The sequence below is a fragment of the Geotrypetes seraphini genome, chromosome 10 (genome assembly GCF_902459505.1).
Source record: "Geotrypetes seraphini chromosome 10, aGeoSer1.1, whole genome shotgun sequence".
In the NCBI taxonomy this organism is placed as follows: domain Eukaryota; kingdom Metazoa; phylum Chordata; class Amphibia; order Gymnophiona; family Dermophiidae; genus Geotrypetes; species Geotrypetes seraphini.
In genome coordinates, this window is record NC_047093.1 from 70834077 (window position 1) to 70906165 (window position 72089).

Sequence of the window (72089 nt, forward strand, 5' to 3'; positions counted from 1 at the left end):
AGAGCTCTTCCTCCAGCCTGGCAACCAGAAATCTCCAAACTTCGCAGCTAGTGGCAATATCCTCAAGCTGCCAATTTTTTTCATGCATACATGAGAGCCAAGTGAAAGGGGGGGGGGGAGGAGGCTCTGTAATACTGCTGCCAACTACAGAACTTTGAAAGTTCTGGGATGTGGTCATCAGCTGATGAGGCTTGGGGATCTCCACCAGTTACATCAAGGGAGATGTTCATTTTGAGGAGGCCTAAGCTCAAAGTGGGAGGCCCAGCCCCTTCTCAAGGTTATGCCACTGATTGTGTTCAGGACAAAATGAAGTACTTGCAGAGTTAATTTTGGGGGTTTCCAGTTAAGTTTTGGTATTCATATTTCTATTTCTAATTTGTGATCCATTGTTCTGTATTTGGTGAAGGTTTGTCTGTGTTTTGTGTGTGAAGAAGTCATTTAAAGATGGGTGGGGAAATTGGGAGATGGATAAGTAGATGAGGGGCCCCCCCTCCTTAATTTCTGCCCTGAGCAAACCTTACCCACCTGTAGCTCACACCATTTCGTATCCCAAGCACTACTGCACTCCAGAGCTCTTCAAATATTTCCACAGTATAGGCTGCTAATTTTGATTTTTTTTTTGTTTCTTGATATCTTACAGAGTAACTACAGTATGAAATATCAGTCTGCTCTGTACAAAAAAGAGTGATATTTATTAAATGTGAATTTTCTAAGAGTTTTGGATTTGTGAATAGAGGGATTTTGGTGTTTCGGAGAGAGAATGGATTTATTAGGAGCACTAAGGCAGGTGCCTGCTCTCTGCTAACTCCACAGAACCCAGGTGCTCACCATCACACTCTGCTCTTTCTCCACATACAGAGTTTCCCTACTCCAGGGTTGGTAAGTCTGCTTTATTATTGTGTTTAAGTTTATTTTGGCTGTCCTGGTCTTTTGAGCTGAATTTTTAATTCACAGTGGTTTGGTTATCAGTCTTTTAAATTAGATGGTTTTATGAAAGTACCAGACTCAAATTTATTTGTTGCTGGGACTGGGAGTGGGAGTAAGAGGGGGACAAAAACTTGTTTACCAGGGAACACCTCAAATAGTCATTACACTGTGAGCTCTTTTTATCTCCGATACTGCAGATGGGGCCCTAAAATATCCGTTGGGAAAGGAAACATATCTAACTGTCTTCTATTTATATTCCGGAGGTGCTAAGTTACACATTTCCATCCTGGTTTTAAATTTAGATCGTGTAGTAGAATGGACCTTGATTCTACCCATTGATATCAGTTTTCACGTCCCATAATGCATCAGATGAGGATGTTAGAATCCTACACTGACTTGACGTCTTTAGAAAAAGTTCTTTCTGGTTCTCCTAGGCTACTAAAGGGGGGAAAAAAGTTTGGTTGTCTATAATAGAATTTACACCAAACACAGAAAATGTCATGTATTGAGAAATAGTGATAATCAGTTAATGAAAAAAGAGAGAGAGAGGGCTATCCTATTTCATCCTCTCCTTTAGGTTTGACCAGGAGGTACGGGAAATAAATTTTCTTAAGTCTTTTATTTTTTAATTGCCTTTTCAACTATTCTTGATTGTTCACCATTCCCACAGGCCCTGAGAAGAATGATCAGGCATTTTTCTTGCCTGATGGCTTTCTCCTCCCTACTTTTCCTTATTGCACTCTTGCCTCCCTTCCTCTTCTCTAGTCCTGGTGATGTCTTGTTTTCTCTTCATTCTCCCCTACCCCATTTTTGAAAAATTATTATTATTATTTTGAATGGTGTGTAAACTACTTAGATTCTACTTGTAATATAAGAGGCATATCGCATAAAATCAAACCATGAACCTTATGAATTCTTAAAAATTGTACTGTATTTGGAAAATAGTTTTGTATTATCACATGAAATCTTTGAAATCTAACTCCAATGGTCCTCAACCCTCCATGGTCATGTTTTCAGGCTATTCATCATGCATATGTATCACAGGTCTTTGTGTACAAATAAGATGGTGCTTGCAAATGTGTCTGATAAATATTCACTGGGGCTAGACTTAGAGCTTGACTGGTTGGGGTTAATCAAAGATGGGGTTGAGTATCATTGCATTAAGATTGCTGGTTTGGGAGGTTCATAAATTTCCTAGAAGAACTTGTTATTTTTTGAAAATTTGGAATCCATATATTCAAAATCTTTCTCATAGAGCTTGAAGTATGATTCTTAATGTTTTATTTTGCAATCTTAACACTTTGTAATATGTGTCATCTTTCATTCTGGGGGTGGGGAGAGATTATGGTTGATGATGGTAATTGTTGAAATTTTTTTGAAATGAATATTTGTATAATTAATTTATTACAATGTTATAATTGGAAATAAAACTATGGGGAGAAGGGAAGGGGAGGGAAGGGGAAGGTGGGAAAAGTATGGAGGGTGTATAGTATTATGAATAGGTAATATTTTGGAGGAATGATAAAATTATTTATGGAATATTTGAATTTTGAATTTAATTGTAATGAATAGTTATTGTATTATTGTATATTTATTTGATTCCTTCAATAAAATGTTTTAATATAAGATTGCTTTCATGGCTAGATCAGTCCAAGGAGGCTGATCCAGTTCTGGTTTTGTCCAGATGTATGCATGAGGTTGTAGTTCAGACTTCTTGTGAAAAGTAGGCTGCCTCTTTTTTTATGCAGGTGAAGGGGGGGGGGGGAGGTGGAGAAGCAAGGGTTCTGGACTCAATTCTCCAGACACATTGAGCCAGTTAGGTTTTCAGGAAACTCATGATTAATATGCATGAGATAAATTTGTACACGGTGTCTTTATTGTATGCAAATTTATTTCATGCAAATTCATTGTAGATATCTTAAAAAACAGACTGGCTTGAGAACCCCTGAGTTAAAGCCAAAGGCTGAAAGTGAGGGTTCAAATCCCACTTCCCTGACTCATTTTCCTATTGCCTCAGTACTTGCTTAAACTTTAGGACAAAGACTGAATTTTAACAATGTTGTAAGCGACCTTGAACATCATTTACAAGTTGGGTTAAAATCCACAAATGATATTAAAATATAATCATTGGTGGTACCCTTAGTTACTTCTCAGCATCCAGCCCTGGTCTAGTACTTGTTTTGAAAGAACTGTCTTTCTCATTGTGCTTTGTTAGAAAGAGTTAAGTTGCACAAGCATGTTTCCAAAGTCACCATTTAACAGTGCCAGGAAAATATTTTACTTTTAATATTCTAGATAGACAATAAAAATTACAGGGTTGAGGCAATTACCTTAGCATAAATGTATATATTATTTATACATGGCTTTGAATACATAAATAACATTGATCAAATTTGCATACGTAAAGAGAGAGGTAATTAGCAGATGATGCCTGAGAACTACTGGTTTCTGTTGGCTGCTTACTGCCGTGCTTCCTTCCCTTTGGGATATTACCCCTTGGCCCATCCTTGATGTTCAGAATTTTAGACATAAATTAACTGCAGTTTTCAGCCACTAATCTAGTCTTGTAAAAACAGAATTAATGTTGGGTGCATGCACTGTTTCCTTGATTTGTGCCTGTTCCTTTTAGGATTAGTCTAATGGGTGCAGGACAGTTCTCTTGCCTTTCTCCATAATATATTTTCTACTGGAGTTTCCCAAGCTCTGTGTGTGCTCTAAGGTGGCTGATGGTTAGTGGCAATTTTGCGAGGTTAAGATGGGGGAAGGGGCTGGGGGGCCCATACTTTTGTATTTTCCAGCCTCCCCAGAATGATTACTTGGCTGTTTAGATCCATGTACTAGAGCTTTGTATGGGCCATTTGTGTGTTACCTCAACTCTGGGCCCTCGTGCCTCTAAGCTTAAGATGACACAGCTAAGAGGTTAAGCAACTGAAGTTACAGATCACACAACAGGTGGTGAAAGTTCCACACTCTATGGTCCAGCCTCTTGGTGGCACCATCACCCCATAGCAGAAATACACCATGGTGCTCATTTTCAAAGCACTTACAAAGTTCCATAGTGACATATAGAACTTTGCAAATGTAGATGCTTTGAAAATGAGCATTAATACTTCCTTATCATTCTGCTAGACCAGCGCAGGTTGATGGGTTATGTCCCCTATCAGCAGATGGAAGCAGAGACTTGAAGATTCCAGTGACATCATCAGCATAACAGGTGATGCAACCAACAATATTCCCAGTCTCTGCCTTCAGTAGATGGTGTGGTTGAACTGATAGAGTTGTTTCTCTCTCTTGGGGGGGGGGGAGGGGGGGGTGGTTCTCAGTTTATGGACCAGACTCCCTGAGCATCAGTTTACAGACTCTTGGTTCTGTGATTGAAGTCTTGCCAGGGGACTCTCTTCTAGGTTCTGAGCCACAGACAGACCATTGGCTGAAGAAGAGGGTAGTTAGTACTTCCATAGCAGCATGGAGCCTCAATGTGAAGGTCGTTATTCTGTGTGCTGGACTGTATTGGGGCCTGTGGGCAGAGCAGAAAAGGTAAGTCCCCCCTATCCACCCAGACTCTGAATTTATTTATTTTTTTAAAGCAATGGAGGTTGGTACTGAAAGGAAATACAGTTAAATTTTTATTTGATTTTTATACTTGATATACCACTCAACTGAAGTGCTAGATTGGTTTACAATACAAAAAAATCACACAATAAAATTATCATTATAATAATAACAATAACAAACTATCACAATTATACAATTCTCCAATAATAAACCCTTTCATAAAATGATAAAAAAAAAAAAACAAGAACCCAATATTCAATATCCACCAACCATTATCAGTAAATCTCTGTATTTTACCATAGTATTCAGTTTGCCTTTGTAACAATCTGATTCAATTTACAGGACAAAACTCTCAGTAAAAAGCAAAGTTTTCATTAACTTCCAAAAACTGCCGGTATTCGAGGGGGGGGTGGGGGTGTCGGGGTGCATCTTGGCAGGAGAGATTGGGCATCTCTCCTGCCGGTATTTTCAGCAGTTCAGGGGGGATCACGATCGCGGCAAGGGGTGGTCAGGTTGCTGGGGCTGCTGAGCTGATAGCAGCAGCCGTGATCAGCTCAGTGGCCCCTATTCGGAACTTATACCTGTTTTGACTTGATCTAAGTCAAAATGTATAAGTTCCAACTGGGCAACCTCATTAAACTTTTGGTTATACTTGCTGTACGACTAAGTCTAGGTCAGCCCACCTCCTGCCCTTTCCCTTCCTCCAAAAACGCCTCTTTTCACTCTAGGCGTTCAGAGGCAGGGGAAAGGCCTAAGCTGGTTTTAGATATGTCTACAACACCTCTTCAGGTCAAATATTTAGGGGTCTATGTACCTTCGTCTTTGAGTCAGCTGTATGAGGCTAATGTAGGACCTTTACTTAAGAAAACAGTTGAACTGCTACGTCTTTGGGGTGCACTTCCTCTTTCTTTGTCCAGGCATATCTACTTGTATAATATGATGCTGGTGCCTCGCTGGTTGTATCTTTTACAGACTTTACCCTTATGGCTGAGGCGCAGGGATTTAGATGTTTTATATAAAGCATTGCGGACGTTTATATGGGGTGGCAGAAGGCCTTGTATTCCGCTTCATGTGTTAATGTTACCTGTCCCTATGGGCGGATTTGGTCTGCTTGATCTTCAGCTATATAATTTGGCATGTGGGCTGCGGGTCCTCCGTGACTGGTGTCTTGAAAGCTCGGTTGCCCTGAATTATCCTCTAGAAAGGGACTTGTTGGGATCGGTAGTGGGGTTGTATGTTCTTCATGCTCCTTCTATCCGTTTATCCCTGCCTCTACAGACTCATGTTATTTGGGCTTATATGCACTGGGGCTGGAAACTCTTGTGTAGAAAGTTTTCTTTGAACTTTAGTGTGACCCCGTTTCTTCCCTTGGTTGGGAATCTGGAGTTTACTCCGGGTTCGGAGAATCGCACTTTTCTAACTTGGCATGCCCGGGGCATTAAAAGGGTGGGGGACCTTTTGCACGAGCAGGGGCGCATGTTTACCCCCTCGGAACTGGCGTCCTTATACAACCTCGACATTGTTGATATGTTCGGGTACTTCCAGGTGCGTCATTATGTCTCCAGCCTTGATGCATCGGGGGTGACGGCTCAAAGTGCTGATCGCTTGGGTCGGTGTCTGGCTTTATGGGAACTGGTGGCCCCTAAGTTGAGCTATTATACATCGACCCTGCTGACCTTGTGTCCTGATACTCAGACCTGTCGCTTAGCGCGGATCTGGAGTCAGGACCTGCAGCTTGACATCTCAGCGGAAGTGCTTTCCCATGGTTTTGGTGGCATTGCGGCTGTTTCTTGGAGTATGATTCATAGGGAGCAGGAATATAAGTTTTTTCATAGAGCGTTCATTTCGCCGGTACGAGCTTTCCGAGCGGGTTTTGCTGACCAGGATACTTGCCCTAAATGTACTTCTACGGGAGCCACGTTGGGGCATATGTTTTGGACTTGCCCTCGTATACAGCGGTTCTGGTCTCGAGTCTGGTCTTATCTGCGATCTTTTCTGTCGACTTTGCCTGCCTGTTCTCCTTTCCTTGCTCTTTTTTATGTAGTGGATGGGCTGGGACACATGCCCGGAGGACACCGTCTGTTTGTGCAGAAGGCTTTCTTAATGACCAAACGGGCAATCTTGGTATGTTGGCAGGAGAAGGCTATCCCTACGGTGGTACAATGGCAACGTTCGCTTTTTGAATTGGCCCTGCTGGAGCTGTGCCTGGTAGGGTTCCGCATAGTTGGGATCGTTTCCAGGAAATTTGGGAGGCTTACTGGACAGACTTGCTGCACCGTTCTCGAAGTTTACTGCTTAACTCATAGGAAGAGGGGGAACGTTCTTGTTCTTTTTCTCTTTCGTTTTCTACTTTGCTCTCTGGCGCTTTTTGCATGTTTTCTCACTCACTCCTACATACCTGTGTCCTGGCTTCGCTAGACTGGTATGTATTTCTCTCTTTTTTGCTCTCTCGACCTCTCTTTTCGTTGTGACATCCACTTGGGCGGGGGGAGGGGGGGCTGGGTGGGTTGGGTGGATTTCTTTGGGGTGAAAAAGTGTAAAATCCTTTGTGAGCACTTGGCTGTTAATAGCATTGTGTGGCTGTTCTGTTTTTTCTTTGTTGCCTTGTAACTAGGGTTTGCAGTGGTGTGTTTTGCTTTTTTGGCTAGGCTGCATTCTTTTTGTACTATGCGATATTGTTTTGCTCAATAAAATATATTTTTAAAAAAAGAAAAAGATATGTCTACAACCAGCTTTGATTATCAGTACTTGGACGATCTGGCTTTTTGATCATCCAAGTACCGATTTAGGCCACTTTTTGGATGTGGGTTTTTTTTGTTTTTTTTTAAATTATTATGAGCCCCATAGGGTTTATCTTTGTTCTGCACTTGTGACCAAGGCCAGGTGTTCTGGTAGGAATGAATGTTGTGAAACATTATTGGTGTCATGGCCCCAAGTAGGTAGATATTTGTCAGCAGTTTGTCCGGGTTTTGGAAGGTCCCAAGCTCGAAGCTCTGTCTGGAGGGCCTCTGTGCATGTGTGGATGTCAACATAATGACATCACATGAATGCACACATCAACGTCCATGCATGTGTGGAAGCCCTCTAGACGTGGCCCAGAGCTCGGGGAAGGAAAGATAAAGTTTGCATGGGAGCAGAATGGGTCAACTGTGCCCTCTTTTAAAAAGAGGAAATCTGGTAACCCTAGATACATTAATCTTCCCCAACCTTACTCAGGCAAGTGTCAAGCCTGCTGTAGTTGGACTTGAGGCAGGTGATTCTGCCTTTTGGTAACTGAAAGAGGGCTGTGTCTGAAGCTGCATAGGGGCAATGCTGTCCAGAACTTCTGTTAAGCCATCTGGTTGACATCATGGGGCCTGCAGGTCTTGGTTCACAAATGCAGCAACCAGTTCTTTTTGGACTATGTTCGATGGAGATGGTATCATGTTAGCCAAGCTGCAGGGAGCATTCAGTACCCTCCCCAAGGGCAGGAGCACACACTTGGAGAAGTCTTTATTCTCCAATGACTGAATTAATTGTGGTAGAAGGAATTACCTTTTTGTGATTTGAGTTGAGGAGTAGGTTAGTTGGTTACCCCCACAGCGGGCAGGGTCCCACTTCTGCTGGTGTTGGGGGGGGGGGTCACAGGGTGCCCTTATGCAGTCAGCTTAGGAGTCAGTATTCAGCATGGTTGAACTGGGCAGGACAGGCCTCATTAAATTAAACTGACTGGGTTGGAAGCAAAGATTCAAGATTCTTAAAAGTTTAACACCGTTGCTAAACTGTTTTCCGGTGGTTTAGCCTGTATGCAATTTAGCAGTGGATTATCAAAAGGGATTATCTCCATCTTTAGCGAGGTTTCTAGCAGTCTCTGACACTGACATACAAATGGGCTCTTCAACATTGAAATGAGCCCCATGGTGGATTCTTAAAAAATGGTGAGCCATTTTCAAAAAGCGATGTTGGCCTTTGGCGACAAAAAAAAGGCGACTGGTCCAGGGGTGCCAGTCAGTGTCAGAGACTGCTAGAAAGCCCTGTGTTGTGATACAGTGGGAGAGATGCCCATTCTCTCCGCTGCATCACAACACCTCTTCCCTAAAATCCTGTTTGCGACCCACCATGACCTGTACCCATTGCTACCACCAGCAATGGGCACATGCAAATTTAGCTAATCTTCTCTACTGTCCACTGACCTCGTTTACATGCGCAATTTTTAAAGAATTTTTCGGTTTTTTAGATTTGGTATCAAAACGACTGCGTCAGCAGACCGTCACTTTTTAACGCAGGTTTTTGAGAATCTTCCTCAGTGGCATGTAACCAGAGAATGCTAGAGAATATGTGCTCTGATCCCCCCTGGCAGTTTCTGGTTGGTGCTTGGGCAGTCTGGGAGTTTTCAAAGCACTGCTGATATTGCTGCTGTACCCAGATAGTTTCCTAGTTAATTTAGTACAGCTTTTCTTTCTCCTTAATTAACCGGATAGCTTTTGGGGTACCATGTCTTGACTTGGTAACTCGCAGTGGCTGCCCCACACTAGTACCTGTGCAGGTACCCAGATGGGTCAACAATGAATATGCAAGGCAAATTTAGCTGGAGTTGGCTGACACCACTGGTTGATTTTGGCTCTTTGTTATCATAATTTCTGCAACACCTATGCCTGAGGTTCATTTGTTTGAAGAGAGAAGGGGCAATCATACATCATCATGGTCATATGGAAGTTGTGATTGACCAGGTGACAACCACCCCCCCACAAAAAAAAAAAATTAAATCAGATTGAGAACTATCATAGTAATTGTACTCCAAGTCTCAGGCCTTCCAGGAAACTGTGAATGGAGTCATTAGCATCATCTCAACTTATTTTTCTAGTGAATGGGAGAAAGGGATTAAACCATCCCAGTGTCAAAATTGACTCCACAGGCAGATGATTGCTTTTCAATGTAATTTCTAGACTTAGTTTTATTACAGATAAATCCTTAATCTTCTCTTCAACCCTGGAGGCATGCCATGGCACCACTAATTTCTAGGACCTAGTTTTATTTTCAGCATCGCTTTCACAGCAAGTTAAACATGCGGAAACAAAATGGGGAGGGAACATTAAAGACATGCAGAGGAAAACAAATGGAAATCCAAACAGGCGAATGATAAATCTATTTTAGAATGGAAACAAAAGATTTCTGAGCAGAGCTGCAGTGCATTATAAGGAGGTAAAAAGCTTGCGATCATGAAGATATAGGAAGATGTGTTAATCACAGGCTCTGCCCTGCAGGGGGATAACAGAAAGGCGTTTTGAATCAGGCATTTTTAACTTAAGTGCATAGCCCAACTGAACTACCTCCGAGACCCACTGATTTGAGATAGAGGGTCCACTGGCGGTGAAACCAGCTTCCTGTTGGTTCTACTATTAGAACTTAAGAGTTGCCATACTGGGGCAGATCAAAGGTCCATAAAGCCCAGTATCCTGTTTCCAACAGTGGCCAACTAAGGTCACAAGTACTTGGCAAGATCCCAAGAAATAAAACAGGTTTTATGCTGCTTATGCTAGAAATAGGCAGTGGATTTCCCAAAGTTCATCTTAATTATGGCTAATGGATGCCTGTTTTAGGAAATTATCCTAACTTTTTAAAACCCTGCTAAGCTAACTTCTTTCACCACATTCTCCGGCAATAAATTCCAGAGTTTAATTACACATTGAGTGAAGAAATATTTTCTCTGAATTGTTTTAAATTTCCTACTTAGTAGTTGCATGCCCCTTAGTCCTATCATGGAAGGGACCCAATGAATCTCATTGCAAACATTGACCCCCACTCCAGCAGAGCTGATGGAGAGGAAAAAGCCTGAAAGGGTTGGCTTTCCTTAAATCTGATGAGACATGAATTGAACTCTGCTTATTGAAATGAGGACAACCCCAGTCTCTAAGCCAAATCCTCCCTGTGGATACTCTAAAGGAGCATGACCTGTCCTCCAGGAGTTGATGTGTCCCGGTTTCTCCCAGGTCCTTAATAATCTGCTCTAGATTCTTAGGAAAGAGCAAATGCCATTAAGCTACAACACAAAAACTGTTTACCTCTAAATCACTGCTATATACAAACTATCACGTCTGAGGCCAGTGAGTGCAAACAAATGTGGGAAAAGGTCATACAATATGTCTACCACAAGACTGTGACTCTAGAGGGGAAGGGTGACATTTGACAATGAGAGAAGCTGTTGGACCCAAAGTAGACACCCACAAAGAAGTAGACACCCACAAAGAAGTGTACATGCCAACAGAACTGAGATGAATAATTCTATATTGGAAAAGACCTGACACTGCCAGTGTTTCGGCTCTTGGCCTGCCTCAGGGGTATTCACTTTAGTTGTCAGTCAAATGATTTCCTATTTAAAGATGATGATTGTCCCAATATATCAAACTGTCTCGCACAGATTGCGTTCAGTGGAAACTTTACTGACTGTTTGGTGTATTTGGACCCAAAGTAGAACCACCACAGACTTCTGCCTGTACCTCAACTTGGAGAAGGTGAGGAGATGCTTAAGAAATTTGATCTTATGGTCATGGGCTTCCTTAAGTACTGTATTGCTTTCCACTAGAATGGTGGTTGAATCTTCCGCTAGAATAGCGCTAGAATCATGGTGACTGCTGTCACTTTTTATTTTATTTAATTTAAGTATTTATACACCACTTATGGTGGTGGTGGTGGTTGGGGTTTAGAGGTGGTGGTCCCGGGCTGGTGGGAGTGGGCATCCTTCCTGCCGATCAGCAATTTAAAGGCAGGGGGTTGTCTTGGAGGGCTTAGTGGGAGGGGGGAGGGGGATTGTGGGGAGGGATTTTTTTTTTTTTTTATTGGATATTGAGGGCCTTTACTGATAGGGTTGGCTCTTATAGCCTTACTTTCCTATCAGTGCCTGAGCCAATCAGCACTCAGGCACTGACAGGAAAATAAGACTGCAACAGCTCAGAACCTGCCGGTAAAGTTTGCATGAGAAACAACACGTTTCCTTGCTGTGCATTATACAGAGTGCTCATTAGAATACTAATGAGCTCCTTGTAATGCATTAGCATAAGATTCTTGGTGACTGCTACAACGATTGGTAGCAGCCACAGAGAACTCTTTTGTGCATAGGTAGAACAGTTTTCTTAAGACTGTTTTTAACCAGTCTTACAAGGAAAGATTTTGTGCATTGGGGGGCCGTAGCAGCTTTGTTTCACCATATCACCAACTGCTGAATATATCGGTGGTATCTGGGTAGCTCCCAGCTCTGCGCTCACTCATAGAAACATGATGACAGATAAAGACCAAATGGTCCATCCATCTGCCTATCCACAGCATCTACTTTCTCCTCCTTTCCCTAAGGCATTCCATGTGCCTGTTCCATGATTTCTTGAATTCAGACAGTCCTTGTCTCCAGCACCTCTACCAGGAGACTATTCCACGCATCTACCACACTTTCTGTAAAAAAAAAGTATTTCCTTAGATTATTCCTGAGCTTATCACCACTCCATCCCTAGACTGCCCCTGCCCTAACCAGAGACTGTCGCAGTGCGTAGAGAAAATAGTCAGTGACACTCTCTGGATAAATAGCACTGAATATCTGCTTCCAGCCCAGTCAGTATGGTTTAACCAAATAGGAGCCTGTCCTGCCAGTTCATAGTCTTAAGCGCGAGACAGACCCGCGCCGACAAACGAGCGCCAAAAATTCAGTGCAAGACTTCATCGCGCCAAAGAAAAACCTTCTTTAAAGGGCTCTGACAGGGGGTGTGGGGGTGCAACCCCCCCCCCCACTTTACTTAATAATGATTGCGCTGGCGTTAGGGGGTTTGGGGGGTTGTAACCCCACATTATACTGTAAGCTCAACTTTTTCTCTATTTGTTAGGGAAAAAGTTAAGTTTTCAGTATAATGTGAGGGGTTACACCCCCCCTCACTCCCCGTTGGAGCCCTTTAAAAGAAGGTTTTTCTTCAGCGCGATGAAATCCTGCGCTGAATTGTCAGCGCTCATTTGTCAGCGTGCATCTGTCTCGCACGCTTAAGACCCGTCACCGTCCTGCCTATATAAACCACTGATCCCCATGTTGGCTACAGGGTTCTGATCAGATTATCACCGCTTTAAAGAGGTGAACGGGAAAGCCAGTGAAACTTACCATGATGCTACATAACTAGCCAAGCAATTAGAAATGGCTCTGCAGACAGTCATCTTGTTCTTTTGATTATTTTAAGTTGCATTCATGCTTGACCTAGCTGCACACAGTTTCAAGAAAACAAATTTAAACATACTTATTAAGGGCTCCTTTTACGAAGGAGCGCTAAGCGTTTTAGCACACGCACTGGATTACGCGCGAGCCAAAAATCTACCGCCTACTCAAAAGGAGGCGGTTGCAGCTAGTGCCCGCGGCAATTTAGCGCACGCTATTCCGCGCGTTCATGCCCTAACGCGCTTTCGTAAAAGGAGCCCTAAATTTTATCCCAACATGGAAGGTTCAACCAGTTTTACCTGCTTGCAAAGATTCAAGAATTTAGGTTGTTTACCCGGACAGTTATCTTTTCCATTGTGCGTGATCTGCTTACAAAGCAGTAAGAGAAAAGAAAGGGAAACATTTACAGCTCAAATTGACTCAAATGGTAAAAGCTAGAAAGCCGTTCTTTAGGTTTACTGAGATCTGGTTTATTTCTTTTGTTGTAAGCATCTATTTTGGGGGGGATAGCATTTTAGATTGATATTTCATTGTTGCAAACCCCCTTCTCCCTGTATCTAGGATGCCATCAGGACTGGCAATGGCAAATGAAATGCTCACCACCTTAAGGGTTAATAGGAATCTCTCAAGTCTAAAGTGTCGTCTTCTAATGGTTATGGTCTTTACTCAGTCAGGGCACTAGAAATCTTTGATATGTTTTAACTTCAGCAAACCAGGCATGATTGCGTCAGTCACTGGGGACGCTTGAGTATTGGTAATTACCTTCACACGCTAACACTGAAGTGATTTAGTAGTCTAATACTGCCTCAAGAAACCACAACTGCTACATTTTACATTGTAGATAAGCCTCCACTTATCCACTGTGAGACCTTATTAAATTATCTTTAAAAAGGTGCACACGTAAGACAGCAGGGCCCTGTTACTCTGAACGTTTCTCCAAGTCGTGTTTGTTTCCAAGGCAGCACAGAGCCTAGGGGCCTGGTGTACAAAAGACTTTTTCTCCCTGAGGTGCTCAGTGGCATAAAGCCTTTTGCAAATCAGGCCTTCATTCTCAATTTACAGTGCACGATCAGTGGACAGCCCAGGGTGAGTTTGCTTTCAAGGAAGCCTCTCCTTCTCCCCTGCTATGTAAAGGTCAGTTCAGCTGCATCACAGACAGTGGGAGGGATCGAAAATCAAGCTCCTTCTTACTCCATGGATTCTTTAGCTGCATTGTTTTTCTTATCCTTCCGACACAAATTCTGGGAAGATTTTAACCTGAAATGGTGATTCTACCCCCCCCCCCCCAGGGTTACCAGACGTCCGGGGGTCTGGATGGCTTTTCAAAACCAGGCACGTTGTCCGGGTTTTGAAAAGCCGCCTATCAATCGCGTTGGGCAGGAGGCAAGCCGCACATGCGCGGATTGTCTCCTGCCAGACCAATGCAGGCAGCAGGGGGCGGAGCTAGGGCAGAGATGGGTGGGCCTGGGGGAGGGTCTGAGTGTGCAGATTTTACAATCGTCAAATATGGCAACCCTATCCCCACCCCCATGCCTGAACATGGATAAAAGAGTTCACTATAGAGAGAATTTTCTGTGCCCAGTTCCTTATTGAAATTATAATCCTGACCTTATTCCCTGTCTTGCTCTTTGTCATTTATAAGCAGGCCACATCAGTAGAGGCAAGCTTTAAACTTGGACAAAAGATCACACGTACTAAGAATGTGCACAGGGCAAAAATGTTTGGCTCATTTGAACTTTTTTCCCCAAGGTCTTGTTTCAGCTTCTTTTACACATTTGTTTTAAGTTTTAAAAAACCAAAACAAAACACAAACATATTTTGACCTGTGCTAGGAGTTTGTAATACACGCTAATCAACTCATTAATTCATTGACTGATGCACATTAAGTTGATTTAGGGTACACTGAGGAGGCAATTCTAGGGGGTGCATCCTTTTTGGCTCCCCAATGCCTAGGGTTACCAGATTTTACTCCTCTGCCACTGAGGAAGAACGATCAGAAGGACACAAGGAGAAGTTAGAACACATGGCTAAATTCTGTAGTCTTTAAAATGGGTTCTCTGAGGCAGGGCAGGATTAATTTGTCGAGGGCCCCTAGGCACACAAGTACACTGGGCCCTCTGCCCCACCCCACCATGCGCCCAGGCGGAAACAGGAAGAGTTGCTTGCTTGCTTGTCTTACTTTCCGTCGATGGGGGACGGGGGGATCCCGCGTTGCCGATCGATACTGGAGGGGCCCATCGCCGTTTGGAAAAAACAATGTTGATGCCCTCCTTCATTGGGCCCCCCTGACCATTTTGGGCCCTAGGCATGTGCCTACTTGCTTATTGGTTAATCCTGCCCTGCTCTGAGGAAGCCGGCCTGGTGAAACGCTTCGGAACCCATGCCCTCCTGTTTGGCCCATCTCAAGTTAAAATGTAAACATTTATTTCAAATTTAAAAGGAGAGAGTGCTGGTAAAGCTATTTATTTGCAAATGACTACCGTATTTTCATGCATATAACACGCACATGTGTAAAACGCGCACACGGGTATAGTGCGCGGGAACATAGCATTTATGTAAAAAAATTTTCTTATAGCGCGCCCACGTGTATACCGTGCTCCTCTCCCCTGTACCTTATTTTAGTTCCTCCAGGCAGCTTGACAGGCCTGTTCCTCCATGTCCTGCCTGCTGCGGGGGCTGAGGCGAAGGGAGTCAGAGGAGCGGCGAGGCGGCTGAAGCCCGAATGTGCCGTCCAGCGCTGCCATGGGGGAAGGGAGGGAGGAGAGCGGGAGGCTGGAACTAGCCACTGCTGCCACTGTTGCCTTGGCGTAGCTGCTAACTCTCTTGTCAGGGCCGCCATGCCGGGACTCTCAGCGGCTTCTGGTTCCAAAGGCTGCTGCTTGTGTCCGGCCCGTGGGGAAGATGATGTTCGTTTGGGAAGCAGGACTTGCTGTCTCCAGCTGCCTCCGTAGCAGCAGAGCGGCGCAGAAGGCTGCCTGCCTGGTTGGCTGACGTGGCTGCCTCTTCCCTTCTCTAGTGACAATGTAAAAAAAAAAAAATGTATAACGCGCTCACGGATATAACGCGCATGGTTATTCCGTGTTTGTAAAATCTTGTATAGCGCGCGCGTTATATGCGTGGAAATATGGTAAGTGCTATGATTAACCAAGGGCAGCACATTTAGGGGCGTGACCCCGGCTGTGGTATATACATACTGTTAAGGTTCTGAACACTTGATTTTGACTGGAATTGCGATTCAATTGATCACAAAGAATTGGAAAAGTCACGATAGATTAAATTATACATTTTGGTGGACAAATGTATGTAATACATATCAATATGAGAGAATGAACGCGTAATGTTTAGGATTTAGTGCTTTATTTAATAAAGTATGGAGTCCGTTGACTTTATTTGTTGCTTCATAGTAAAGGATAATGTATTACCTTCTGAGTTTTTTCATTACACATCCGGGGTGGGAGAAGGGTAAGGGAGGGAAAGCTACTGGAAAAATGGATATTAAATCTTTTTATTAAAGTAATAAAGCTATTTAGTAATTATTGATAATTGATGGAAGGGGGGATATAGTTATGCTTCTATATACTAATTATATGAAATGGTGTGTTTTCTGTAATATTTGCTATTTTTAATCAAATGTATTACACTGTTGTAATTTAATAAAATGATAAAATTAAAAAAAAAAAAGGTTCTGGACCCTTCTTAGTAGTTTGTTTTCTGCTACAATCGATGTGGGTGATCTTTTTTTTTTTTTTTTTTGCATAACGGTAAGCTAATATTGCCATTATTGCGTCTGTTTTATAGGCAGTAAGGCCCAGATTCTATAAACGGTGCCTAGGAAGATGGCATTTAGTAGGGTTGCCGGATTTTCCGAACAGAAAATCCGGACCCATAGCCCCACCCCATGTCCCACCCCCTCGACCTGCATGAGCGACGTCAAACGGCATTCGCACATGCGCTGGTGTTTAGTGCATGTCAATCTTAAGTTAGGTGCCGTTTATACAATCACTCTTAAAGTGGACTTAGCCACCAGCAGGTCCCCTTAGATGGACTGTGAGCCCACCAGGACAGATAGGGGAAATGCTCGATGTACCTGTATGTAAACTGCTTTGTATGCAGTTGTATAACTACAAAAAGGCAGTATACAAGTCCCAATCCCTTTCCCCTTTCCCTAACCTTAGGCGTACTATATTTATGCCAGGATTTTCTTAGCCTAAGTACCAGTGACTACATCCAAAACAGGTGCCTACATGCCAAAACATGCCCACGATCCACTCCTAACCATGCCCACTTTCTGGTAGGCGCCTTGTACTAGGCGCCTACCGAGTTAGGTACCTGCCAGCCAATTGCTTTTAATTTTAGCCAATTATGAACATAAGAATTGCCACTGCTGGGTTAGACCAGTGGTCCATCGTGCCCAGCAGTCCACTCCCATGGCGGCCCTTAGGTCAAAGATCATTGCCCTGAGACTAGCCTTACCTGCGCACGTTCTGGTTCAGCAGGAACTTGTCTAACTTTGTCTTGAATCCCTGGAGGGTGTTTTCCCCTATAACAGCCTCCGGAAGAACGTTCCAGTTTTCCACCACTCTCTGGGTGAAGAACTTCCTTTGTATGGAATCTATGCCCTTTTAACTTTAGAGAGTGACTTCTCGTTCTCTCTAATTTGGAGAGGGTGAACAACTTGTCTTTATCTACTAAGTCTATTCCCTTCATTATCTTGAATTTTTCTATCATGTCCCCTGTCAGTCTCCTCTTTTCAAGGGAGAAGAGGCCCAGTTTATCTAATCGCTCACTGTACGGCAACTCCTTCAGCCCCTTAACCATTTTAGTCGCTCTTCTCTGGACCCTTTCGAGTAGTACTGTGTCCTTCTTCATGTACGGTGACCAGTGCTGGACGCAGGATTCCAGGTGGGAGCATACCATGGCCTGGTACAGCGGCATAATAACCTTCTCCGATCTGTTCATGATCCCCTTCTTAATCATACCTAGCATTCTTTTCACCCTTTTCACCGCTGCTGCGCGGACAGCTTCATTGACTTGTGGTGCTAATTGCTTGTTTTTGGCACTGGTTAAGCCTTTACAATAATTAACCCCCTCTTTTACAAAGCCCAATAGTAAAGTCCACTGTGGTAACTGCTCCAAAGCCCATAGGGATTTAAAGGGCTTCAGGGCTTTTGCTGCACAGCAGCCACTAGCCTGGCTTTGTAAAAGGGTGGTAAGTTAGGTGCCTAGATCGGCTAGGCATGATGATTTAGGTACCCAACTTTACAGGTGTCTTTTATAGAATCTACCAGTAAGATCTCGTGTGGTAATCCTGCACTAAACAGTTACCATTAGGTAATGTAGTTTCTCTGATTAGTGCGTTCTCTGTTCCCTCTAACAAAAATTTTTTAAAAATATTTTTTAACATGAGCTAATTTGGAACTTACGGCTGGAGGCCTGAGCACGTCCTGAAGGAAGCCATTTTAAGAAGCGGTAAGCATGACTTAATGCTTACTACAGTTTAGTAAAATAGCCCCTTTAGGATAAACCAGCCTCTTAGTAAATTTTCAAAGGCTGAGTGCATAATTTCCTACTCGGTTTCACTAAAGGGCAAATTCTATAAGAAGCGCCCAAAAGTTAGGCGCCACTGTTCAGCGCGATTCAAGTAAAATTGGGTGCTGTTTAATGAATCACGCTGAGTGGAACCTATTTTGGAGGCGCCTAAGAAATAGGCCAGCTCTAGGCACAACTAAAAGTTAGGTGCTTAGCTGAGCGCATAAGCATGCTTAAGAGCAATGATTCTGCAATAAGGCGCCTAACATGTAGCCATGCCCACGCCTAACATTCATAGCGCCTAAATTTTTAGAGGCGCCTTTTTACAGAATCGAGCTTTCTTGATAGGCGCCTATGTTTCAATCAGTGTTGATTAAAAAGCTTAATTGAGCTTAGCTGAGCGCATAAGCATGCTTAAGAGCAATGATTCTGCAATAAGGCGCCTAACATGTAGCCATGCTCACGCCTAACATGCATAGCGCCTAACTTTTTAGAGGCGCCTTTTTACAGAATCGAGCTTTCTTGATAGGCGCCTATGTTTCAATCAGTGTTGATTAAAAAGCTTAATTGAGCTTGTTATTCAACTTAGATAGGCGCCTACCTAGTTGGGCGCCTCCGAAATAGGTGCCTAACTTTAGGTGCTGATTACAGAATTTGGGCCTAAGTGCCTAAGTTTTGGAGCATGGAAAGAGGGCAGGGGGGAAAAAGTTACGACCTTTTAGCACTGGTGGCCCAATATTCAAAATGATTTAGATGGTCAGGAGAGGCTACTGGACATTTATGTCTCCTGTCTAGGGCTATCTGAGCATTTTCCTCGGCACTTAACTGGATAGTGCCACTGAAAGTTCTGGTTAGTGCCCAAGCTGAACTTGATATTTTGGGGGCATTCTGGGGCAGAGTCAGCATTTGAGAATTTTAATTGTCTAGGCTAAGTATGCACTCTTCCCGCACTCTGTCCTTGTGTAGATCCATCTACAAAATACACACTATCAGAAAGATGCATCTGGTTACAGAATAGTGTTTAGGCATATTTTGGCACAAATTCTATAAAAGGCACCTAATTTAATTAGCAAAATACCCTTAATAGACTCAATAATCGAAAAATAAATAAAATAAAATTAATTGTGCAATAGGCACCTATCATCTAAGTGGGCAATTTTTAAGAGCGGATCATGACTTAGGTGCTGCTAAGCGCGATTCTCCAAAAACTTGGGTACCTGAAATGTAGACCTTTAATACCCGTGCCTAAGTTTTACACAGACGCCGCTAGCTGTGATTCTTTTTGCAGTTCTTCATAGCCAGTTAGTGCCAAATATTACACTTAACCAACTATGTTTTTGCTGAGACCACAAACCCAACAATTCAATGCTGGAGTCGAGACATGAATTTTCAGTATAACATAGTTGGTGGTTACCAAAACGCCAATTGCTGCCAACTGAATATCGGACCCTAGGTTTATAAATTAGGCTCATAAATCTAGGCAAATGAATGGCAGATCTAAAATTATAAGCCATAACTTTTAAGCTCCTAAATTAAGATAAATTTTCAGCAGAAAATATTTGCGTCTTAAGATGGCTGAAGATAAGAAACAAATTTAGAAGCGTTTTTTTTTTTGGGGGGGGGGGGAATAGTAGGTCCTTAGTGTCAGTCAAATGAAATAAATATATGGTTTGCGAGCAGAAATCTACTTTGAAGTGGTCTATAAATAAAGTTGTGTCTTTAACTGGCATGCTGTATATGCTGCACATGGCCCTTTATTAAAATTGGCTTAGATTAGTTGATAAGCCTGAAGCAAAGTCAATGTGAAGTGTCAATCCTACAAGCAGAGAAAGCCTTCAGGGGTCAAGCTGTTTCCTGTGCATGATCACTGTATCAAAAACATGTCAACTATTTGTGAACTCAGCTGAGGTTTTTTTTTTTTTTTCTTTTATGCATTAGGTTAAAGATGACCATTGATAAAATAAAGACAGAACATTTAGCTTTCTTTTCACTGTTGAATCGGATTGGTCCACTCGACCTTTCTGTTTTTAAACCTCAGACTTTATCCAATGAAGACCAAAACAACATAAAAAAATGGAGAGGCCATAGATACACAGGTCTTCATTCAACAAGCCCCCATCCCCAATTTGGTAGAATGAGGGGGGGAGCCTTACATCCTGTTTAGGTCTATATTTAGAGATAAGAATACTTTTAGCTTGATAGTCATCTAAGAGCTGTACAGCTCATGGTAAAGAGAAGTGATCGAAAGAAGTGTAGTTTAAGCTCCAACTAAAATATATTTAAATGAACAGTGAATTTACAAACTGGAACGTCCAAATCATAACATGATACAAGGGACATGGACGTTTTCATGGCAGCATTCTTAGCAAATGGCCACACAGACATCCATGCAGAACAGAGGGGCAGTGTAGTGGTTAGTGCAGTGAACTATGAACCAAGATTCAAATCTCACTTAAACGTTTTTTAATTGTGAGCCCTCCAGAATCAGAGAAGTACCTGCTACAGTACTCCCCCGAAATTCACGGGGGTTCCTGCGAATTTCAATAAAACCACAAATGCAGTTTTTCACCTGTCAAAAGGCAGGGGAGGCAGGAGAGCTGGAGCGCCAGCGGGTGAAGAAAATCACACGTGGTCTGCTCCGACCGCCTCTTCCTGATTGGTGTAGCCCGACTTTACTACAGGAAGAGGCAGTTGGAGCAGACCACGAATGAGTAAGTCCGTGATTTGTGAACCGCGGATTTGCAAGGGAACACTGTATACCTGAATGTACATCACTTCAATAACCTTCAGCAGTGGCCTTGCTAGGATTGAATGGTTCCTGGGTAGAAAAATTGTGGTGGGGTCCCCCTAAAACACCAATATTCCTGGGTAATGGAGTCCAGGAAGGAGGAGAGAATGCACATTTCCTAAAGCTGACATATTACAATTAATAAATTTGGCAAAAAATATATTTTTTCCTGCCTTTTGTTGTCTGAGTGTTGCTTTGATCCTAATATCTTTCTTCTGTTTTTTTCTTAAATCTTTCCAGGATTTTCTGTCCTTTTGACATTTCTTCTCTATATCTACCATCCATCTTTCCTACATATGCATTAGATAGATCGTGAGCTCACCGGGACAGTTAAGGAAAATGTTTGAAGTACCTGTATGTAAACTGCTTTGAGTGTGGTTGTAAAATATCTTTCCCTATCCCTCTTGTCTAGTATCTTATATCTGTCCCTATGCTCCCTACAGAGCCATCTTCTCTTTGTGTCCCTGTCCCACCTCATGACCACTTCCCCTTTGCACTAGGTCTTTCTCTCTCTCTCTCTCTTCTCTCAGCTCCCCATCCCAGGTCCAGCATCTATCTCCCTCTCTTCCCCGCATGGTTAGCTATGGATCATGGGTAGTGTTTTAAGTTATATGCAAGTTTTTAGCTAACACATGCACATCCTTATCTACTAAAAAACATAGTAAATCTACTAGAAAATATAGTAATGAGGGAAATGCTATCCTCATAATTTTTTCAATGTAGCTCTCCTATACTGAAGTTGGAGCTGCAGATACTAGGTAGACATTTTATGGCTTCATGAGGTTATCTGTGACGTATGGGATGGGGACATGTTGCTATTGCTGCTAACAGGTCCTACGTTCACAGTCTGGATAGGCCTGACATTAATTTTCCTTGCTGGGTGTATAGGGCATAGTTTCTGGCAAGGCAAGTGTCTGAATCTAGCATGTATAAACTTAGGCTGGAGGCTCTGCTATTATGCTGACGTGAAAACTAATGGTGTGTGTGATGCTATCGTCTAACTGACAAAGAGTTGGAGTGCAGAATAGAGGCTATTTATCTCTTTCTCCTAGAAAAGCTCCATTATCTCAACATCATAAATGCAAATGTAGAATTATAGACATGCAAAAGATGTATCATTACTAACCAGACCAAAAAAGAAAACAGAATATTCCACTTAAAATGAATTAATGAGAAAATTCCACATTTATAAGACTATTAAATTTTACATTCTGACCCTTCAGAAGAAAGTCCATTGTTGTTGTTTTTTTAAAGATTCTCTCATGGGCAGGTTTCATCTTTATCTTGCACCCCCCCCCCTCGATGTTCTTGTATGAGGGAATTCCTTGGATATAGAAAAATCAGGGCTTTCATATTCATTTTTGTTAATGCTTCTTGCATGACAAAATTCAGAAAGATTTTCTACTCCAAGTATCACTTGACAACATAACATGGCCATTACAAAAGCATATTCCTAAAGTCCGCTGCCTTAAATGATTGTTATGTTTAATTGTGGAAAATTTTCAGAACAAACCTAACTCTTTCCCCACATAAGCAATTCTTTTCTTAGTAAGATTGGAATTTTTGACATGCTTATCTTGACTGGTATCTATGGAAGTGAAAGACATCTGAGGTAATACAAAGGTACCAAAAATAAAACTAAAAAAATGGTATATATGCCTTGTGTTGACATCCTAAAGAGGCTTCGGGGGCTTGGAAGCTCCAGTATCACAACACCAGTTTTGATGATTGTTTAGAAAAGTATTACAACCTACAAAGATTCATGGTTTTTTTTCTAGGATTAATATAGCTTCCAGATTCCTGCCCTATAGTTGTGGAAGTCAAAATCAATTTTTAAGGTTTAATTGAACAGGATATTCCAATATCACTATAAGAAAATTTTATCACAGGGCACCTAAGTTAATAGGACAGGAAGATTGTTTTTGCCTATATACCTTTATAACATACCGAAGAAATTCTGCAGATATCGCACCTTGATTGCAATGCATGAATCACGCCTGCCTGAGACCATACGTAAATGTATATATGCATTTTATAAAATGTGCACATAGATTAGTGATTTCCAGACCTGTCCTGAGGGAACTCCAGCCAGTCAGGTTTTCATGATATCCACAATAAATATTCATGAGAGAGATTTGCACTCCAAGGAGGCACTATATGGAAATTGATCTCATGCATATACTTTGTGGAGATTCTGAAAACTTAACTGGTTGGGGTTACCCCAAGGCAGGTTTGGGAACCACTGACACAGATTGTGACTCTGCCCATTGTCTGTCCACACTTTATCCCTGAGAATGCCTACTGTATAATTATGCACCAGCTTGTACCACACATACTTCTAGGAGTGAGCTAATTTTCCTTCCCCCCCCAACACACTTTTATAAAGCCGAGCTAGCAGCTGCCACTGTGGTAACTGCCCCGAAGCCCTCAGAGGTTTAAAGGGCTTCAAGGCTTTTGCCGTATGGCAGCTGCTAGCATGGTTTTGTAAAGAAAAAAAAAGGGGGGGAGGGGTTAAGGACTTGTGTATTTGCAAGCATAATTTATAAAATTACCTTCCTCATGCATTTTTAAAGAATTCAATTCAAGGAAGTATGCTAATGTCTTGCTATTGTAAAAGTGCCCATTGCAGGCCCAGATTTTTGGCATAAGCCTATGATACCAAATGTTGCCCTCTTGAGTCAGTACCTGCAACAACAACTTGGAGAAAAGTCAGCATGGATCTTGTGGTAGCCCTGCCCTGGCTTATGCTGTCATGATAGCAGGGCCCAGCCACAGGGCTAAAGACTCCCCACCAGTGTTCCCTCTAAGCGGGCGGGTGTTGTGAGCAAACTTTTTTCACCGTGAGCCAAAAATATCGGGCGCCAGCAAGTTATGAGCCAACTCGCCCGATTCTCCTCTCGCCGCCCTGCCATCTGCCGTACGCCTCTTCCGATCGTGCACTGTGACGAGAAACGTGTGCGCTGCGATGTAATATTTTGTGCGCCAGCGCACGCCAGCGCAGCTTAGCGGGAACACTGGTTCAAATGGTTTTATTTATTTCCCCAAATTTATTTTTGTTATACGCATTGAAAATATTTGATATTGCGTTTAAATCAAAATCTCAATAAACTTGAAACGAGTGCCCGTGAGATTGTGGGAGGGTTAAATACTCAAAACTTAGAAGTTTTTGCTACGCCAGCTTTCTGGTATCTTTACATACAGTGGCGTACCTAGCATATGTAACATCCGGGGCCCATCATTTTTTGGCACCCCCCCCCATCTGTAAGAAAAACATGATTTTTAGTAACAAACCACACGTCACACATGAGTACCTAGGAAAAGGCAGCATCTTACATATTGCAGTGAGCAGTACATCAATACACCCATTGTAAAACTAAACAAGCCAGACCAGCACAGATCAATCCTACACCGTCAATCCTAACAGAAAACCATGTCTTTCGAACACACAGAACACAGAAAACACCTTCGCCTAGTAAGGAATATGTAATCACAAACTAACCCCTCCCTCTTTTACAAAACTGTAGTGTGGATTTTAGCTACGGAGGTAACAGCTCTGATGCTCATAAAATTCTGAGCATCAGAGCTGCTACCACCAAGGCTGGTGCTAAAAACGCTTCACAGTTTTGTAAAAGGGGGGATACTCTGAGCTTTTCTTAATATTATGGTCCTTTATAGTTAAATGCATATTTATAGATCATATATATACAAAATGTTATATGTATCTGAATTGCTCATTGTATTTTTCCAAAATACTCAATAAAAATTTATTGAACTAAAAAAAAAAAAAGGGGGGATAAAATAAAAATACATAGACAAAGGTTAAATTGAACCAGCAAGAAGCTGGACTCTGCATACAATGCTTCACAGAAACAGTGACACATGTCTCCTAAAGCAATAAATAAATAGAAATTTTTTTCTACCTTTGTCTTCTGTGGTTTCTCCTTTCCTCATCTTCTTGTAACTCTCTTCCTTCCATCCACTGTCTGCCGTCTCTCTTCCCCTATATGGCATCTTCTCTCCTTCTATGCCCCTTCCAGAAACTGTATGCCTCCCCCTTCCATCTCTCCTTTCACCCCATTGGTCTGGCATCTCTCTCCTCGCCTTCCCTCTCCTACACCTCTCCTCATAGTCTGGTATCTCCCCTTCCCTGATTCTCTGGCATCTCTCTCCTTTCCTTTTCTTCCATCTTTCGCTCCCCCTCCATGCTCTCACATCTCCCCCTTCCTTTTCCCTTAGACTGGCATACCTTCCTCCTACGCTCCAAGCCCTGGCATCTCCTTTAATTCCCTCCCTCATCTTCCTTCTCCCTCCAGCTGGGTACCGCAACACTCTTCCCTGCAGCTCTGCACTTCCCCACAATTGCCATGCTTCGGTTCCTCTTCTTCCTTCCTTCCTCCCCCCCCCCCCGCGGGACCCTGCGGCACCATCAACTCTTACTCCCTCTAATGTCGGCCCTGCAGCTCCAGACTTCCTCGCACCTTCTCCCCTCCCCCTTTGGATCGCTATTATTTTAAATGTTATAGCCGCGGAGCTGTATCCATCAGTGGAGATGTCTAACCTCGGCCTGCCCCGGAACTCTTACTGCAGCAGACGCCCGTCTAGGCAGGAACAGGAAGTCACTGTTGCAGTAAGAGTTCCGGGGCAGGCCGAGGTTAGACATCTCCACTGATGGATACAGCTCCGCGGCTATAACATTAAAAATAATAGCGATCCAAAGGGGGAGGGGAGAAGGTGCGAGGAAGTCTGGAGCTGCAGGGCCGACATTAGAGGGAGTAAGAGTTGATGGTGCCGCAGGGTCCCGCGGGGGGGGGGGGGGGGAAGGAAGGAAGAAGAGGAACCGAAGCATGGCAATTGTGGGGAAGTGCAATCCCCCCAATGCGTCCCCTTACCTTACCGACGCGTGTGTGCGCTGTGAAGAGAAACTTTGCGCTGCGATGTAATATTTTGTGCGCGAGCGCAGGCCAACGCAGCTTAGCGGGAACACTGCTCCCCACTATCTTCTATGAGTTAACCGCTGCTGCTGCTGCAAATTTCGAATTAAGATTTTTATGAGGCGAAGGGAAGAGGCCAAGAGGTGTAAGATGATAAAGGTCCCCCCCCCCCCACCATGAGTTTGAAGAATGAAAAATGAACATATTCGTGACTTTGGAGACACACATTTTTTATCCAGTCCAGGTCCATTGCTCTCACAAAAATACAAAAAAAAAAAATAATAATAATCCAATATTGCTTATTTCTCCAGTTTCTCAATAAACAACCACCAGATGATGAGTTTGAAGTCACTAGGGATCATTTCTGCACCTTTTGGATATGGGGAAGGTGAATAGAGGGCACAACATGAGCATGCATCTGGAATGAAATGAAACAAAAATGTGAAAAAGAGAAGAAATTAAAAACTAAAATATATAAATAATTTTTTTTAAAAAAACAACTGTGCACACCCCTATACTATTTTCAGATTTTAGGTCATTTTCATTACAGTGCGTGCTAGTAATCCATATGCCTCCTTCTCACTCCCTAACAAATGAGTCTGGTCCATGGACAAGGGAATTATAGTTCACTCCAGACAGACAGAGGGATAAAATTACTTCTATAGCTCTTTCCCTTCCTTGTCTTATCAAAACATGACATAATTTATTTATATACCGCAAAACCTTGCAGTTCAATGCAGTTAACATGTAAAAGAAAAACTGAACATCCTCAGTGAATAATAATAATTTAAAAACCCATCAATCTAACACAAATTTAGTAAACAAATATGTTTTTAACAATCATCTGAAATGCACATAAGAAGTTGAAGCTAGTAACAAAGGCCAAAAACAGTTTGTTACAAAAAAAAAACCAAAAAACAACCCGTCCAGTATCTTGCTCGTAACACAAGTGAGAATGGCGGAGATGGAATTGTAACCTGCATACCCTTCTTGATTTTACAGCTCTGCACTCTGCTCCTGATTAGGACACACAGCCATTGCAATGCAAAATTATTATTAATCATTTTAATCAGCTTTTTTGTTGATTTGCTGATTAAGTAAATTCCTCTTTGGATTGCTCAAGGGCTCTAGCTGATAAATCTATGCAGTAAAACTTGATAACTTGCATTTTTCATCTGGGTTTCGAGTTATCCTTTATAGCTTACAGCCGGTGATCTGAAACTGTATGAGGGACCTTGGCAGCCCTCAGGAAGCTTACAAACCAAGGGCCAGGTGCAATAATTGGGTAAAAAGTAGGACAAAATACTTTTGAAAACTCCCACAGCTCAGCCTGCCAGCACAGTTTCAAAATGTGCACCTTTTCCAAATGATTTAATTTCCTGCAGTTTATGGAAGGAAAAATTTCACAGCGAGCAAATTACGAGTACTGTGGTACCAGCAAAACCTTATGCTAAAGATTGGTGAGACTTAAGCAGTCCCTGAAGCAGATAACCGGTGATTACAGTATTAGAATGCTAGCTGTTATGTGTTTTTTGAACCATCACAACTGACTAACTTCGTGGCTATGTCTCGTCTGAATGTTAACAATCTTTGAGCCCTATAATTTAGATATTGTGACCCCTATCTCAATGCTATAGCTCTCAGTTTTCTGTTATTATTACTGTTCCTTTTTTTTTTCTTCGCCAAGTTTCTTTAATTCTTGGATCTTAATTTGTGGACTTGAGCATAAATAGTATAATTGTTAACTTAGGAATTATATTACTATTGTATTTGATATCCATTCTATTCTTGCTTTCTGTACAAGTGTAATACTTGAAATTTAAGTTGAAAATAATAAAAATATAATAAAAAAAAAAAAAAAAAAAAGAATGCTAGCTGTTAGCAAATGATCCCCTAATTAGGATATAAACAAATTAGAGGTCATGTTGTATGTGGCACCATTGGACCCAAAAGGGTCAATATTCAGCTCCTACCTGGTTAAATAGTGCTGTCTGCCTCAAGCACTGAAACGCTTAGATAAGAACATGAGCACTGCTATATTAGGACAGACCAAAGACCATCAAACCCAGTATACTGTTTCCAACAGTGGCCAACCCAGGTCACAAGTACCTGGCAAGATCCCAAAAGAGTAAAACAAGGTTTATGCTGTTTATCCTAGGAATAAGCACTGGATTTTCCCAAGTCCATCTTAATAATGGCTTATGGACTTGTAGGATAATTCATTGGGCAAACAGGGTCTCAGAAATAGCCATGCTAACTGTGCCCTGATTCATTATCTGGCTAGAGGCACTGAATTTCGGCTGCCACGTCAGGCTGCCACAAAAGTCCATATATTCAGTGCCAGTATCTGGATTAGACCCAGCACTGACCACCGCAGACCAACTATTGCCCCCAAATAGGGTTAGCAGATGTCTGGGAAAACCCGGACATGTCCTCTTTTTAGAGGGCTGTCCGGGTGCCCAGATGGATTTCCAAAACCTGGCAGATTGTCCAGATTTTGGAAAGCCTCAAGCTCAGGGCCACGTGTAGAGGGCCTGCGAGCATGCGCAGATGCAACACGATAAATTCACACACTTGCAAGCGTGCAACATCATCACATCACCTCCGTGCATGCTCAGAGGCCCTCCAGAAGTTGCCCTGAGCTTGGGGAAAAAGAGTTGAGGTTTGGGTGCAAGCAGGGCTGGGGGTAGAATGGAGATGGGCCACATGCTTTAGTTTAGTTATTTTAGGAGGAAATCTGGTAACCCTACCCACAGTCTCCAGGTTTTACGACATTGGAGGTCAATACTCAAGCGACATGGCAGCAGAGGCTCCTGGCTGGTTAAATTGCTTGTGCAGGGCTTTCTGCTGATATTCACCAGCACTTAACTAGTTAGTGCCACTCAATATTAGCATTAACTGTTAAAGTTATTGCCAGCATATTGGTGGGAGGTCTGGTGGCAGAGTCCGCATTTATGCAGTTCAATGCTGATCAGTGGTGTAGTGAGGAGGGTGGGATGTGCCCAGGGCGGTGGCGTCCCCCCTGCTCCATTACTCCCCCCCCCCCCATGTGCATGCCTCTTCGTTCCTTTCCCCGTACCTCTTTATCTTCCCTGGCACGAGCAGCATCTCCAACATCCTGCCCATGCCAGCCTTGCCGCTCCCTCTGACATCACTTCTTGGTCCCATGACCAGGAAGTGACATCAGAAGGAAAGCCAAGCCTGGCGTGAGCAGCATCTCCAACATCCTGCCCATGCCAGCCTTGCCTCTCCCTCTGACATCACTTCTTGGTCCCATGACCAGGAAGTGACATCAGAAGGAGAGCCAAGCCTGGCGTGAGCAGCAGGTTGGAGTTGCTCTTTGTGCCGGCGAAGAGCTAGAGGTACAGAGCGGGGAAGTGAAGGCGCGTGTGCGGCAGGGGAGGGGGTGAGAAGGAGCAGAGGAAGAGAGATGCCGGTGCCCCGACCAAGAAAGCACCTGGGGCGGTCACATCCCCCCCCCCAGTTTTTACTATGCCACTGCTGCTGATATTCAGCACTGAATTGCCCATGTTAACAGGACAAAGACGACTGAGTTTTATGTGCTCCAGTTTGTCCGGTTAACTTAGGTGGTTAAGTGCTGAATATCACAACGTAACTGGATAAAGGATAGCCGGCCACATAAACCCAGACATGGTCTGGCATTGACTATCTGGGCATAACATCAGCAGTAGTTAAAAATACCGCTCACCACCGCTGGCTGGATATTTATTCCATTGGCCATTACCTGCCGGAGTCCTCCCACTCCCCCTAGGGCAGGGGTGTCAAACTCAGGCCCGCAGACCAAATCTGGGCCACAGTGTAATTATATTTGGCCTGCGATAAAAAAACTAAATATCTGCCTGAGCTGGCCCGCTGGGTATGTCAGTGTAGGACAGCTATACTATCTTCACGATGTATGTCAGTTGTTTTTAGACCTTTCGCTGTTCCTTGTGACCCCTGGCAAGTCACTTAATCCCACATTGCCCCTGGTACATTAGGTAGATTGTGAGTCCACCAGGACAGACAAGGAAAAATGCTTGAGTACCTGAATAAATTAATGTAAACCGTTCTGAGCTCCCTTGGGAGAACGGTATATAAAATCAAATCAATAAATAAATAAATAAGATTTATTATTTTTAATCGGGTTTTAATTCGTCATGTGACCATTGATTTCTTTAGCGTTTTTTTTTTTTTCATGCCACTTTTTGCTTATGATTACAGTTGTGACTAAGGCACTTGTCATGTGACCCCCCCCTTTTAAAATTGCCGGAGTTCACTCTATTTCTATACATGCGGGGGGGGGGGGAGGGGGAGGGGGAAGGTGAATGGTTTGTGCACATGTGAGAGAATTTGGTATGCACATCTGTATAATATTTCTGGCACTTTGTTGAAAATTTAATAAAAATATTTAAACATAAAATTGCTGGAGTTCTTTGAGCCGGTTATACTTTCGGTTTGCTCAGCTCAGAGCGCTACAGATTGTCTCTACTAGGTGAGAGTCACCATGGCTTTATGTTATTCTTCCTTTTTATTTTTAACATGCACATAGTTATTTTAACTTATCTTAAGTTCCCATAAAATATTAGCTGATGGATTTTATGTTTTCTATAGTCTATTGCCACACTGCGATGCTTGTTAGTGCAGGACAGCTACACTTTTTTCACGCTCTGCAGCAGAGACTTTTTATTTATGCATTTTTAAACCTTTCCACACACAAGGTTTTGTTATTTATTTTTCACTATTTATATATATATATACGGCTTGACAAATTACAGCTATACTCGCTCGAGGAGCGCAGAGAGAGGGGGGACATGATCGAGACGTTCAAGTATCTTACGGGCCGCATCGAGGCGGAGGAAGATATCTTCTTTTTCAAGGGTCCCACGACAACAAGAGGGCATCCGTTGAAAATCATTGGCGGGAAACTACGAGGTGACACCAGGAAATTCTTTTTCACTGAAAGAGTGGTTGATCGCTGGAATAGTCTTCCACTACAGGTGATTGAGGCCAGCAGCCTGATTTTAAGGCCAAATGGGATCGGCACATGGGATCTATTCACAGGGCAAAGGTAGGGGAGGGACATTAGGGTGGGCAGACTAGATGGGCCGTGGGCCCTTATCTGCCGTCTATTTCTATGTTTCTATGTTTCTATATATATGGAGAGGAAAACGGTGACTGAGTTCAAAGAAGCATGGGATGAACACAGAGGATCTAGAATCAGAAAATAATATTAAATACTGAACTAAGGCCAGTGCTGGGCAGACTTGCACGGTCTGTATATGACCGTTTGGGGGAGGATGTGTTGGGGAGGGCTTCAATGGCTGGGAGGGTGTAGATGGGCTGGAGTAGGTTTTGACGGAGATTTCGGCAGTTGGAACCCAAGCACAGTTCCGGGTAGAGCTTTGGATTCTTGCCCAGAAATAGCTAAGAAGAAAAAATTTAAAAAATTTAAATTGAATCAAGTTGGGCAGACTGGATGGACCATCCGGGTCTTTATCTGCCGTCATCTACTATGTTATGTTACTATATATTTTTTTTGTTGGGTTTTAATTTATTATGTGCCCGCAATGCTTCTTTGTCCACTTTTATGTTTACACTCTTTTAGTTCCTTTTGCCGAACCTTGTCCTTAAACATGGTTACGACCACAGCACTTGTTTTGGTCGATCCGCGACTTTGTCCAAGTTTTTAATTTTGTTTGGCCCAATGTGTATTTCAGTTTGACACCCCTGCCCTACGGGGTTTGGCAGGTCTGTCTGTGCTCTAATCCATAGAATTTGTTTGTAGTCTAATTATCGTGAAAGCTTCCCTGTCCTCGTTAGAGCTGACGATGCTACACCTTATCTTTTATATTCCATTTAGATGTGAATAGGGGAAAATAGAATGTCTCCATTTTATTTTATTGTAGTCCCCTTCATTTGGCTTCAGCATGCACCAAAAATGAAATTACAAAATTGTTTTTCTGTAATGCAGGAGATGGTTTGTGGAAATTTCCCCCATATCATTTGAAATGATTGTGCATTACGAATGAGCATTCATTTGTGTGCATGTGATATGTTATTGTACTTAAGTTTTCCACGTGCTGCACTGATTTAGCACGCTTGCTAATCTACAGATTAAAACACATGATCGATTTATGTAACACACTGTATTAAAATGAGTGTGTGGAATGGACCCAAAAAGTCCAAAAGCTGGGAAAAAAAGCCCACATGACCTGAACATTTTGCCCTGTGCACATTCTTACTGTATATACCTAATTCCACAAACTGCTCGTGTTTCTGCTTTAGTCCTCTGCGCCATTATCCGATTCATGTGGCTTGAAGTAGCGCTGAAATTTGGAACATGGGAAATGGTAACAAGCGAACTGTGTCGGGCTACTCTTACGTAAGCCACAGGGGATTCGCCATGGTTTCAAACAACGACACGTCCTTTCTGAGTTCCCTTTTGAAAAGCTTGTTCAGCACTTAACTTCTCACTGATCTTCTTATGTCACTTTGTTCACAACAGGAAAATTCCATAACCTTTTTAAAAGTGCCATTTTTTGTATCATGATAAAGGAATGTGAATATAAGAAAATAGAGAACAGGAATCTGTGAAGTTGGTGGGGGTGGGGGGTGGGATAGAACTGAAATAAACACATACTCAAACTTCTTTCAAGAGCAGAATTATGCTAGATTATAAATGATGTGGTGGTAAAGTTTATTGGCCCTTCTCATGAACCACAGAGACCACTTAGATGTGCAGCAGATCAGGGAGATCGATGCTTAAATAGATGGCTCTATCATTGTTTTCCGCACACCAGTTCTCATACGCTGTTAAGTTTCAGGGTTTAAGGCATTTGGTGAGAGGGCCTGTGGTACGAAATTGGACTGTGGGTGACACTAGACATAATTTAAGTATAATCCTTGGGTGGAAAAGTTTAAAACTTTGATCAAGAAATTTGTTCTTTAAGATCAAATATATTTATTAACTAAAAAAAACCAAACCTCAATTATTACAAAAGCAGCATTAGATAATATGTGCATAACTCAGTACCTCATATATTGGTCACATAAGCTCCCGGTACCTCAAGTTTCAAGTTTATTAAAATATTTGATTTGATCGCAAAATCCAAATCCAATGCGATTTACATTTAGTTAAAAATTAGGTTAAAAAACAAACATAACAAGACAATTAGAACTATTTTAACACAACAAAACATGTGAAAAAGGGAGTAAAAAAAAATTAAAGGATTAAATACAATTCATAAACAAATAAAAAGGGGTTAGGGAAGGCTCTACTGTTACTCCTTTCCCACAGTCCCTTTTTCAGCCACTGCTTCTGCATATTTCCAGCAGAGACAAACTCTAATCCACCACGAAAATTCTCAGTAACAGGCCTCCCTCCCACTCCTCTTTTATCTACCCCCCCTTTCTCCTCCCCCCCCCTCCCCCTGGCTACTCTTGGCAACGGCTTTCGGCCGATTTGCCATCGCTCCTCCCTATGGGGATCGGAGCTGTTTCTAATCCACCACGAAAATTCTCAGTAACAGCAACCTCATCCTTCTGGATACTTATTATAAGTCTCATCACTACTATAATTAAATTTTTTTTAAAAAAAGGGCTTACCTTTTTCATAAAGGGATATCTAAACTTAAAATGCCCAAACTGATGATCTTAAAGTGGCCTAACAGGATGAACAGATGATAGTGAAAGCTAGAAGGATGGTAGGGTTGGGCTGAAAATTAGCCCAACCAAGAAGAGAATGATGTGGAGCAATGAAATGAGTTATTCCACACTTAATTTTTTTTTTTTTTTTTGACACTTTTCATATCATTGAAATGAAGTGTCAAGAAAAGTGTGGAATAACTTGTAAGTTTCATGGTTCCATATCATTTTTTCTTGATTGGGCTGAGAACTTTTCAGCAACCCCTCATATGGCCAGTAGGAAAAAGGAGGTATATATGCCCCTGTATAAGATTCTGGTGAGATCTCATCCGCTATAATAAAACCCTTAGCACGCATGCGCAGTTGAAACTTCATGCGGCCGTGATCCCTGAACCGTGGCTCCGTGTCACCCGCATGCGCAGAAGGAGCCTTTGGCAGTTTGTGACGCGTGCGGCGGTTTCCCCAGCAACGTTCCTGCCCCGATCTCCAACAATGGCTAACTTCTGACAACGTCTCTCCTTCTCACCCGTGGACCAGCAGCAGCAGTAGCCGCGGGGCATTTGCTAGGCCGGCCCACTTCGATAATGCAAAGTGGGCTGGCCTAGCAATAGCCCCAAGGCTGCCCGGCCTAGTAGATGCTGGACAGTGAGTAGGCAAGGGAGAAGGGCTACTGCTGGACAGGGGGAGCAGGGAAGGGGTAAAAGGAACAGAGAAGGGCTAATGCTAGACAGGGGGAGCAGAGAAGGGGTGCTGCTGGACATTGGGGAGATAAAAGTAAGGGAGAAGGGAAGACAGACAGGGGGCAGAGAGAAAGAAAGAAAAAAAGACAGACAGACAGAAAGGGGCAGAGAGAAAGAAAGAAAGAAATGCCTATGTCTAGCACCCATTAATGTAACGGGCTAAAAATCTAGTTTAGAATATTGCGTACAATTCCTGGAGACTGCACCTTCAAAAAGATATAAACAGGATGGAGTCGGTCCAGAGGAAGGCTACTAAAATAGTTGGTGGTCTTTGTCATAAGGTGTACAAGGACAGACTTAAAGATCTCAGTATGTATACTTTGGAGGAAAGTCAGGAGAGGGGAGATATGATAGAGACATTTAAATACCTCTGTGGTATAAATGCGTATGAGGTGAGTCTCTTTCATTTGAAAGGAAGCTCCGGAATGAGAGGTCACAGGATGAAGTTAAGAGGTGATAGATAGGCTCAGGAGCAATCTAAGGAAATACTTTTTTTTTTCACAGAAAGAGTGGTAGATGCATGGAATAGTCTCCCGTTTAGAGATAGGGGACACCAAGACTGTGTCTGAATTCAAGAAAGTATGGGACAGGCATATGGGATCTTAGGGAGAGGAGCAGATAGTGGATGCTTTGGATGGGCAAACTGGATGGGCCATTTGGCCTTTATCCGCCATCATGTTTCTATCGTAAGGACTTTTATGCCTTCTCCAAATATCTGTCAAATATTGCTGGAGTAAAGACCAGGATAGCACCACTATTTCATTTTTGCTGGACCAGCAACATTTATCTCCATTGTTCTCAAAACAGGCTTTTTATAGGGTATCCATATAAGCTTTATACATCAAAAAATAAGACATTTGAGTAAGAGCAGCAGCAACAATCTGAGGAAATACTTTTTTTATGGAAAGGGTGGTAGATGTGTAGAACAGCCTCCCGGAAGAGGTGGTGGAAACAGAGACTGTCTGAATTCAAGAGGGCCTGAAATAGGCATGTGGAAGAAAGAAAGAGATAATAGTTACTGTGGATGGGCAGACTAGATGGGCCATTTGGCCTTTATCTGCCGTCATGTTTCTATATGGTATATGACTGTATGTAAAGACAAAAAGAAGACCCAACAAATCTGCAGTGAAGAGCAATAAACCAAGAACAAATAAAGGACTGCAGACATATGTACAAGATGCAAGCAAAATTTATTATGAACAAATAAATTGTCGCGTAGAAATAAACCACTTATAGCAATATGGGACCCGACACGGTCTATGTTTCGATCAACACTGTCTTCCTCAGGGGTCCCATAAAAAGGTGGTAACAAATAAACGCAACAAATATGCCTGATCTGTATATGGTGTAGTACACAAACAGAATGTGTGGAAGCCAATTGTTTGCTCAAACATTTTTTTTTTTTTTTAAACTTTATTTAGTTTTTAATGCCAACAAAAAATGCAATACAATTTACATTCAAATAATAATAATCAAATAAGCACTTATAAACAATCAGAATCTATACAAAAGATAAAAATTCCCTTCCCCCATCCATCATTACCATCAGGAATAATACCAACCAAAAATTTCTCCCCCCCCCCCCCCCCCCCCCCCGGATGCTCAAACTCTCATTCCCACAGGAAATATGTTCAAATGAAGGTCAAGAAATGATTGTATATTGGGCTGTCAGGCAGGAAAGGCACATACTGGTATGTTTTATATTTAATTTTGAAAGACAGCATATGCATAAAATCACTTCCCTGAAACCTCCTACATAAAGTTAAACCTGATCTAAGACAGAGTAACTGTGTGTGTATATGCCAATAAGAATCATTGCTTACGAATCAGTTCTCACACCACCCCAAATCTGCTTATTCTCCACCCTGGGAATATCACATTTATCTAGGTGCTACATATGCTTTCCTAGTGCTCACTTTTCTCACTTTTACACATGTGTACCCCAGGGAAAATTTTATTAGTGCCTCTCTGAACAATTAAAATGCTGTTCTACACTGTCAAATTGCTTATCTAATAATCCCCAGAAGCTAGAGATGGAGCTTTTTGATTGGAATACATTCATAGCTAACATAAGAGCAGCCATACTGGGTCAGACCAAATCCATCTAGCCTAGTACCCTGTTTTACAGCGGCCAGGCCAGGCCACAAATAACTGGCAGAAATCCAAATAGTAGTAACATTCCATGATACTGATCCCATGTCTTTCTCAATAGCAGACTATGGACTTTTCCTCCACGAACTTATCTAAACCTTTTTTTTAAACCCAGCAACACTAACTGCTTTTTACCATCTCCACTGGTAATGAGTTCCAGAGCTTATCTATTCTTTGAGTGAAAAAATATTTCCTCCTATTTATTTTAAAGATATTGCCATGTAACTTCATTGAGTGCCCCCTAGTCTTTGTCATTTTTGAAAGAGTAAAAAAATCGATTCACTTTTACCTATTAGTGATGAGCTTTTGAAAGTACTGAACTAACATGGCAATCGTAATATTTCATAACATTTTAATTCAGCATTCCCGCTTACATTTTATTGTACTACGTAAAAACAATGGTACATAGCTTTGCTGATTTAAATGGCTATGAGATTACATTCATGACATCATCTGATCTATTACAGACCAATCAGGTAGCTCACTTTTTTTATTTTTTTCAACGCTTTCTTGTAATATTATTGTTGATGTCTTATAGAGTTCCCTATTTTCTATATTGTGAAGCATTTTCCTTCTCATTTGTTTACAAACTAAGATGAAAACTTGTACATTAATTTTTTCCAAATGTACAGTAGTAAGAACTTGAAATGGAAGCTATTTTTGGCTAACAGAAGTAGCTAACTAGGATATTGGCTTGTTTTACAAAGCCTGTTTGCTTGAGCTCTAGCTCTCTTCTGCCTCTAAAGTGAAACACAGGGAGTTGTAGTAGATTCATAGGTTATGATCACAAGGGGGTAGCATTGGTACAGTTCTGTAATGCCGGCAGCTAATGTTGCTGCTCTGGGACGCAGTGGTTTTAAAATAATTGAGGTCTAACCCCGTTCAAGAGAACATATATTGGTTTCTTTGTTAAAGCAGGCAAGGAAAAATGAATTTCCATAAGTGAAAGTACAACCGCATTTAGAAGCAACCCTAGTCTGTGTGTCACTTTGCATAAGGAGGGAAAAAAATTATCCTTTCCCGGATTTAGGATTCCTCCCCCCTTCTTCCCTCCCCAAGCTTCACTATTTCAGTCGATGGAAATGAAAATACAAAACAAAGCTCTTCCCAAATCTCATTCCTCTTTCTTCATTTGCCTCTGCTTTCAAGCTACTAGCAGTGTATTTAACCTCTTGCTGGGTTTTTGGCAGTGAAGATATTTTATTATTGTTCTCCGTTTTCCACCTGTCTTTTTTTTCCTCTGAATTTACTTCTTTCCTATTCTAGGTGACCTCACGTCACCAGGCCACCATTGCCACGCCAACAACAGGTGCAAATGTAAAGCCCCAAGCATTCAGAGAGTCAACGTCGTGCTCAATAAATTCACCCCAGCCTTGACGGAATTCAGAACCTGTGGTCTCTGAGAACAAAAGAGTCAGCATCGCACCAGCCCTGCTCCGGGTGGCACACCTCGCTAATGAAAAGCTTTCACCTTTCTGCTGTATGTAACCTAATGTCTCACCCATCACCCTATAAAAGACTTGTGCCACAAAAATGTCCTAGGGTGGTTCATAATCATCTTTCAAGGATGAAAGGACAGGGGAAATGATTAACATGAAACAGCCTAATCTCTACGCATCAAGTACTAGCACACAAGGCAAAAAGATTAATAATTTTTGATTATTTGAGTGCTACCAGTGCTATCTGGTTATGGCATTCTAAATGAACGCTTCATGTAGGGTTTATAGACAGGTGCTGGGGTAATGCGTTCCCTGTAAGTTTTCACCGTGGAAAGTGTAAGAAATCTTCCCATCATATCTTTTTACTAGCATAATATATCTTTATTTGCTCTTCTGGGAAGGTTGTTGAAGCGAACATATCAAATAAAGACCTGTACTTTTATAGGAAGATTTAATGTTAATAAACTGAATAGCCATTCTTACGACTCTTTATAAAGTTCCATGCCTGTTCATAATACAGAATAAATATATCAGTAGCCCTGCGATAGCGATTCATGTTTAGGTCAGTCAGGAAGATGTTAGTTTTCTTTTACCCATATTAGATATGCCACTTGGAAGATATTTTTCTTATATAAAATTATGCTCAATGGCTGGCTGTAGATGTGCCTTATAGTATGCATCGCATATTTGGATCTGGATGAAATTTTGAATAAGAGAGAAAAAAAAAATCCCCCACTGAGTTTGATACCGTATAGGTTTCTACAGCTATATGAGCACAATGAATCAACTGGATGTTTCAGATAAAGACATTTACATTTACTGTGACGAATAATGCTATGCTGCAATATTCATTATAACTGGGTTTAAAAAAAAAATTATTTCCACGCTTTGGGGGCTGTGAGGTTGTCCTATAAGGCTAAGGGGCTTCTTCTAGTTTAGGCAGAATGTTTTTCTTTTCATTGCATTTTAGGACAATCCACACAACCCTCCTTTTTTCACACTTGTTTCAGACTTCTTTCTTCTCTGATATGTTTTAGAAAAACTCTGAAGACGTATCTGTTTGAGAAATTTTTAGCTGACAATTGAAAGATGGCAATAGATGAATTTTCCTGTCCAATTATTTTTCTCTAATGTTCCTTTGAGTTAAATTTTGTTAACCGGTTCGAGTCCCTTTTGAGAATGATCCAGTATATAAGACTAAGGATTGGATTGGATTTTTTTTTTGGGGGGGAGGGGGGTGGTGGTGGTGGTATCAGAGTCTCCTTTCCTGCACCACTGCAATGTGTTGCTTTCAATTGCAATAACACTTAATAGAGGTTTCATATCACTAGGACACTACTTTTGCTTAATGGCATGACCTCATCAGGGTGTAAGAATAGGAAATTCCAGATCTGAACAAATTTTCAATTTTTTTATGGGGGGGGTCTCCTATAAATTTATACCAATTGTTTTTCAGACATGTGTGTAACAATGAGCAGCATAATCAGCGCAGGCAAATCTTTTCTATGGACAGGTTCATCAATTAAATTCTGAATAATGAGATATAAGCGTGAGCCCTGAAATCTCTCTGTTGAGTTATTGTCTTCTATAACCCCGCATGATTTCAGGCTCTTGAGGCTTCCCTAATTTAAATCAGATTTTGTAAAAGGTGACAGCTGTCTTGCAAAGAACATCTCCTATGTCTGTGTAATGCAAAACTCCTCTATAAACAGGACACACTATAATTTCAGCCGGTTTTACATGCTTCTTGACCAATCAAGGATGGGCAAGATTGGCAGAGATCAGCTACACACTTTGTATGTGGGCAGCAGACCACGAACTTCCATTTAGTGCCTGGGAGACAGGGAAGCAACAGAAGTATTAGGTCTAATGGAGCAATGGATGACTGAATTTAGACTGAAGCTTAACTCTGAAAAAACGAAGTTTTTTGTAGCTTCACCGCGCCCGTTTGATACTAAAACATCATTGCATATAAATAAATTCAGCTATCCTATTCAATCTACCATTAAGGTTTTGGGAATAATACTGGACCAGGGCTTGACTATGAAGAACCAGGTGGATTCTGGTCAGAAAGGGTTTCTTTACTCTTTGGAAACTTTGGTCCGTTAGGGCGTATTTTGATGTTATATCATTTAGAGTTTTGGTACAGTCTCTTATATTAAGCCAGCTTGATTACTGCCTATTTGGCAATTTCCCAGAAAAATATGCAATGATTGTGAATAGTACAAAATGTGGCAGTCACCCTCCTATCGGATACTGCATTGGCTGCCAGTGGAGGCGCAGGTGAAGTTTAAGTTTGGTTGCTTCTGTTTTAAGGCTTTGTTTGGTTTAGCTCCCAAATATATAATTGAGCTTTTCTCTTTTGCAACCAACAGACATAAGAGAAACTCACATCAGAATTTTGGTTTTCTGCCTGTTAGAGGATGTAAACTTAAAAAACATCATCAAAATCTTTTTTCATATCAAGCAGCGTTATGGGGTAAGGATTTAGAACAATTGCTTTTGCTTACTGACACTTATGGGGAATTTAGGAGACATCTAAAAACATATCTGTTTTTGAAGTATTTATGCAACTAATTCGTAAAAATTTTTATTATGCGCTATTTTGATCATTTTAGTGTCTCTAATTATTGGCTTTGAACTTTTTTTTAGTTCTATTCAACTTCTTTTATTGTTTTGTTTTGTTTTTTAACTATTGTAAACCGCATAGAACTTTACGGCCTTGCGATATATAAACTGATTATTATTTTTATTATTACATAAGTAGAAAATGCACTGTTATTTCAATTCCAAATTCTTTAGTGAATTTGCAGTGCTAACAGCTCAGCAATTAATAGGACAAGCTGCATGTAAAATAACCCAGGAAAAAGATAACACATAATTCCAAACGAACCTCACAAAGCAAAACCAGGAACTGGTATTTGAGACCCTTGCTTTTAAGATATGGCAGAGAATGTAATATTGCTAGCTGGCTCCAATGTTCCCATGACAGGCTAATTTAGGCCTGATTTTATCACATGCAGAGAGGTCTTGCAGGTCTGATTTCCCTAAGGACTCCATGACCTCCTAGAACTGGATTAGTCTATCAGGGGAGGAAAATGGAGCTAGGTGGTAACTTTATTAGTAGAGTACCACTCTAGTACATACTTTAGTACCCTTTGAGGCCAAAGGTCAAGCGACCAGCAGTCAAGTGAGGAAAACATGAACTGAAGCATGTTAACCATGCAGCTCGTGATTTTTGTGATGCCCATTAATATTGCCTCTATTTTTGAAATGATTTGTCTGCATTGCCACATGGACAGTTGTCATGTGATGGGTGATCTATATAGTTGTGATTGCGGTCTCAGTGGACTGCATTGTAACCACTGACTTTCTGTTGATCTTGGTGATGGAATCCTCTGTGTGAGGAAGGAAAGCATTGGTCTGGTAGATCCAGAAGAATATAGATGATCCATTTTAATCTTTTCAGCCAACAGAAATGCTTAGGGTTAGTAAAATGGGCAAGGCTCTACATAGGGCCCATAGACTTGATATTGAAAATAACAGATCCATAAAATAGTTTCTGACTGTAAGAAGGAAAAGTGAAAGTGAAAGGAAACAATTAATTGCTATCAAACAAAAGAAAATAGTGCAAAACAGTAGATAACAAAATATAAGTCTCTGAAGAGAGTGCAGTGCCATGAAAATATAAATATTTGAATTTCCCAGGACCACATAATGGTTAAATTATTTCCTATAGGTGATGGAAAGGATGGCATGATCATTATGCCACTCTTATGTTTATCTTCAGAAAGGCTGCAGTATATATAGTAACAAAACCCTCTTACAAAAATAGAGGCTTTTGTAAACATAGCAACATTGCTATATCGGGACAAACATAGGGATCATGACCCTAAAAGGATTATGGAAAATGAAGAGGTTATGATCGTCTGGGACATTCCAATTCCAACTGTTTATAAAGTGCCATGATGTCTGGCTTTCTTGCATGGAGAAGAAAATACTGGAATACCATTAATTGGTTTCAGTGCCTAGTTATTATTCTGTGCATGAAGAGAAAAAGATCTTCAAATGCAAAGCAATTAGTTGGAGAACAAAAATGTGTAGCAGAAAGGTACAGGCATATTGCCCATTAGATAGAGACCACAGGTTTGACTAAGATGAATTTAAGAACATAAGAATTGCCGCTGCTGGGTCAGATCAGTGGTCCATCGAGCCAAGCAGTCCGCTCACGCGGCGGCCCTTAGGTCAAAGCCCAGTGCCCTGACTGAGACTAGCCTTACCTGCGTACGTTTTGGTTCAGCAGGAACTTGTCTAACTTTGTCTTGAATCCCTGGAGGGTGTTTTTCCCTATAATAGCCTCCAGAAGAGCGTTCCAGTTTTTTACCACTCTCTGGGTGAAGAAGAACTTCCTTACGTTTCTACGGATTCTATCCCCTTTTAACTTTAGAAAGTGCCCTCTTTATCTACTAAGTCTATGCCCTTCATTATCTCTCAATGGCACAAGTACTATGGCAAGTATTAGCAGTAAATTTGAGAGACTTGAAATCATACGCCACATGCCATAGCTTAGCAGTGAGATTCAATAATGTCATGATACAGGCGAAAACACGGTTCTATGTCATCTGTTTTGACTTCCTTCAATAAACATTGTGACTGTTTCTTTATGCTGGGCCCCAGTTTAGTTTTATGAAAGACCATTACCTTATTCCTACTCTGTATGTTTGTTTTTTGTATACTTAGGAGTTTTCTTGTTCCTTTTGTGGTTGTTTATCTTGGCAGAGAAAACTAACCTGGAATCTATATAGGAGAGGGGAGATGCAGACAAACAGAGAACACCTTGCCTTCCTATGGAAACAGAACAACACAAAAGGCAAGAGAGATGTCCTTTCAACCAACAGTATCTTTATTCCTTAAATGCTGTGTCCCAACAAGGATTCAGGTTTCAGCATATGTATATGCCTTCCTCAGGGGACACCAAAAAAAAACATACAAATCAAGTACAAACTAATAATGATGACAAAATATCACATTAAGATATCACACTTAAAACATATATAAATCAATAATAATATAATATCACATAAAATGTATTAAAAATCGAAGCACTATTAAAGTAAATATATTAGAACACATAAATGAATGATGAAAAGTTACTCAAAGTAAGAACTGATAATATGAAATAAAATATATAACAGACGTAAAAAAATGATCAGCACGATAAATCATAACATCGGGATCTGGATAGTCCCATCATGTTGTCATTCTCCCTCCTTTCCCTACCCCATATTAATAAAACAACACATCTTATTGTGGTAAATAGCCGCAGCTCTTTATTATATCACATTAACCCATAAATACATTTGCATAAATTAACATCCTTAACACATTGAACCTTAATTAACAATGAACCTCAGCAAGCTCCTCCCGAGCTACCCTGTGTCACAGTATCTTTGCCCCCGACCCCGCCACCAACAGCAAGTGTCTGAGGGGTGGCATGACCTCATGCCCCTTTAACCCGGGTCACCTGACCCCAAGGCACGGCTCCCAGCCGGCCCACCGCTCATCGCCGGATGAGCCCCAGCACCCAGTAGCTCGGGAGACCCGCCTCACACACCACGAAGTTCACCAAAGGGAGGGAGGGCGGGACAAAAATATGCCTTGGAGGACCTGCAATGAACTCAGTCCTCCAAGGCTCGTGCTAAAACTTTAAGTAAAACGCCCCCCTTTTCCTACACTATCCAATCCCTGCCTCTCCTTTTGGCGCGAACCCCTCCCCTTCTTCCATATAATTCCTTCTAACGGTTCTTCTCTACCAACCCCCCCCCCCCTTCTTCCCTACCTTGCCTGCAAGCAACACACGGGCCTCCCAGCCCCGTGTTACTCTCCGCCCTTTGAGACCAGCTCTCGGGCTCCTTCTAACATCGGGATCTGGATAGTCCCATCATGTTGTCATTCTCCCTCCTTTCCCTACCCCATATTAATAAAACAACACATCTTATTGTGGTAAATAGCCGCAGCTCTTTATTATATCACATTAACCCATAAATACATTTGCATAAATTAACATCCTTAACACATTGAACCTTAATTAACAATGAACCTCAGCAAGCTCCTCCCGAGCTACCCTGTGTCACAGTATCTTTTCTCCCGACCCCGCCACCAACAGCAAGTGTCTGAGGGGTGGCATGACCTCATGCCCCTTTAACCCGGGTCACCTGTCCCCAAGGCACGGCTCCCAGCCGGCCCACCGCTCATCGCCGGATGAGCCCCAGCATCCAGTAGCTCGGGAGACCCGCCACAGGCCTGTACAAACAGGCCCTCCCCCAAAAGAGCAGCGACTACTACCGAACACTGAGGAACCTCTCACAACTGGACGCAAAATCATCCAGCAAAAGGTCCCACCCCACATCCGACAAGTGAACCCCATCTGTATGAAACAAACCAAAACAATTAACATCAACCCAATCATGCAGTATCTGCCACCCTCCATGACCAACCACCCATTTCCCAACTTGTCTGTTAAGCTTGGCCAGGCCCCTCGTCCAACGTCGGGACGCTATACGACTTGGACGAGGCACAATGTCAGACCATACGATCAACACCCCCGGGAACCAATCCCACACCACCCGCAGATCATCCTTGATCCTATTGACCAAGTCCTTTCCCGTCCAGGCATCCACATCATTACCCCCCAAATGGATCAGCAGTATGTCAGGATGACTAGTCCGGGATCGCAGATCAGTCAACAAGACCAACAGCTGACTCCAACGCATCCCACGTTGTCCCCACCAGGAAACACGAAGTCCCAAATGCCCCAGTCCGAGATGACGACCACCTGGGCGGATACCTGCACGTTCGCTAGCCCAGTGGATGAAAGAATGGCCCACGATCCACATAGAATAGGAACGGGAACTGGGAGCTGAAAAGAGAATAAAACAAAACAAATCAAACCCCCTGCCAATGGGCCTTTATGAAAATCCCATTACTGAGAACCTCGCGCAACAAGGCCCCCAGCACCTGCACCCTCACGACGAATATAACCCCGAAAGGCATTTGAAACCCACCGCCCCAATCTCTGGATGCCCTCCCCAGACATACCAGCCCTATTAGCACTCGTGGCAGCACCAATCCTGAAGGAATGAGTTCCGAAATCAGCCGGATTCATACCACAACGCACCAACACTAAATTGAGTACAGCCCGAAACTGGTAACGCGTCAGAGGGGCGCCATCAGCATGTACAAACAATATCTGAGTGATAGAGGGTCGAATGGCTAAGTAACAACGCATCCGAAAAACCGGACAAGACAAACAGCCAGACACAGCATGCAGCACCACCCAATGCCCAACACCACACTGATCAGTCTTAGAGCTAACAATATGCAGCCGTAACACCGAATCCTGCAAAGCCACATGCTGAATCCGAAGTCCCCGTGGGACTCCACCAGAAGCCGGACCTACGACTAACTCACTAACCCGTAAGGCACCAAAAAAGGCAATGGAAAAAGCCGCCTGAAATAAACAGGCCTCAAAAGGCGAGGTGGCAACCTCAGGCAATACCGCCAACAGACGTAAAAGTAACTCATGAGTAACAGGCAACCTCGAGTCACGCTGCTGAGGAAGAACGCGACCTAATGCCCGTAGCAACCGTTGGACCAAAAAACTAGATACTGGGCAAGCCCAACCCAAGGCCCTGCAGAAAAAAGAAAAACCCGCCAATTGACCACGCACAACACCCCGAGAAACCCGCTCCCGAAAAGAAGACAGCACGAAATCCTCCAATAAGGATTCGGCCACATCTCCCGGACACCAACCCCTATCAGCTAAGAAAGCTGCTACCGCCCGAAACCCCGCTGAATAGCGTGACCACGTAGAAGATGCTACAGACATACGGAGCATCGTCCAGACTCCTTCCCGACCAGGCTCCACAAACGCGCTGGCATCCGTGAACCGTCTGCTCGAGCTCCTGGCGCCAGCCGACGAAACTGCAAAAAATTGAAACGAGACAAAGCATCAGCAATGCCATTTTGCAAACCCGGAACATGGCGAGCACGAACAAACAAATTCAACCGCAAACAGCGCAAAACCAACTCCCGCATGAGCGCATTCACCGCCAAACAGCGCGCCGCCTGACGATTAACGACCTCCACAACTCCCAAATTGTCACACCAAAACACCACCCGTCTATTACGCAAAATACCCTCCCAGAGCTCACAAGCCACTATGAGTGGGAACAATTCCAACAAGGTAATATTCTTTGTAACGCTGGCCCGCACCCACTCCTCAGGCCAACGCTCCGCACACCAGTCTCCATTGCAATACAGACCGAAACCAACACCCCCTGCCGCATCTGAAAACAGCTCAAGGTCAACACTAGAAATCTCAGGTGCCAGCATCGGCACAGTCCCATTAAAATCCCGAAGAAAAACTGACCACATACGCAAATCGGCACGGACCCCCACAGGGAGACGCAAAAAATGATGATGATCCCGTACCCCTGCCGTTGAAGCTGCCAACCGACGTGAAAAAGCCCTCCCCATAGGAAGAACTCGACAGGCAAAATTAAGAGACCCCAACAAAGACTGAATCGTATGCAAGGTAGATTTAGGAGCATGAATCACCTGCTCAATGAGTCCGAGCAATTGATGAACTTTTAACACAGGCAGCCGCGTCACTAACGCCTCTGTGTCCAACTCTATCCCCAAAAACACCAAAGAAGTAACCGGCCCCTCCGATTTGTCACGAGCTAAAGGCACACCAAAATCCTCCGCCAAATCCTCAAAAACCTGCTTAAGACGCTCACAAACCCCACTACTCCCTTCACCAATAAACAAGAAGTCATCCAGATAATGTACAACTGAGTCAACACCCACCTGCTGAACTAAGACCCAATGCAAGAATGAACTGAACATTTCGAAGTAAGCACACGAAATGGAACAGCCCATGGGCAAACACCAGTCATAAAAATACAAACCGTCAAAACGAAAACCCAATAACGGGTAAGCCCGCGGATGAATGGGTAGCAATCGGAATGCCGATTCGATATCCACCTTTGCCAGCAAAGCACCACATCCGACAGAGACAATAAGCCTCAATGCACTATCCAAAGAGGCATACCGCACAGTGCAAAGATCTTTGGGAATACCGTCATTAACCGACCGATCAACAGGCCGAGACAGGTTATGAATGAGACGATACTGCCCCGGCACTTTCTTAGGAATCACTGCCAGAGGCGAAATCTTCATGCTGGAAAAAGGGGGAACACGATAAGGACCCGCAATGCGCCCCAATCGAATCTCAGCAGACAACTTATCCCACACAATACCACGTAAAATGGACACCGAAGATGAGTTTTGAACCCGCGCCGCCGACACCTCCCCCAAAAAAGGAATATCAAAACCTTCTGTAAACCCTGCCTCCAAAATATCCGCCACCCTCCGTCGACTATAACTGTGCAACCACGGGCGCATAGCTCCAACCCGAATCGGAGTAGGCACCGCAACCGAAACATCACTTCGCAACTCCCGCAGCTGCTCCACCGACCCGTTTAGGACATTTAACGGCCGCATGCGATTGACCACAGATGGAGCAGGCGTGACGAAATTTACAGTCGGAGAAGGGACAGTTGGATTTATTAAATTTCCAACACACGTCGGAACCTGCTGAAGGACTCCCCCCCGACCCCCCGCGAAAGGGCCGAACACTCCCAGGACTCCCAAAAGTCCGCACCGGCGCCCCCGATATAGATTTGGAAGCCATATGGGTAAGCCATAGATTCACATCCTGAGAACCCCAAGACATGAAACTATTTTCTTCCATTTTGTCCCTGAAGGCTTCGTCATAGTTCAACCAAGCCCACCCGCCGAAGCGCTGATAGGAATCCAAAATCGAATCCGCATAGGACAACAATAAACCGGCATCCTGTGGATTAGCACGACCCCACACACTCGCTAACCGTAAAAAAGCACGTATCCAATTAATAATGGAACGAGCAACTGGAAAGGGTTTAACCTCCTTCCCGTCCCGCTTAGATTTCCTATGCCTCTTCCTATGGGCTCTACCCTCCATGAGGCGAAAAATATCCAAGCAGGACCGCCGGCGAATTTTCCGCCGCAAGTCCCGAGGAACCTTTTCCCACAATTCAGTAAGTGCCACTAGAGCCGGCGCACCCCGGACTTCCCCTGTAGATGCCTCCCCGCTACCCGCACCAGCAGAGTCTACACCTCCTGTAGGCCCTGCTTCCACAGAAGAGGCAGACGACGAGCCCGACGAAGAAGACCCAGACAACGAGGAAGACGAACCCCTATGCCGTCGCCTGCGTTCCTTACGCCGCGCCTTCCCCCCACCAGCAACCTGAGCAGGCGCCTTAGTACCTGTAGTAGAAGCTCCCGGAACTCCAGCAGACCCTCCAGAGACGCCTTGGCCAGCAGTCCCCACCACGGAAGAAACATCAGAAGCGAGCACCGAGCCGCCACGAACAGCAACCTCCGGCATCTGGGATGAACTGTGCAGAGAATCCGCAGTGCCTCCGCCAGCAACTGCAGCAGCCCTCAGCGTCGATCCACGCTCCGTACCAGAAGAGCCAGGTCTCTCAGGAACTCCAGGACTGCCAGCTGCTCCCAATCCATCCGTCTGCACCAGCTGTCCTCCCGGAAGGATACACGCAACCTGTGGAGACCAAGAAACAGAGGCAGGACCAGGAAAACAAAACCCGGGCATACCAACAGGAACTCCCCATCCCGCTCCATAACCGGCCCCAGGCACCATCCCCAAGGGAATGTTCCCCGGCACTCCACCTCCCCAATGGGAAACCGAAGGCAGCAAACCTCCCCCCGACGAACTAGCTCCCCATGAACCCGCCCCCCAACTCGGAGTCCAACTGCCCGAAAACAAACCAGGGAACGTCCCAGCAGACCCCCCACCAGTACCGGACATAAAACCAGACGCACTGGGAACCGGCATAAATCCAGGTGCACCCATCCCCCGACCCAATCCAAAAACCCCTGGAGACCCACAAGACTCACCACGACCCCCAGCCAGCAACCCAGTAGAGACAGCACTATCACCTAAAACCCCAGAGCAAGAGGGCTCAGAGACAGCGGCTGCAACAGACATGACCCTGCCCCCAACAGCCGCCTCACTCGCCGAAGCTAAGTCTCCAGCCGTCTCCCTGTGCAGCACGTTCCTGCACGAACCATCACCCCTGGCAACCGCTGCAAAAGCCCCGCCCCCCGACTCCTCGAACGAACTGCGGCCGGCCGGAACAGCTCCCAACTCACTGCCCGACGCCCTAGTCTTACGGCGGGCCTTCCCCGCCACAGGAAGGAACCCCGAACGAGTCCCCCGGTTGACCCCCGCACCAGCCATGGCTAAAGCCGACAGCGCCTCGCTCTTGGACCGCCGGACAGGCTGAACACGCTCCTCAACCAAACCCCCACCAACCTGCTCCAGCGGCTCCTCCGCGAACGAGTCCCCAGCTAAGAAAGACACTTCAACGTCCTCCACCTCACCACGCTCATCCACCCGACTGGAGGACTCCATAACAGCACCCCCGAATCAGCGAACCAGGACAAAGCTCCGGTAAGACACAAAAATATGCCTTGGAGGACCTGCAATGAACTCAGTCCTCCAAGGCTCGTGCTAAAACTTTAAGTAAAACGCCCCCCTTTTCCTACACTATCCAATCCCTGCCTCTCCTTTTGGCGCGAACCCCTCCCCTTCTTCCATATAATTCCTTCTAACGGTTCTTCTCTACCAACCCCCCCCCCCCCTTCTTCCCTACCTTGCCTGTAAGCAACACACGGGCCTCCCAGCCCCGTGTTACTCTCCGCCCTTTGAGACCAGCTCTCGGGCTCCTTCAACAAGTTGCCAACCTATTGTGCTCAAACTTGTATCTTTAAGGAGACAAAAACGCTCACAATTGTAGCTAAAATCCCCAAAGGCTTTCTCTAATTAAAGTTGTTTTGTGTTTGCTTTTTTAGAGTTGCGTTTTCATTATTTAAGGTGGACAATGAAAACACATGGTCTCTCCACAGTGACACATCTCCCTCCCTCCTTCCCCCCTCCGCTTTTTAGAAGTTACATTGCATTGCTGTTCTTTTTTAACAAGCAATTAGTCACACCTGCAGATTAGTTCTGTTTTTCTTTTTTTCCTTTATATTATTTATATATGTTTTAAATATGATATCTTAAGGTGATATTTTATTGTCACTATTATTTTTATTAGTTTGTACATGATTTGTATGTTTTTTTAGTATCCCCTGAGGAAGGCGTATACATATGCCGAAATCTGGTTCCTTGTTGGGATGAACACCTAAAAGGGATTGAACTCTTCTCGTATGAGGAAAGACTAAAGAGGTTAGGGCTGTTCAGCTTGGAAAAAGATGGTTGAAGGGAGATATGATTGAAGTCTACTAAATCATGAGAATGAATCAATTTTTTTTTCTTTCAAAAATTACTATGACTAGGAGTCACTCGAAGTTACAGGGAAATACTTTTAAAACCAATAGGAGGAATTTTTTTTTTTTCACTGACAGAATAGTTAAGCTTTGGAATGCATTACCAGAGGATGTGGTAAGAGTGGTTAACGTAGCTGGTTTAAAAAAAGTTTTGGACAAATTCCTGGAGGAAAAGTCCATAGACTATTGAGACAGACATGGGGGAAGCCACTACTTGCCCTGGATTGGTAGCATGGAATTTTGCTACTATTTGGATTTTTACCAGGCACTTGTGACCTGGATTGTTCACTGTGGAAAGAGGATACTGGATTAGATGGACCTTTGGTCTTATGAGTAAGAATACAATAAGATTACGAGTAAGAAAACAAAAAGATTGCAAAAAGATTGCTGCACACATGAAAGGGATAAACTTATTTCTTAATGGTTTATGCACACTCCACACTGTGCAGGGACTAGTGAATTTTTAACATGAAAATTCCATTTTGAAAACTTATCCCAGGGAATATGCATGCTTATAGTTACACTTGCCATAAACTGCACTCAAAATGGCTGATGCTCAAAATGATTTAACTGGCTGGAAACAGCTGCTGACCAGTTAAATTGCTTTAACACAAAATGGAGTGGATAGCTGTGAACAACGGTCATTTTCAGCAAAGACAACCAATTGGTAAATGCTGTTGAAAATGACCGTTTAACACCAAATGGAATGGAGGAGTGGCCTAATGGTTAAGGTGCAGCCTCGGCACCCTGAGATTACAGGTTCAAGCCCAGCACTGCTCCTTGAGACCCTGGGAATGCCACTTAACACTCCATTACTCCATGTACATTAGTCAGATTGTGAGCCGAATGGGATATATAGGGAGAAATACCTGAATATAAACTTCTTAGGCTATAAGCGGTATATAAATACTAAAATAAATTCAAAAGTGCCTAACTGATGGGTGTTCTGGGGTGGAGCTCTACATAAGTAAACCACTTACATCAGGCTGCATAAATAGCAGTCCTATTTTTAAGCGATGTAGCTTATCTGGTCACCTCCCCCACTCCCCGCCAAAAAAAAGAATATTTAGTACTGAAGCCCAGACTGGGCCCGGCATTGAATATCTAAGAATAATGCTGCAGTGGTCAGCAAAATGCTCACCAGTACTGGCTGACTATCAAGGGATATGTTTCTGGGATGCTTTACAGACATATTTTCAAAAGCATACATGCAAATGCCTCCCTAACTCTACCTCCAGAAACACTTCATCTTAAATTGGGTAAAGGTCATATGTGCAATTTTATATGTGTCTATTTCTATGCATTCAAATATTTGTTTTACCTGCAGAAATGGCTTTTGGAATTGCCTTCTACGACTGAGTTACATAATTTTATTGTGGACTAACACAGCTACCACACCATTCCTCTAAGAAGGCAAATATACATATGAAAACAATATATATATACATGTTAAATATCGATATGCAGAAATTCATGGGTTTATAACATAAAAATATTAACCTACGTGTGTCAAAGTCAAACTTTCTATTCCATCCCATCCCCCCCTACACCACCACACACATTTAAGCTGCTGTGCTGACGTGTGCAGAATTGCGTGCTCAATTTTTATTTTAGCCTGTACCATTTTGGTAAAGGTCCTTAAATACTAGTAAGCCCATCAATAAAAGACTACATGTGGTTTTTCCTGTGGAAAATTTTTGCATAAATTACTACACCTCATTGGGGTATAGTTTAATTTCTGCAGAACCGGGTTTGTGAAGGGTTTTTCCTAACTAGTTTGGCAATATACTCATACTTAATTGCACTGCTTCCTATAATTTTTGCATTGCAGTCACTCCTTATCTATGAATTTGAATAGTTTTGCAAGCATAAAACTATATATGAAGACCAGCTATTTACAAAACTAAATTTTATGTGTTAAAGGCAAATCTTTTATTATCCTTTTTAAGATGCACAAATGGACTGCATGTGTGAGTGTATCTATCTGCTTCCATAATCCTGTATGTACAGGTTATAAAGATGTGTCTAATATGGGCTCATAATTACAGAATATGTATCACTGGGTCCAAATCAATATGTAACATAATCAACAAGTTCCCTTATCAACCATTTAATATATCAGCGGTGCAAGTCAAAAGCTCAATTGTTCATAGCCAATGAGATTTACGCTCCACCTTCAACATTGGTCTGCTATTTAATTTTCATAATTGAATGTCAACTTCTTTAATAGCAAAAAAAATCTTTAAATTAACTTAAAAGTCCAATACTCCTCTTCGTATTTTTAATATTTGTCAGCTCAGGGATCACTTCTGACATGACTCATGTTTTGCCCAGAGGCGATAGTCCCCTCAGATAAGCCAGACCCATCACTCTGACTTAACGTATTCTCTGTCAAAGGGATGGGAACTCATTGATTATATTATACACAGAATATAAGGAATACATAGGTTAAAGAAAACCATTTACATCTGGAAATCATTATGAACATATAAACAGTAATTGTGGTGGTTATTTTAGAGGCCCTATTCATAACTTAGACATGTACTGTATGTGATATGTACATATAACAAGGTATAGGATATGATAAGCTCACAGACATTCCAAAGGGTTTCTTTAGAACAGAATCTAAGGTAGATTATAGGCACAGAATAGGATAGGGCTGTGTTAGCATCTTGTTGCAATGTGTTTGCTGTCCTTTCTGTACGTGTTTCTTGAAAAAAAAAGCTAAATGCTTGGGTCAGCTCAGAGGGTCCTTCTGCTGCAATCAGCACTTGGCCCGGGGCCATGGACATCATTCCATTTTGACAAATAGCAATTGACCTGACTCATTTAAGGCACATGGGATGGCACTGGAGAGCAGTTCAAGAAATCCCCAGCAGCAAGCCACAACTTTTTAAGTCACTGAGCTACCACCTTTTGCATACTTCAAATGTCAAAAAGATTTTTAAACCATTTTGATGCTTACATGGTGTGAAGAAGTATGTCAATTTTTTTGTAAATAAATTGATTATCAGCTCTTCTCTAGAACATGTGAACTTATATGATGAAACTGCACAAAGTCAGAGTTAACACAGTGAAGGTATCTAAATGAGCATGTAGTATGGGTAATTCCTCTAATAAGAGAGGACTAAGTATTAGGCTTAAACAAATATTGGCCTATCCCAAGGGTGGGCAACTCCAGTCCTTGAAGGCCGGAATCCAGTCGGGTTTTCAGGATTTCCCCAATGAATGTGCATGAGATCTATTTGCATGCACTGCTTTCAATGCATATTCATTGGGGAAATCCTGAAAACCCAACTGGATTCTGGCCCTCAAGGACTGGAGTTGCCCACCCCTGGCCTATCCGTTCAGCTGCTATTTAACACAATACTGCTTAGGACCAAATTGGGTACTGAATTTGTGTAGTGGGCAAAATTGAGGTATTACAAAACTGCAAAAATGATGTAGAAATGATGCAAAATTTATAATTGCAGCCAACAGAATTTAACCATCAGCACAAATTTATTGTCCAAACCAATGTTGGCATAAAGGCAGTGAAGCGGACCTATCAAAATAGTTCCTGGCTCTATCAATTATTTAAACAAGAAAACCTTCCAAAACAACAACAAATATATGCATTGCAAATTTTGTTATGACTCTGAAAGCAACTAACTGCCTGTTTTACAAAGCCACACAGCAACAGCCCCGAAGCCTTAAATTTTACAGCTAAATAAAGAAATTGGCTAACGATATGTACTTCAAACTGTGCCTTTATCTTTGTGGACTATTTACAATGAATGATACAAGTTTTATTTGAAATGAAAAATATGGACTAACTGGACTGCTGAAATAGTATTTTTTTAAAATAATTGGTAAAGCTATTGTTCTATTTTCTGATGGTCCACTTAACTGCCTTTTTACATTAGCATTGGATTTGGACATTTAGGTTTTGCAATTTTAATATTGCAGCATGGTGTATGTGGTGAGGTTTTGCTAGTTCCTCTCTGATGCAGATATGAAATGTAATTGTGCATACAGAATTGAGGCTTTCCCCCTTAAGCTTCATGATGGGGATAAATTGTCATTTTGCCATCATTGCATGATTTACCGGCCCGGTGGTGCTCACTAGGTTGAACATATTTAATAACTCAATACAAGTTCGTAGTATGATTGACATAGGCAGTGTAGTCCTATCTATATCACTCAGCCACTTTTGTCTTCCTGATTATTTCCCCCTTTTAACCGCACTTCAGGAAGTGGGATTCTCTCCAATCAAGTTCAGTGGTTTGACTCCTTCACAGTACACACTCAATTTTACACTTTGTTGTTCCCTCTTACCTGTGGCATTCCACGTGGTTCTACTTTAATTGTATACATCAGTCTCCTGCTTATAGGACTTGGGTATTAGTGTTTTCTGCTATGCAGATGATCCACTGATCCAATTAATCTTGATGTTGCTCCTTTACAATGCTGTCTGGATTCAAGCCATAGGGCTGGTGTGATTTAGATGCATGCACATTATCTGCCATTTGTGCTAGTACTCTATACTTTTCTTTATAAAATATGCTCAAAATAGGCATTCTAACCTAAGTATCTGTAGTAGGCTCCTTATTATAAGAATTACCTTCATGAAACATATGGAAACCTAGGAAATTATAGCATAGGTAGTGGTATATTAGGAAACTTCTTTACCAGGGATGAATTATTACTTTCAATAAATCTGGAGTTTGCTTGGAGCTGTCAAATTGAACAGTTCCAAGAGAGAAAAATTTTGGTTTGTCTTGGGTTTCAACTTACATCCCAAAGCAGTGTGGTATTTGTAGTCTGTTGTTCTGTCCATTGGTATCAGTGTTACAGATCTTGTAATTCTTGAGAAATCCATGACTGGCCTAAAATCTCTCTCCTAGATGTAGTAACTTGGCAGCTATGCTATATAACATTTATAGTGATATGATAAGATTTAATCTCTAGAGTAAGTACACACAGGAATTCCAATACAATAGCATTTAACTTTAAAAAAGGACACTATGATCACATGAGGAAAATATTGGGGAATAGGGACGGGGCACATAGGGAGGTGATTGAGAGGAGAGATAGGGAGACAGAGGGGAATGACTGTGGACATGGGGAGAGAATAAAATAGGAGACAGTAGACAGAAGATAGATGGGACTGAGGAGGGATGGAGTGTGAGGGGGTAGGGGAATGAGCAGAAAATGGATGGGGCTACAGGGTGTGGGTGGAGGGTAGGAAGATGGAGAAAGGTTTATGGGGCTAGGGGTATGAGTGGAGAGGAATGGAGCAGAAGGTTGATGAGGCTAGGGGTGTGTGTGGGTAGGACTACAGGTGAGTGTAGGGCTGGCCGGGGGAAGGAACAGAAAATGGGGCTGGGGAGTGTGGGTGGCTGGAGGAAGGACCAGAAACTGGATGGGATTAAATGATGATGAGTTGACGGGGAATAGAGCAGAAGATTATTAGTGGTGGAGGAAGGAGATTCAGAAGTTGGATATGACTATTTTACGGGGTGGGGTAGGTGAAAAGGGAAACAGCAGAAAATGACTAGGCTTGGTGATTGAGAATTATGAGCAGAAGACATGGAGTGGGAATTTTGAAGGGATAGTGAATACTTAATAATAATAATAATAATAATAATAATTTTATTCTTATATACTGCCAAAGCCATGATAGTTCGAAGTGATTTACAACAAGAGGTGCTGGACAATCAACGAAGTGGCAGTTTTAGGTATTGGTGGGTCTATATTAGGTTGTAAGAAAGATAAGGGGACTTGATATACCACCTTTCTGTGGTTACAATCAAAGCAGTTTACATTATATAGATATTTTTTTTTTGTATTTGGGGCAATGGAGGGTTAAGTGACTTGCCCAGAGTCACAAGCAGCTACAGTGGGAATTGAGCCCAATTACCCAGGTTCTCAGGCTGCTGTACAAACCACTAGGGACAAGAGAGGATGACAAGAAAGGGAAATGAGGACGGGAAAGAATGAGACAATGTGAATGGCCTGGAAGACTGGAGAGAGGATGATAGAGACTGAAAAGGGGATGGAGTACTGGAGATGGGAGGAAAGGGATGAGTTTCTCAAGGGGTTGAGTGGAAGTGGGGTTAGAAAGATGGTGAAAGAGAGGCAATAGGACATGGAATATAGTGTAAGAGATATAAGAATGGCCTTTGAGGCAAGGGAAGGAAGGAAAGATGGGGATAGAGCTGAGACTGATGGGATAGGTGGTGAGATGTAGTATAGGGTCTAATGATGTAGTAGATGAGGGCTAAAAGGGTGAGTAGAGAGGATGGGAATGGATAGGGTTGCCAGATTTTACGATTGTAAAATCTGGACACCCCAGGCCTGTCCTTCGCCACCCCAGGCTCACCCTAGCTCCAACCCCTGTTGCCTGCTTTGGTTGGGCAGGAGGCAATCCACACATGCCACGCGATGATATCATGCACATGCACGGATTGCCTCCTGCCAATGCGATTGAGAGGAGGCTTTTCAAAACCCAGGCAAAGTGTCAGGTTTGGAAAAGCCATCCGGACCTCTGGACATGTCCTCAAAAGGACATGTCAGGGGAAATCCAGACGTCTAGTAACCCTAGGAATAGAGAACTAAGCAAGTGGATGAAAGATGGGAGAGAGCCACATGGGTTATGGGAGTGCTGGAGAGGGAATGAGAGGTAGATGAGAAATGAAACAAGAGAGTAAAGACTAGAGGGTGATAAACACAGAGAAGAGAAAAGTGGGGAGAAAATATAAAATGAAAGAACATAAGAATATAAGAATAGCCTCACTGGGTCAGACCAATGGTCCATCAAGCCCAGTAGCCCGTTCCTACGTTGGCCAATCCAGGTCACCAGTACCTGGCCAAAACCCAAGGTGTAGCAATATTCTATGCTACCAATACAGGGCAAGCAAGTGTCATAAGAACATAAGAACACAAGCAGTGCCTCTACTGGGTCAGACTAGAGGTCCATCATGCCCAGCAGTCTGCTCACACGGCGACCCATCAGGTCCAGGACCTGTATAATAATGCTCTATCTATACCCTTCGATCGCCTTTTCCTTCAGGAAATTATCTAATCCCTTCTTGAACCCCATAACCGTACTCTGTCCTATCACACCCTCTGGAAGCACATTCCAGGTGTCCACCACCCTTTGGGTCAAGAAGAACTTCCTAGCATTGGTTCTGAATCTGTCCCCTTTTAATTTTTCCGAATGCCCTCTCATTCTTGTAATTTTCGAACGTTTGAAGAATCTGTCCCTCTCCACTTTCTCCATGCCCTTCATGATCTTATAAGTCTCTATAATGTCCCCTCTAAGTCTACGCTTCTCCAGAGAAAAGAGCCCCAATTTCTCTAATCTTTCAACATATGAAAGGTTTTCCATACCTTTTATCAATCGTGTCACTCTTTTCTGGATCCTTTTGAGTATCACCATATCCTTCTTAACGAACTGCGACCAATACAGGACGCAGTACTCCAGATGCGGGCACACCATCGCCCGATACAACGGCAGGATAACTTATTTCGTTCTAGTTGTAATACCTTTCTTGATGATACCAAGCATTCTATTCGCCTTCTTTGAGGCCGCTGCGTACTGTGCCGATGGCTTCATTGTCTTGTCCACTATTACCCCAGGTACTTTCACCCATTACCAACCCTCCCATCGTATAGCTGTAGAGAAGGAAATGAAGAAAAGAGGCAAGAGATGAAATGGAAAAGCCAGCCTGGAAAAGAATCTGGGAGACGACGGGAAGAGAGACTGGGATCAGTCCAAAAAAAAAAATTAAAATGCTCAGACAAGAGAGAAAAGAAAAATTTATTTTTATTTAATATTTTTAAAAGTCTGAGCTGTGCTTCCTTTGCCAAATGTACATTATTTTTTATTTTGCAGAGTACAGGAAAATATATTTATTTTTCTCTTTTACCAGTATTTTCAGCACTTATAAAGTCTGGCTTTCTTGGGGGTCTTCATTTCAGTTTTATATGCATGGTTTTTTTGTGGTTCCCTATTTAGTATCGAATGAGGGTCTATCCATGTTCTGAATGTGCAACTGAGGTGAAGAATTCTACTACCATGTAGTGTCTGTGTTGAATATGTAACAGTCCAGCTTGTTCTAGTTTCCCAGTAGTTGGTATATTGGTGCCCTAGGACCCAATGTAATAATATAGCACCAGTGGCGTACCTAGCATACGTGACACCCGGGGCCCATCATTTTTTGGCACCCCCCCATCTGTACGAAAAACATGATTTTTAGTAACAAGCCACATGTCACACATGAGTACCTAGGAAAAGGCAGCATCTTACATATGAAGTGAGCAGTACAATATCAATACACCCATTGTAAAACTAAACAAGCCAGACTAGTACAAATCAATCCTACACTGTCAATCCTAACAGAAAACCATGTCTTTCGAACACACAGAACACATAAAATACCTTCGCCTAGTATGGAATATGTCATCACAAACTAACCCCTCCCTCTTTTACAAAACTGTAGTGTGGATTTTAGCCACAGTGGTAACAGTTCTGATGCTCATAGAATTCTGAGCAACAGAGCTGCTACCACCACGGCTGGTGCTAAAAAACGCTCCACAGTTTTGTAAAAGGAGGGATAAAATAGAAATACATAGACAAAGGTTCAATTGAACCAGCAAGAAGCTGGACTCTGCATACAATGCAACACCACAGAAACAGTGACACATGTCTCCTAAAGCAACAAAGAAATAGAAAATTTTTGTTCTACCTTTGTCTTCTCTGGTTTCTGCTTTCCTCGTCTTCTTGTTACTCTCTTCCTTCCACTGTCTGCAATCTCTCTGCCCCTATATGGCATCTTCTCTCCTTCTATGCCCCTTCCAGAAACTGTATGCCTCCCCCTTCCATCTCTCCATTCACCCCCATTGTCTGGCATCTCTCTCCTCTCCTTCCCTCTCCCACACCTCTCTTCTGCAATCCCTTTCTTCCCTCATTTTCCTTCATAATTTATTTTCTGCATCCATCTAGATTACGTTCTTAGTACCCTCTCATCAATTTCCTTTTTTACTGTCTACCTACAGCTCGTCACCTCTTTCCCTCACCCCTCCAGTATTTCCATAACTCAATCCTTTTCCCCCCATCATTTGCCCTCCTTTTATTTATCCCCTCCTTCCATCCTCTTCCCTCTTCTCTCTCTCCCTTCTCTCCACTTCCATCATCTGCCCCTTCTCTCTTTCCCCCACTTCCATCATCTGCCCTCTTCTTTCTCCCCACTTCCATCATCTGCCCCTTCTCCCCACTTCCATCATTTGCCCCCTCTCTCTCTTCCCCCCTACTTCCATCATCTGCCGTCTTCTCTCTCCCCCACTTCCATCATCTGCCCCTTCTCCCCACTTCCATCATCTGCCCTCTTCTCTCTCCCCCTTCTCTCCACTTCCATCATCTGCCCCTTCTCTCTCTTTCTCCCCTCCTTCCATCATCTGCCCTCCTCTCTCTCCCCACTTCCATCATCTGCCCCTTCTCTCTCTTTCCCCCACTTCCATCATCTGCCCTCTTCTCTCTCCCTCTTCTCTCCTCTTCCATCATCTGCCCCTTCTCTCTTCCCCCCCCACTTCCATCATCTGCCCTCTTATCTCTCCCCCTTCTCTCCACTTCCATCATCTGCCCCTTCTCTCTCTTCCCCCCTCCTTCCATCATCTGCCGTCTTCTCTCTCCCCACTTCCATCATCTGCCCCTTCTCCCCACTTCCATCATCTGCCCTCTTCTCTCTCCCCCTTCTCTCCACTTCCATCATCTGCCCCTTCTCTCTCTTTCTCCCCTCCTTCCATCATCTGCCCTCCTCTCTCTCCCCACTTCCATCATCTGCCCCTTCTCTCTCTTTCCCCCACTTCCATCATCTGCCCTCTTCTCTCTCCCTCTTCTCTCCTCTTCCATCATCTGCCCCTTCTCTCTTCCCCCCCACTTCCATCATCTGTCCTCTTCTCTCTCCCCCTTCTCTCCACTTCCATCATCTGCCTCTTCTCTCCCCCCACTTCCATCATCTGTCCCCTTCTCCCCACTTCCATCATCTACCCCTTCTCTCTCTTTCCCCCCACTTCCATCATCTGCCCTTTCTCTCTCTTTCCCCCACTTCTATCATCTGTCCCCTTCTCTCAATCTCTCTATCCACCACAGGCCTATCTTTCTCCCTCACCTTTCCGATTTTGGCAACAAGATCGGCAAGGCCCCCTCCCGCGATGGCACTGAGTGGCATCGGTGCCCCCCCTCCACAATGGCACTGAGCGGCATTGGTGCCCCCCCTCCGCGATGGCACTCAGCGACATCGGCGCCCCCCCTGCCCTGCGATAGCACTTAAGTTCGGCCTCCTTCTCCTGGCATCAGCAGAACTTCAGATCGGCAACAGGTGCTCAGTCAAAAGCTTCCCCTGACTCAGCTTCCTGTTTCCGCCCAGGCAGTTCAGTCAGGGGAAGCTTTTGACTGAGCACCTGTTGCCGATCTGAAGTTCTGCTGATGCAGGGAGAAGGAGGCCGAACTTGAGTGCTATCGCGGGGCAGGGGGGGCACCGATGCCGCTGAGTGCCGTCGCAGCCCAGGAATTTTCCGGACCTGTCTGGCTGTGCACCCCCCTAAGGCTGCACCAGAGGCGGACCTCCCCCTCCTTCCCCCCCCTTGGTACCCCACTGTATAGCACTGCCTTTTCATAGGTGGCTTAGGCCTGTTAGGTGTGGTAATTTTCAGCATACATTTTGCTGGGTTTTGTGTTATTTCACCATGTTTCTGGCCCTATTTGAAAGTAGGTTCTGGGGTAAGGTCTGTTGACTCTTGTTACCCTAAATCAATATCTCTCAAGAAGCTCCTTTCATGTATTCATGTATTCCTTACCCATAGAACTCCAATTAGTATGTAAGCTTTCCATTTAGACTTATTGTATTATATTTAGACTTATTGTATTGTATTAAGACTTTTGTTATTCGCTGAATGTCCAGCCTTCTTTCAATGTAAACCGCCTAGAAGTCGCCTGACTATGGCGGTATAGAAAAATAAAGTTATTATTATTATTAGTGGTCTCCATATCTTTGTAGAGTCGCCACACAAACAAAAGCAGAGGTGTGCTGTTCCTGAGGTAATAGTCACAGTTTGAATATTTTTACTTGTTAAGGCAGGTTGTCTGCTCTGGCCACTCCCAGGACCTCTGCTGCATCTTGCCTCCTGATGTAACTTCCTGTTTCCTTATCAGCAGGACACAGCAGAGGCAGCCTGTATTAATCATTGCCCACCACAGCCACAGCACCTGTGCAACACCAGCTGACACCAGCAGGTGCCTATTTTACAAAAGTCTGCTTCCCCTCACAACAAAATCTAGCTACACCTTCATCCTCTGCTCAGTTTAATTTGGTTTATTAACATTATATATTGCCTAGTACAAAAATGTTTGAATGGTTTACATGAATTCATCTGTTACCTGCTGTAGCGCCATAGGCTTCTCTCTGTCACATCCAGCTACGAAGGAAAGAGGGAATGATGTCAGCAAGGGAATGAATATGAATTGCTATAGCTAACCGAAGACGCATCATTCCAAAATCCGAAATTCTAAAATCCAAAGTGTCTCTGGTTCCAAGCATTTCGGATAAAGAATCATGAGCCTGTAGTAAAATACCATCTGCATGTAATTCCTGATTAATGAAAGTTGATTTGATATGAAAAGAAGCCACCGAGTCTTGAATTTTGTACCGAGGCTCAGGCTTGCTTCTTCTACTGATTCTGTTGTCCAGTCTCTAGGGTACCTTTCTGGATAGTAAGCTTTATTTATAAAGTGCCCTTTTGCAATGCAGTGAGGATGCAGAAATAATTCATAACATGATCTCAAATATAAAATATTCAATAAAAAATAAGAACCTAAGCATTGCCATACTGGGACAGACTGAAGGTCCATTAAGCCCAGTATCCTGTTTCCAACAGTGGTCAACCCAGATTACAAGTACCTGGTAAGATTACAACTTATCATGGAATGAGCGGATACTCAAATAGTTTTAGTGTTGCCAGATTGCAAATTTTGGGTAGGCCTATGGGCAAAATGGGTGAGTGGGGTTCCCTAAACCCAGTCAGCTAAATACTGCCTCTGACGGCAACCAGAACTTCCCGCTGTTGGCAGCATTCTTGAGCTATAGCAGGGTGGCTCAGAAACATTGCTGCCAACCGTCAAACTTGACATCACATCATGACTATAGACACTTTTGGAGCTAGATGGGTTTGGGGATCCCTACCAGCTATATAGCAAAGCTATGCCCCTGCTGAATAGCCCTGAGCCTAAGGTGGTGAGTCCCTACACATCCTGGCCCATCCTTGCTATGTAGCTGGCTTGGTTTGATTCCTGATCTTGGCTTTTGTATGTTTGGCTGGTAATGGTATGTGGCAGAGGCAGTATTTAAAGCTTGAAGGAGAGGGATCTGAGCTACTGGTTAATAGTGACACCCAATAGGCAATTTTACCCAGAAGCCTGTATGTATATACCCTTTATGTATGTAAATATATAATATACTAGCATTTAATGCCCATAACTCTACTCTTATCCACAAAACTGCCAGCAGGGCACCTAAGTGCCATTTTACAATGGAGTGTATAAGCCACTGCTTAATAGTTCAGCAATTAATATACTAATCAATTCCTTAGTGGTCAGATCAGTGACGTAATAAACGGGGGCGGACTGCCCCAGGCTCCATCTTGGTGGGGGCGCTGGCACCTCTCCTCTCCGCCTCCCTATTCCTTCCCACCCCTCCCCCACCACCCCTCCTTTCCCTCACCCTCCAGTATCTCTAGATCAGGGGTCTCAAAGTCCCTCCTTGAGGGCCACAATCCAGTCGGATTTTCAGGATTTCCCCAATGAATATGCATGAGATCTATGTGCAAGCACTGCTATCAATGAATATTCATTGGGGAAATCCTGAAAACCCGACTGGATTGCGGCCCTCAAGGAGGGACTTTGAGACCCTTGATCTAAATCTTCACCGGTCTGATATGGGATATTTAGGGAGTTTTATAAAACTCTTGATTAGAAGCAATAGAAGTAAAATTGGGATTCGACCAGTCCATCCCTTAAGAATTTACTGTAGAAAAGACTACTGGATAGTGGTGGGGGAAAGTGCTGTTGCTGTACTCTTAATGGATTTCAAGGTTTAACCCAAGTTCCCTCCGCTAGTTGTGTTGCAGAAGCCACACTATAAAGCAGCACTTTGAATATTTAATAGAATTATTTCTACTTATCAGCACTAGTGTGTGATAAATCACCAGAACTCCCCAGACAATACAGGGGAAAGCCATTAGAGGGTATCAATCAGGTTTCCCACCCCCCTTTAAGTAAAAAACAAAAACCCAACAACAAAAACAACCAGTAATGAATTTAGAAAACCTTATATGTTTTTACTCTTTTTGTCTTTCCATGCTCTGCTGTGGAGCAATAACTTTTGTTAAAAGAAAAAGCTTTCTCTCTCTCCCCCATTATATATATGTATAAAATATTTACTTTTGCTAGCTTGCTGTCAAACCTTTCCTGCCTCCCTTTATTCTATAGTCATGATGTGATCTTTTTTTTTTTTTGCTGCCCTTTTGATTTTGGGTGTTGGTGGGGGGAGAGCAGAAAAAAAATAATTCTAATTTGCATTACTTTGTCTAAATGTCACCCACCGATATTTTGTTACACATTAGTAAAGCTGGCAGAGAGGGGCAGGGATAATTGCATTCAGCCTTCAGTGCGATTTACATAATTTCAGACAGCAATTAAAGAATCCCTGGGAATTTTTTTTTTTTCTTCTTCTCTCTCTCTGAGCCTCTCCTAGAAAGAAAGCGTTCGTTTACATTAAGCACTCAGCTCTCCTCGCTGTTCATTTGCATAAAATTAAGGGTTTTTGTGTTCTGGAACAGCAGGGTAACATTTAAAATTCTGTTTTAAAAAGCTCACCTTAGAATAATAAAGTGTTAGTATCATTTCACAGGCTATATGAGGTTGCCAGATGCCTTTCATTTCAAACTTTTATCCAATGCTTACTGGTTTTGTTTTTGTTTTTTATTTTTTGGAGGAGGGGGGATAAAAGGTAGAGATGTGGAAGCAATACAGAATTAAACTTTTTTTTTCTTCAGATTTTATGACAAGTCTCACCAGTGCTTCTCTATAATAGAATGTTGATTTCTGCCATATGTTTTTCTTAATTAAAAAAAAAATCCAGTAAGAAGCAATGGAATGTTATGCTATTTTAATATATGTTGCTTTCAGAACTTGTTGAAGGGAAAAAAAAAACATTTTGAATCAAATTCCTTTTTGTTTTCTGTGACATCAAACACCAGTAACCGACGTTCATATTTGATTTTCTCTACTACCAAAACAAATGCTTAAAGGGCTGCAGTAATATTTTTATTCTTTACATATTAATTTTTTTGGGTTGTTTAAAGCATTTGTTTGAAAACTTTTTAACACACTGGTGACCCTATAGCCAGAAGGCATTTCAAGATATTCATGACAACTGTGTTTTAGATGAAATTTGGATCTACTGGAGATCTGTGTTATGAAAATTTATCTTGCACATATTCTTTGTGAATATCCGGAAAATCCAATTGGCTGCGGGGGTTACTAGCACAGGTTTGGGGAACCTTGCCATAACCAGATTTCGGTGGGGTGTAGGGATTGAACTTTCAGGAATCGGAGAGGGAAAAGAGAGAGAACATGTTCTGGCATTCAGAACATTCCTCTAGTAAGTTTGTGAATCATGTAAATATGTTCCTGAGAGGTGGGAAGCTGTAAGGTGCAAATTCTGCCATAGGATGGGCTATGGGATGGCCTTCACTGTATGCACGGCAAGTATAGGCTGGGACTGCTTTGACAGTTGAAAGATTATTGTTGGCTGCTTCACAGTCAATAATTTCTCACGTTTACTTTTGTCGATCCCAAAACTGCTGTTAGGAAAGGCTGTATCATTTCTGGATGACACAAGAGGTGCGTTCACTTTGAATTGAACTTTAACGTACTGCACACCCATCCCTGGATTCTATATAGGTTGCCCAAGATTGAACACTCAATTCTGGGTGCAAATTACAGATCTGTGCGCAGACTAATTAGCTAATTGAGCGATAACAGTCATTGGCATTAATAAGCATCTGGCAGTAATTAGAAGTTATGGACAGATCTGCCCTTTGCCTTATCCTATAACATGCACATTTAAATTTGAACTCCAAAGGGGTTCAGGGCAGGGCTGGATCAAGGGCATGTCAAGAAATTAGGCACGATGTTATAAAATATCTACATTTACCCACCTATCATCAGTTGGGCGCAAGCGTTTATATTAGCCTTTTGCAGGTATAAACGCTCATGTCCAAAGTTAGCTGCAAAATGCATGCTAAGGTAGTGTTCTGTAAAGGCTGTTCTGCATGGAGTGCCCTTTATGTGATACTAGCTTAGCGCGCATCATTTCAATGGCAATGACTTTGCATGGTGGTCTACATTTTCTTAATGACTGGCTGTGCAATATTTTCTCGTGCTCCTCATCCTACCTAAACTGCAGAAAATTATTAAAAACTAATCTATTTAACCGCTTCCAGAGGAGGAAATAGGACAGAGTACAATACTGGGTATTAAAAAGGGACTGGATGACTTCCTGGAAGCGAAGGGGATTGCAGGGTATAGATAGAAGGTTACTCTACAGGACAAAATCGAAAAGTGTATGTGAGTTTTAGGGTAGGAGCACTATCAGGTCCTGGACCTGAGGGGCCACCACGTGAGCGGACTGCCGGGCACGATGGACCTCCGGTCTGACCCGACAGAGGCAAGTCTTATGTTCTTATGATTTGTAGCCTTGCCCCCTAGATCTCCTTTTCGCCTTCCTTCCCGCTCACCTTAATCTTAACCCCTTATATTGTACCAGCTCCCTGCTTACATCTATTAATTGTATCTATTTTGCGGATTGTTCCCATTCACTGATTGTATTTGCTGATTGTACCCTTTCTCTGATTGTACCCATTCACTGATTGTCCAGCCCTTCTTTATTGTAAACCGCCTCGAACTTCTACGGCTTTGGCGGTATATAAGAAATAAATTATTATTATTATAATTATTAAATATACAGCATATATGTATCTATTAGTTGGAAAGCTCACCTAATGATCTTTTGCAAAAAACCAAACAAACCAACAACAACCCTGCATAATAAATGGTGCCACGTTAAATTCTACAGTGCAATGGTATTTTCAGCTCTGCATACAGGGGCAGTTCTATAATAGGGCAGAATGGGCCTGATTCTATAAGAGCTGCATAAATTGCCAATTTAGGCGCCTAACTTAATTGCCAAAACGACCTTAATAACTTCAGTTATGAGCTTTAATTGGCTGATAGGCATCTACCCGATTCTAACAAAAGGTAGGTGCCTATCGTGTGACGCTCAGCAGCACCCTAACACCTAAGTGGGCGTGTTTTAGGGCGGAGTCAGACATAGACGCCACTAGGCACAATTCTCTAAAGAACTTAGGCACCTGCAATGTAGACCAGTAAAACCCTGGCCTACATAGCTGGCACTTAAGATTTTTTGTTAGGCAACATTAGGCGCAATTCTGTAAACAATGCCTGAGTGTGATTGACCCATGGCCGGCACCATTTTTCTAAGTTAAGTGCCCAGATGTAATCTGCTGAGCATGAATTTTATAACTATGTTTGGGTGCCAAGATTCCGGCATAGAATGCTAGCATAAGCCAAAATCCACGTGTCTACATGTAGGCCTGCCCACTTTTCACCATGTCAATAACAGGAGTAAATGGACATTTATTTTTTTTTTGGTGCTTGACCCACAGTATTTTGTAAGTTACATGTGCAAATGTTGACGGTGCCCATGCCCCACCCCTCTGAATGCTCCCTGCAAGTTATGAATGTCATTTATAGAATAGCGTTCAGTGCACACATGGCACTTAGGCATGTAAGTTTGCATTTAGCCATGGATGTGCCAGTATTCTATAATTGTAAGATGCAAATGGTGCTTACATTTACATGCTAAAGTTCTAGAATGAGGAGGATAGGCTTTAAATGAGTAGCTACATTTGAATATTTTATAGTGGTGTGGAGATCAAAAATATTTATTTTAATTCCCCATAAGGTTTCACTTTCTTATATTTAAAACACTTTTTTTGTGGTTTTAGGGACAAAGTCATAAAGTGTACCATTTGTGAAAAGTGTGCACTCTTCACAGATAATGCACAGTCTTCCTGTAATTTGGGACCAAATGTGAGATAAAATAACGTGAAATTTCAAACGAGCATTGTATTTTTAAACCTTGCCATTAGCTAGCTTGGAATATATTTGTTGTGTTTTCTGTAGATGTTAAATCTAGTTGTTGAGGATTCATAATGTTGTTCATTATTTGTACATATAGTAATTTCAAAATACAATAAAAAGATACCGCAAAAAATATTCAGTCATGTGAGGTTTATATTCTTCTTACACCCAGAGTTGGGCTCCAGTTTTGTATCGGCTACTGTCTGACCAGAGGGTCACCCCGTGAGCGGACTGCTGGACATGATGGACCCTGGGTCTGACCCAGCAGCGGCAATTCTTATGTTCTTATATGCTCCAGAAGCAGTTCAGTGTGATTTATAATTTAGAAGACCTTGGCCATATCCAGGGATTACAATATTTTATTAGGGTTCATAACACATATAATTTGGTTTCTGTTCATGTAGGTGTATGGTTAAGGAATATGGTCTGGAGAGAAGGTTGGTTATATCTGGTGTTGTAGTTTTGATATTATGGGTTCTGGTATGGGTGAGTGTCACTTTCCTGGTTTGTAGGAAGTTGGTCATCTATTGAGATAGAAGAGGTGATCAGTGTCTTGTTTGATTTCTGGTGGTCATAGCCTGTTTTTAGTAGGGGGGATTAAGGTATTTTCCAAATAGGTTTTTAGATCTTCACAAAAAGTTTGATAGGAGGGGGTGTTTCTTAATTGTGCTAGTAAAATATTCCACTATTTTGCTGCCAGGAATGGGAAGGTTGCAGTGTGAATAATTTTGTATTTGATTCCTCTAGGATTTGAGAATCTTATGGTTGCTATTAGGTTGTATTTGTCATTGGGTGGAATTTCTATTAAATTCAACATGTGGTCTGGTGTTTCGCCATGGAAGATTAAAAAGATCAGTGTACATAGTTTAAAAATACACCTTGCTTCAAAGAGGAGCCAGTACAGTTAGTGGTACAGGGTTGTCACTTTGTCCTAATTGGTTGCTGAGAAAATAAGTCTGTCTGTTACATTTTGAGTGTTCAGTAGTTTTTTCCATATATTTTCTTTGCTTCCTACTTAAAGGACTAAACCAGGGATGTCCAACCTGCAGCCCGAGGGCCGCATGCGGCCCCGTGAAGTATTTTATGCGGCCCCGGTCGAGGGCGATGTAGCCGCCGGGTGTTTACCGTCTTGCCGGCTCCCTCCTCTGTCTTGCTGCAGAGTTTGCGTGTTTGTGCGGCCCCAGAAACATTTTTTTTGGCTAATGCGGCCCAGGGAAGCCAAAAGGTTGGACACCCCTGGACTAAACCAAAGACTAAACCAAGATCTGAAAGTTTTCTTTGGCGAAGCAATGCTGAATTTGTCTGTTTTCTCAGTGTTATGAACATTTTTTTGGTTTGTGCATCCCAGGATAGGTGATGATTGAATATAATCCCTAGGATTCTCAGTTCTGATTCCAGTTTCAGTGGAGGCATTATGCAGTGTTTGAGTGTTGTCATTGGTGATTATGGTTGGGTTTATTAGTATATATTTGTGGGGGGGTTTTCCTTTTATTTATCTTCAGTTTCATGCTGTTAGCCCAGTCGGCAACTAGATGAGTAACTTCCTTTACTGATTTTTTGTTCTTGTTTTTTTCTTGTAGAAAGGAATGCATATTGTAATATCATCCGCACCTAAGTTTTAGGCGCCATTTATAGAATCATGGCCTTTGTGCTAAATGCTGTTGTGTAGAATCTTTGATTACTTCTAAGTTTTCTACTGGGGACTGCTCACAGCCTTTCTTATTGAAATGGGTCTAGATTCTGTTTTGCATCTTTGGTATTTCTGGGCTCCGCTGGTGTATCAGATCTGTTGAGGCTTCATTCCTTCAGCCTTGTCCCCTTGCCTTTCCATTCTAGCTTTCCATCTATGTTCTTGGATCCCTACCTGCTCATTCAGTTCTTTCTGTTTGGCTTCTTGGTCTGGCCCACTCATGACAAACTTCTTAAATCTAAATTTACAGGCTGTTTTTGGAATTTATTTTTTCAGGTAGTCTCCTTGACATGTCTGCTACTATCCTGGTGTAGGCTACTTGGTTTAGTACTACCATTTATTATAGTATTGATACTGGACACAAAGAACACCTTCTATAGGTAAGCAGTAAATTTCTATAGGTAAGCAGTACATTTTTGAGGCAGTTTGGTAAAAGAACCCTTAAGCAAATTATTCAACATCATAAAATGCTTCCTCTCATCCCAGGATCCAAATTGCAGAATCGATTTGAATGTTCACGTTCTGGTTTTCATCCCATTTCTCCAACCACTAATTTTCTTCTTCTGCCTTTATCTTGACTACAATGATACATTCCTTATGTGATTAGCTCTTTATGTATTTTCAATCTGGAATAAGCTGTAAAACATAGTATTAGTGAATTGCCCTGTGGCAAATAATGGGAGCCACAGGAGCCTCCGATTCCCATCCCCTATTATTCTTGTGAAAGAAATTGAGTTTTGGCTTTCTCTTGACTACATTGCCAGTGGATTTGTCTTTATAGATACACAAAGCTGATAATGCAAGCATAGGTAAGTTTTGGCAGTCCTCTTAGTTCAGACACTCCTCAAACTGTTTTCTGACAAATCTCATATGTTGTAGGGTTATGTGTCCTGGCTTTCCTACACTTGGTTGTCCCTTTCCTGGAAGCTAAATGGAAAAGAGGCAGAGAGCATGTAGAAGAGTTAAGCAGGAGTTCAAGAACCCTCTGGAGTAATTAAGCTTCATCCTTATTCATATATGAGAGTGGCACTAGATCAGTCACTTTTAATGTGTTTCAAAACTTGATGTTGTCTATTAGCTGGTACTCTGCAAATTCCACTTAACCTGTTGTGGCATGGGGAATTGTACATAAATCTCCATGCCTCTTAACCTACTGGTTTACTAATGAGGGAGATTTTTGTGCTGTTCTGCTATCTAAAAGAGTAATGCCATTGATGTCGATGTGGGTGAATGAGTCTCTCTGAGCAGCAAGGAGGTCTGCCGACACTGCTGGTCATGCTTCAGCTGACTTGCAGTGTGAAACATATGGGGCTGGCAGTTTCTGCAAGACTTTGGGGGCCCTTGCGTGGTTTATATCAAAATATGTCTGAATCGCCCTCAGCTGTTAACGTGAGTGTTGTGAAGCCTTCCATGCAGCTTAGAGGTAACATTGGAGGTGAAGGGTTTCATTCCTATGTGGGTGTTACTTCATAAAGAGTTAAGATTAAATGGAATTAATCTATTCTTCAAATTCATTCTGACAGTCATTATGTCAATACACATTAGCTCTAGAAAGAAACAACGTGGGTCTAAATTCATACTCTATCCATACTCTGAATCAGATGGATTTTCAGAGTGTCTTTTATCTGTCGGGGAGATGTATGCAAGAAGCCAGTGTAACTGAAACATCACCAACTGGATCTTCACAAAGTGAGATGAGGTAAAATCTAGTCTGAACCAAGTTTTTTTAATCTTTAGGGGGAGTTTTTCAACCACTAGAATACCAGTAGGTGCATAAGCTAAGTCTCCTCCCTATACCTATATGCAACCCTGGTTCCACTCACACACAGTTTGTGAGCACTGGCCAGCTCTTTGGGTTGGGTACCTGTGACCAGGGCTTGCAAAAATAATTTATTTAGAATAGTCTTTAAGTCTCTGAGCTGAGTATAGGCTGGGGCTGGACTTACTCCATTAGGCTGAAGGATCACTTTTCTCGGGTTCAGTCAGCATACTCAGCCACTACCTTATTGCTTATCAAGGAAATCAGTAGAGACCAAGATGCAATTGATAACTGGAATTTTACTTGAACTTGGTTGTAGATATAAATCACAAACTATTTACATTCACTTTCAGAATACTGACACTGGTCTTCAAGCTGTTTATGATAAAGTCAATTCAAAACACTCTTATGTTCCCCAATCTTTTACATTCAGTGAGCCACTCCAAGGTCCCACCTCTTTCCTCAGCCACTTTATCTTTCCCAGGGTCTTTTCACTCACCATTTCACATGGGCCTATACACAATCCTTATTCTGTCCTCTCCCGATGACCCCTTGGAGGAGCAAAGTCTTAAATACTCTCTCTTGGTGAAACTCTCCAGGTTCTACTTTCTTTTCATGCACTCTGCTGTCTGCTCTTCTGGCAAACCCACACAGACTGTCTTTCTACAAGCTGCCAGTATTTTCAAGAGTCTCCCTCAGTACTAGGGCTCTGACGTGAGAATTGGGATAACCAAAAGCCCTGATATCTGTGTTTTTCATGTGCTGTGCTTTAGTTAATGGATCTTTTCCTCTAATTAGCAAATAGCATTGCTGTTTGACCACAAAAATACCGTAGAAGGTTTTGCATGCAATATATCTGTTTTGATGTGCCCTGTTTATGTGGTGCCTTTATTAAATGTATTTTGAGCTTAATAAAGCAAAAATAAAAACCCAGAGAGCTATTTAGCAGATCGCATTAAGGACGTCCAAACTATGCTCAAAAGTAGGTCTTAATTCACCTACAATGTGGGCAAGAGATGGACGCCCTAGGTCACTCAGCATTATGCAAAT

The 72089-nt window shown here is 42.6% G+C and overlaps 1 protein-coding gene and 1 long non-coding RNA gene across 2 annotated transcripts; one reads left to right on the forward strand and one right to left on the reverse strand.

Moving 5' to 3' along the window:
* Positions 1–240: 240 nt before the first annotated feature.
* LOC117368688 lies at positions 241–38278 on the forward strand. Its single transcript, XR_004540972.1, has 3 exons — positions 241–342; positions 641–879; positions 37696–38278. It is a non-coding gene; the product is annotated as an uncharacterized LOC117368688 (long non-coding RNA).
* Positions 38279–44209: 5931 nt separating this feature from the next.
* LOC117368531 lies at positions 44210–49407 on the reverse strand. The gene is made up of 3 exons (XM_033962270.1): positions 49309–49407; positions 48240–48534; positions 44210–44787 (listed from the first exon to the last, which is right to left on the reverse strand). The coding sequence occupies exons 1-3, from the start codon at positions 49405–49407 to the stop codon at positions 44210–44212; spliced, it is 972 nt and encodes a 323-aa protein (XP_033818161.1).
* Between the last annotated feature and the right edge of the window lie 22682 nt (positions 49408–72089).

Bases quoted from the DNA above. Each gene is read 5' to 3' on its own strand.
- LOC117368531 (XM_033962270.1), bottom strand. From the start codon at position 49,407: ATGGAGTCCTCCAGTCGGGTGGATGAGCGTGGTGAGGTGGAGGACGTT. The intron at 48,535-49,308 runs GTTGGTGGGGGT...TGGTCTCCACAG, and splicing joins CGGAGGAGCCGCTGGAGCAG to GTTGCGTGTATCCTTCCGGG. The intron at 44,788-48,239 runs GTACTAAGGCGC...TTCTCTTTTCAG, and splicing joins TCCGGGAGCTTCTACTACAG to CTCCCAGTTCCCGTTCCTAT.